Source organism: Gymnoscopelus braueri (genome assembly GCF_963280865.1).
Source record: "Gymnoscopelus braueri genome assembly, chromosome: 12".
In the NCBI taxonomy this organism is placed as follows: domain Eukaryota; kingdom Metazoa; phylum Chordata; class Actinopteri; order Myctophiformes; family Myctophidae; genus Gymnoscopelus; species Gymnoscopelus braueri.
Window position 1 is genome coordinate 39948298 of NC_137614.1, and position 60948 is coordinate 40009245.

At 41.2% G+C, this 60948-nt stretch overlaps 6 protein-coding genes across 7 annotated transcripts; 3 read left to right on the forward strand and 3 right to left on the reverse strand.

Annotated features, from left to right (window-relative positions):
• Nucleotides 1-13339: 13339 nt before the first annotated feature.
• On the forward strand, nucleotides 13340-14246 carry LOC308096551 (RING finger protein 175-like; the record flags this gene model as incomplete). Its single annotated transcript, XM_080443968.1, has 1 exon — nucleotides 13340-14246. One exon carries the CDS (start codon nucleotides 13340-13342, stop codon nucleotides 14216-14218), a length of 879 nt encoding a protein of 292 aa, XP_080300094.1. The 3' UTR covers nucleotides 14219-14246.
• A 10702-nt stretch (nucleotides 14247-24948) lies between these two features.
• trh (thyrotropin-releasing hormone) lies at nucleotides 24949-27322 on the forward strand (the record flags this gene model as incomplete). Its single annotated transcript, XM_080443969.1, has 3 exons — nucleotides 24949-25138; nucleotides 26047-26367; nucleotides 27072-27322. 3 exons carry the CDS (start codon nucleotides 24949-24951, stop codon nucleotides 27320-27322), a joined length of 762 nt encoding a protein of 253 aa, XP_080300095.1.
• A 3678-nt stretch (nucleotides 27323-31000) lies between these two features.
• On the reverse strand, nucleotides 31001-36830 carry LOC308097305 (E3 ubiquitin-protein ligase DTX4-like). The gene is made up of 13 exons (XM_080445018.1): nucleotides 36753-36830; nucleotides 36333-36493; nucleotides 35471-35525; nucleotides 35010-35163; nucleotides 34684-34784; nucleotides 34158-34319; nucleotides 33532-33590; nucleotides 33187-33353; nucleotides 32714-32858; nucleotides 32150-32239; nucleotides 31897-32010; nucleotides 31611-31723; nucleotides 31001-31464 (listed from the first exon to the last, which is right to left on the reverse strand). Exons 8-11 carry the CDS (start codon nucleotides 33336-33338, stop codon nucleotides 31969-31971), a joined length of 429 nt encoding a protein of 142 aa, XP_080301144.1. The 5' UTR covers nucleotides 33339-33353; nucleotides 33532-33590; nucleotides 34158-34319; nucleotides 34684-34784; nucleotides 35010-35163; nucleotides 35471-35525; nucleotides 36333-36493; nucleotides 36753-36830; the 3' UTR covers nucleotides 31001-31464; nucleotides 31611-31723; nucleotides 31897-31968.
• Nucleotides 36831-43351: 6521 nt separating this feature from the next.
• rbsn (rabenosyn, RAB effector) lies at nucleotides 43352-55534 on the forward strand. 2 transcript variants are annotated; one of them, XM_080444965.1, is made up of 12 exons: nucleotides 43352-43431; nucleotides 46283-46585; nucleotides 47446-47580; nucleotides 48550-48650; nucleotides 48761-48806; nucleotides 48909-49070; nucleotides 49470-49735; nucleotides 50490-50560; nucleotides 50670-50756; nucleotides 50872-50974; nucleotides 51102-51206; nucleotides 51390-55534. In XM_080444965.1, the coding sequence occupies exons 2-12, from the start codon at nucleotides 46426-46428 to the stop codon at nucleotides 52494-52496; spliced, it is 2343 nt and encodes a 780-aa protein (XP_080301091.1). In that variant the 5' UTR covers nucleotides 43352-43431; nucleotides 46283-46425; the 3' UTR covers nucleotides 52497-55534. The 2 variants fall into 2 exon arrangements, with proteins under 2 accessions (XP_080301091.1, XP_080301092.1); XM_080444966.1 differs by having other exon boundaries at nucleotides 43357-43439.
• Nucleotides 55209-58757, reverse strand: mrps25 (mitochondrial ribosomal protein S25). Its single transcript, XM_080445015.1, has 4 exons — nucleotides 58555-58757; nucleotides 57942-58048; nucleotides 57358-57445; nucleotides 55209-56365 (listed from the first exon to the last, which is right to left on the reverse strand). The coding sequence occupies exons 1-4, from the start codon at nucleotides 58686-58688 to the stop codon at nucleotides 56173-56175; spliced, it is 522 nt and encodes a 173-aa protein (XP_080301141.1). The 5' UTR covers nucleotides 58689-58757; the 3' UTR covers nucleotides 55209-56172.
• A 1394-nt stretch (nucleotides 58758-60151) lies between these two features.
• Nucleotides 60152-60535, reverse strand: LOC308096553 (NADH dehydrogenase [ubiquinone] 1 beta subcomplex subunit 6-like; the record flags this gene model as incomplete). Its single annotated transcript, XM_080443970.1, has 1 exon — nucleotides 60152-60535. The coding sequence occupies one exon, from the start codon at nucleotides 60533-60535 to the stop codon at nucleotides 60152-60154; it is 384 nt and encodes a 127-aa protein (XP_080300096.1).
• Between the last annotated feature and the right edge of the window lie 413 nt (nucleotides 60536-60948).

Here is a 60948-nt window from a genome sequence, read left to right on the forward strand (position 1 = left end):
AAAGGACTATATACTTTACGACGGTGTCTCTTGCCAGTGTAGCAGTAGTGGCTCAGAACCTCTGCCTGACGACCAAAACCCTAATATCTCCCCCAGTTCAAGGGGGAATTCCCCCTTTAGGCTAGTGGTTAAGATGTTGGCTTTCCACGTGGGAGACCGGTGTTCGAAACCCGGGCATTACACCGACAAGAGGCATATTTCTGTGCTTGTGCCAGATATCATCCTGTGTTTTAAGGACATACGATGGAGTATAAATTAAGCATGCATGGACGCCAATGAGAGATGGAGCAGGAAAGAGTGAGAAAATAAATTGAAGAAGAAGAAGAAAGAAGAAGAAGAAATCAGTTACAGTATATCTTAAACTAATCTTCTTCCAGGCTTCCATCCATCTATCATCAGATATATGGGTTTTCTAGATATGGGCTGTCATCCTATGTTGAATATCACCTGGCAAGTGGTTCGATACATGAAGAGAAAACGCTGACGGCAGGTACACTTAAGACATGACATTCTCCTTATGGGAATAAATGCACAACACACAGACATGTCGTATAGGTCAGCCATGATAAAAACAACTCAATGCAGACAGCTGCATTGAGTTGCTGCATAAATTTGAGCCGAGAGATTGAGATCTGCTTTGTTTTGAACGGACCAATCTAAATATATTGTCCGATAAAGAGTCACTGTTACTGAATTGTGAGATCACATAACCAATGTATTTGTGTATGCGTGTGTGTGTGTGTGTGTGTGTGTGTGTGTGTGTGTGTGTGTGTGTGTGTGTGTGTGTGTGTGTGTGTGTGTGTGTGTGTGTGTTTATGTGTCCAACCATGCCTATTCATCAGCAAGAATGGACAACAACATGCTTGTCTACGATATTAAGTTGTGGTTAATGGTACAGCTGAATACAGTACATGATAGTGTGTAATATGAGGCAGCTACCTACAGTACAATATACCACCCACAATCAGCATGCTATTCTCTTCTGTAGGGGCATTGGACTGAAATCAGCACACTTTCTCTGCTGCTCAATTACATCTTAGCAGCCACAAAGGCCCTAAGTGCAGTGATTTTGTGATTCAGTTGACTCATATCCAGATGTGGACGGTGCCATCTGTTGAACCTTTGTCAATCTCGCACAATATGGGAACGTCCTGTTCTACACTTAGATGTTCTATCTATTTTAATCTTTTGACATCTATGTTTTTAATTGCAGGCATGTAGAAAAAAAGAAGAAGAAAAAAAGCATTCAATAACAACTTAAACCCTTTTCAAACTTATTTTCAAAAATAGCTGATCTACAAGCTCATAAGCTTGTGAGCTGATAGATCTGCTATTTTCGAAGATTTTCTCCCATAATAACCAAGGCTGCCAACATTGGACTGTCAGAATCCAGGAGATTGGTTGGGGGCTTGGCTAGCGGGGGGTCTGGGCCCCCGAACATATTTAACAGAGTAGATTTCCTGTGTTTTGGTGAATTTTGTGATACTTTGATCAGGCTTGCTTTACTAACATTGGAAAATAATGGGTACAATTTCATCCATTAAAAAAGCAGTCCTACAGAAATTGATTTGATGACTGAAGCAATGTAAGACCCATCTTTAATAATAACCATTCATTACTTAAAAGTTAATATCTCTGTGTGATGGCATGCACTGACCAAACCCCGAACCGGGGGGTCTGGTGGTCCTCTCCCAGAAACCTTTTAACATAGTAGATGTAATTTCCTGTGTTCTGGTGAATTTTAGGAGTTTGATACCAAATCCAGGCGAAAACCAGAAGAAATGACGATCCAGGAGAGTGTCAGGAGACGTGGTCAAAAACCAGGAGACTCCTGCGGGATCCAGGAGTGTTGGCAGCCCTGATAATAACATGCCCAAAATCGGGACGGCAGGATTAAAGTGGTTAGAGATTTTGTTACTTTAAGCAGTAGTTTAACAGTGATTAACACAAACGATACAACCATGTTAACCAGTGTCAAGTTTATACTTGGCGAAACAGAGGAGGAGGGAAACCAGACCACTGAACAATGCAATAATGTATTTAAATGCCTTCAAATATGCATTACCACATGAATACAAAAAAGGCTTAAAAACTGGGGAAGAGTTGTGACTTGAAATGTGTTACCCTTTTTGTTTTGTTTTTGTCTTGTTTGGTCTGTGTTTATCTGTTTTATATATATATATATATATATATATATATATATATATATATATATATATATATATATATATATATATATATATATATATATATTATTTTTTTTACCTGTCCTTCATGTTTTGGGGTGATAATTCAAAGTGTTTATTGAGCTTTTGTATTTTATTGGTTGCACTAGAGGAAGCTTTTATGTATCTGTTCATATGCCTTTAATGCTGGATCCTGCTGTGAAAAACCCAATAAACAAAGTTAAAGTTGTGTTCATGTGCCTAGATAAGCGCTGTAAATGGACGTGTATTTGAAGGCATTAAAATACTTTAATGAAGTAGGCCTACAGTGGTCTCCCTCCTCGACTGTTTTGCTATGGATCTTTTTGGGAAACCTAGGACTCTCGGACCAAGGACTCTAATTTCTTACAAGGTCTACAAATCAAAGATTCTAAAGGAATTCTCTCAGCAATGAGAGTTGACTTCTCTGATGGCCATTTTGACATGAAACACGCTGGAAATAATGAGAGCCTCAATCAAAGCACTTCCTTTTCCTTTGTCACACTAAGGCAGGTGGTGTTAAGTAGGTTCACAAGACTCATCTCTCAATGGTTCACTTAAAAAATAACGGCTTCATTCTGAATTTCTGGGGAAGTTGTGATGAACGCACCCTTGCATTGTGTTTGACCACCAAGGTTGGACTGTACTTTCTGAGTTCAGTCTCAAATAAATATTGTCTGCCCTTCAGATTAACTTTGTCCTGTCTGACCTTTAAAACCTCTCCAAAGACTCCAAAGAGACCAGTGGATCTTCATCCAAGTCTGGGTGATTAGGTTGGAGGAAACAGACAACCCTGTCGGTCCCACTTTTTTTTTTTTACTGTAAACAAAGCCCACATTGACGTCCCCAGGAGACCACAGACATGTCATACGGCAGGTGATAGAACACATTTAGGGTCTGAATTGAGATTGAACGATGACAATAGCTTGTTCCAGGAAATGGTAAACTGAATACAACCTCATTAGCAAATTTAAAGCTGGAGAACAATAGCTGTGACCTAATCGGCTGTGGCTTTGTTTTACCCTAATTTAATGAGGGCAACATTATTAGTACTGATACAGGTGCCTGTCGCTGCCGAGTGACAGCGAATGGAGATGCGGTGTATTGTTTTCCGGTTATAGTCTCTTGGGGGCTGACAGACCAGACGGGACCCCCTCCAGTGCTGTCTCATGGGAATAGGTCAATATGGAGAATAGCCACCTGCCGGTGTGGCCACTGACCCAGCAGGTTTCTCCCTGAATGGATTGACTAGGCTACTGGTATTCTGGTATGAGATGCCCGCAACAAAACAGAAGACCACACTGTAAAGTCCTGAATGTTAATGGAACTCAGAGAGTGTACAAATGTAACCAAAAGCATCAGAAGCCAACCGTAGACCAATATTTTCACATGTTTTCAGTTTAAAGGCGTTTTGTGGTACTAAACTAAGTTATGGTACTACTTTATTTAATCACTTAAACCCTATACTTTGGAGTCCCCGAGGGGTCTATACTGTTCTTTTTCTCCCTCTACCACCAAATCAACGTGTTACGTTGCATTGTGAACTTGTAGATCTTCTATTACTGCCAAACATTTGCCCCAGAATAGATGCAAAAGGGTTCATGTGGATAATCTCACTTCAATGTTGTTGCTGTTGTTAATCCTATAAAATACATATGACTCCCCCCCCCCCCCCAGTGGGGCTCTAAGGATGGCAATTTCGGCTGATTCAAACAACTTTGGTCCGGCTTGGAGCAGCCTTTGCAAGGCGACAAATCGAGAGTAAATCCAAAGTACTGTCAAAAAAGCCAAAGCCATTACTGTGGATGTGAATATTCCACTGACAATGTGCAATTGTGTCTGATGACAGCCATATCTAACCAGCAAAATATTACGTCCCAGTTCCTCTTTATGGAGAATCAAGTCGACTGGACAGGGCGCACAGATTGAAAATAAAAGGGTGATATAAAATGTAATAAATGCATTTATTACAGTTTGCATTTATTACAGTGCCTGTGGTGAATTTCATTAGGCCCACATTTTTTGTCTGTAGGCACTAGCTCTAACCGGTATTGCTACTGTATCAAACCTGTGAACACATCAATTGCACTGCCGAATGCCGATAAACATGAATGTTAACGCCCTCAAACTGGAGGCCTTCGCCTTGTTCGATCAAGGGAAACAGGAATTCAGGAAGTCATCGTAGACTCAGCTGGACTCTTGGCTTTACGCCGTTCATTCCTCCTCAACCGTCAAGATTGGATTCACACGGGTTCCTCTGTCTGTCAGCCCCCATGTTGTGTTGTTTCACTATCAGATGAGAGATTGTTTCCATCACTTAACAGCTCACTAATCCTGGACCCGTTTTCTGCCCCTCCAAGTGTGCCTTAAAGTGCGGGGTAGAAATAATACGTTTTCCAGGTGGGAGCTCAGAACCAGGGCTTACAGTAAGTCCTGCTCATCAACTTCAATCTGGTCACAACACTTACCCCATCAATCATTGATACTGACAGCCTACTGGCGTGCGTACCCAGCTCCACAAAAACACAATCAAGCATATCTCCCTGTGGTACACCACTTGATTGAATGCAATGTGTGTGGGTGGGTGGGGTACTTGAAATGTAAAATCAACACCTTATATCATAGGTAGCCTATGACTATCAGACATTTGCTATAATACAGTACTGTATATCGGGAGGGGGAACAATGGAGGAGTCTACTAGGCAATTTCTTTACTTTTTTCTCCGTGTAGTCCAGTACTCCATAAGGCCAGGTTTATTCTGTCTATTTTACTCTGATCTGGTGGAACTAATTAACTGGTGAAGATGGTTGGCCTGTGGTGTTGTTATTGTTGTTTTCTTGAGTCAGACTTTTCTTAACTAAACAAAGTGGTGTTAATTCTCCCTTCCTCCAACCACAAAGTCAGCTATTTTAGCCTTAGCACTGATAATATTCAAGTCTTTTCCACCCCTGTGCATGCAGTATTAGTCTTGTATTTGATTGGTATTAGTTATTATCATTAGTTATTTGGTCCCCTCCTTTTTTCGATCGACACCAAATCCCTCGCCAAAAATAGCATGGATGAATGAATGAATGAATGAGAAAAATAATCATTGGCTCACTGTCAACATCTTAACACAGCTTCTAATTTAGGACCTGATTAAGCCCTACTCAACCACACAGGCCATCCAGTCTACACCAGTAGTAGGCAACAGGAGGCCCGTGGGCCACAAGTGGTCCGCCAGCAATAATATCTGGCCCAGCAAATTATTTTGTAAATAATTTACAATATCTGAAGGACATTCCCACATATACTGTGTACAGTAGGCTGTAATGTCAAATTGAGAATCTTCCCCCACCTAAATAATGCTTGTAACTCCCTCCAAGCACAGACAGACACAAGTGGTTTCCTTGCTACTGATTTATTTGAAGGTGACTTCAATCCTCCAAATCCACCGTGAAAACTAAACAATAAACATAAAATACGCATGTTACATTAACATAGAAGACCTCATGCACAGCATGTAAATTAGACATTTACCAGAGTAAAATACGGACAGTAAACAAACAAACAAATACCTCGTTGGCTGCATGCTACACATAAAGGGAGTACTCTTCAGTCTTCAGGTCCTTATGACCCTTCTTATAACTTCAGACAGTAACCTTGGCTTTCTTATAACTTTAAGTTTAGACAGTCTCTTGTGACCAACATGACACGGAGCTTCTGCACCTTCCTGCTTTGCTGCTCGTTGCTTAATGACAAAGTCCTGTGAACCCCATTCACATGAGAGCAGACCAACGAGACACAGAACGTGACTTTGATACTTCAAAATAAAAGCATTACAACAACTTCACAAATAACCATGAAATAATGTACATAAATGTGACTTGAATAACTTCTTAATTATGAACTTGGACTTAGACAAATAAAACAAATTATTATATAACTTATAAACGATGACAGCAGTTACACTCCCACCAAATCACACAAACCTTGACGTGGGATTTCTTTTAACTCTTTACCTCAAAATAAACATTTCCTGTTATTAAACATTTACCATGAAATTTCAGGCACAACATTTTCCTCTGCTTCAAGCAGAATAACAACCTTTTTATCCAGGTTTTTCAGGGTACAACTTTGTAGTTGTGGGTTTTCCTTTTTTGATCAAATGTGATGTCACTAACCATCAATTTAGGTTTTCTCACCCTATCATCTGACCCTAGATAGCCTTCAGTGATACTGGCCAGCTTCCGTTGGTTGGGTGGTGCCAGATTATCTTCTAGAAGGACATTGTCATTGACCTTCAAGTTCCTTCTTTTCTTGTGACACTTGCGTCTTGGTTCCTTGTGACTGTTCTTCAATACAGCCGGATGCTTCGTGTGTGTTCTTTCTTCATCCATGAATGGATTCAACTTGCACAGCTTACTGTCTTTGGTCTTGGTAACTGCTTTCTTTATGTTAACAAGTTCTGCTTCTTTCCTTTCTTCTAAGCTTGCACTTTCACTAGTTCTTTGTTTCACACCTTTATCTTGATTTATCCTGATTTCTCCCACCTTGCGTTCCCCGCCAGGTATCTTGAGATCTTCTTGGGGCACTGGATCATCTTCTCCAGCTCTATCCTTTACTTGTTTCACTATGATGTGATGGCTGATTCCGATGGCATCGGCGTTGTCTACACAGGGATTCCCATGTCCAACAATACTCCATCCAAGGTCTGTACGCTGCGCATAAGGCTGGTTGTCATGACCAGACACAACTTCCCTTGGAAGTAGGGCTTGTGAGCAGTTGTACCCAATGAGCAGACCTACTTCGCAGTCCTTCAAATGTGGTATCTTATCTTGGAGATGCTCTAGATGGGGCCAAGCTTTTGCAGTTTCACCTGTTGGTATGTGAGTTCTGTTGGCTGGAATAAACCCACGAGTGTAGACTGGTGGTAAGGAGATTCTTTTACTTGAGTAAAAGCCTCTGATTCTTAGATTGCTTACTCTTTGGGAGCTCACTACTGTAGATCTTGCTGTCATAGTAGAGAGCTTGAGCTTGACTTGTTCTTTATCTGCTTCCAACGCTTCTGCTACGTTGTTTAGCACAAAGGTTGTGTCGCTTTGAGAATCCAACAACGCATATACAAGTATTTCTTGTGCTGGTTTAGTTGTGGATGAAAGCCAGACTGGAATTATTGCAGCTGTTTGTATGTTAGCTTCGTGAAGTATTACTCTGTTTGAAATAACCTCTTGGTATTGTGATGATTGATCACTTTGACTTTCTTGACTTGTGCTTGGCTTAGTTTGTGGTGTGCTTTGGTCATCTTTGGCTCGCTCTTCATGCAGACAAGTAGGATGCTTCCTTTTGCACGTGTCGCAGACACTCCTACTGTTGCAACTTTTTGATTGGTGACCAGACTTGAGACAACCAAAGCATAGTCTTTCAGCTTTAACAAATTTGACTCTGTCTGACACTGTTTTCTCCATGAACTTCCAGCATTTGTGCAACTCATGCCCTGTCTTCTCGCAGAGAATGCATTTTATGACAGTCTTTTCATTGGAGTTTGTGGTCAGTGTCTCTTCATTGGAACTTGTGTTCAGTGACTTTGCTCCAAAACTTTGTTGTCTTTGGGACTTTGGGTTGTCAGCTTCACATTGTTTCAATGACTGCAGTGAAGTAACAGGGTTGCAGGCAATTTTTGCTTCTCTTGTTAGAAACCTGACAAACTGGCTAAAGGAAGGGAATTGGTTACTCTCTTCTTCTGTTTCAATAACCTTTCGATTCCATCTCGACGTGAGCCAATCTGGTAGCTTAGAAAGAATGTTCCTGTTCTCATTACAGTCATTTAGGATCTCCAATGTCTTGATGTGGACCATGGCAGCCTCACAACTGCGAAGAAAATCAGCAAACTCTCTGAGCTCAAAGCTGTCCTTAGACCCCATCTTAGGCCATGCTTGGAGCTTGTCTCTGTATGCCTTTGCAATGGTAAATGGGTTTCCGTATCTCTCCTCCAGAATCTCCCATGCTGCAACATAGGCAGATTCGGTTCCGAGCAGGAAGTAACCATCAAGTGCCTTCTTAGCTTGACCACCTATGTATCTTCGTAGGTAGTAAATCTTCTCTTTCTCTTGTATGTTCTTCTGGTCTATCAGTGTTTCAAAGGACAATTTCCAGTCATTATACTTTAATGGATCCCCACTGAATATTGGAGGTTCAGGAATTGGGATTCTGTTGGCACTTAGGGCACCTGCCAGCATCTTAACGAGTTCTGCTGTACTGTCATTGGAGGTGGTCACAACTTGTGGTACGGAAGACATATTCTTGGACAAAGGACTTGTAGGAGCAGGTACTTGGTTATCTGCTACGATCTCATGTTCTAGTAGTATGTCTTTCCGTTCTTCTTTGATGCTCCCTTGATCATATACCAGCATTCTCGCTTGTGCTGCATTAAGACTTTTCACTGTCTCCAATTTATTTATCTTTCTCCGTTTCTCATCAAGAGTCCTTTGTAGAGCTACATGCTCTTCTTCTAATTGAGCTTTCATCTTGGCTTCCTCTTCTTCTCTCTGTATTCTTCGCTTCACCATGTCTGCTTCTTGTTGTAGCGCATCTACTTCTTGCTGTAGGCGACGCTTTCTGACTGCTGCCTCTTGATCAGCTAACTTCTTCTTAGCTTCTGCCTCAAGGAGGTCTAATTCCAATTGTTCTCTTTCTTGTTCTTCTATCACTTTTAGAACAGCTTGGTTTGCAGCAGTGTCAGCGGCAGCGTCTTGTCGTTTTACAGAAGACCTTGAGGAATGCTCTGAGCGGCCTTTCAAGATAGAAGCGAAAGAGCTTGTTTCACAGCTTGTGTTAAAGAGAGAGCCTGCTTCTGGCCATTCTGGCTCTTTTTCTGGAATCTTTCTATCCAGTCGACTTGTAGCTCTGGAGAGGATGAAAGTAGAAATCTCTACACACAGATCTACCTTTTGTCGTATGTCTTGCTCTGGTGTTGAGACTTGGCGTAGGTCATCATAAGCACATGTAACATCTGCAGAAAGCCTCTTAACTTCTTGAATGATATCGTTAATAACTGTATCAGGCAAGGGCCCTGTTAGCGATAATGGCTTCTTAGCAGTTTTAGCCTGCGATCTCCATTTGGCGTAACTGTAGGTGAACCTTTGTTGAAAAACTTTAATTTTGTCCGCTTGCTGTTTTTCCTCTTCAGCACCAGTCACTTGACCTTCTTCAGGTTGGGTTTGGGAATCCTTACTATCCCTATTACTGTCCCTTACCTGTACTGTAGGCTCACCAGACTGTGACATTTTTAATCACTTCTTAAATTAAACCCACTTTGTAAATACCTTTTTAAATTGTCCAAAAAAGGTCAACAGAAAATATTGACAGTAAATGAATTCTCTAGGTCAACTTTTAGATGAACGTGTACTATGTAAATATCACTTGAATGTAATATGTAAATATCTTAAAGTTTTAAATAAATAAAAAATCTTAAATTCAACTTTTGAATATTACCTTTCAAAACACTCAGTTTAAACCACTTCAAAGATGTAGATATCAAACTTAAATATCAATGGCAGTTAGAAAACTTCAATATCAAATGGCAAATACCTTCACTTATTTTTTGCAAAATCAAAAAACACTTTTAGCTTGAAAACATCAAAAGAGAAAAAATGAGAAAAAGTATTGTCCCCTTTTTAACTTGGCAATATATATAAAAATGAAATCAGAAAATATAGTGTCCTTTTTAACTTAGCACTTTAACTGTGTCTTGTATAAATGACAAGCTTCAATTAAATTGAATGAGCAGATAAGTCCAAAACTTTTTACCACACACTCCACAGTGTCTTCAAAACCCTCTTCTTAGAGCACTGTTGTTAGTGTCCAGTTCTTTATGGCTTTGTCTTGAAAACGTTGTGATTACCTTTGTATCTTCTGTGTGTGTGTGTGTGTGTGTGTGTGTGTGTGTGTGTGTGTGTGAGAGAGGGGCAAGAGAGGGTGGGGGGGGGGGGGGCACTTCGTTTTGGGCTCATCTACCAGTCCTTGATGACGAAAACTCCGTGCAGCTGCGCTGTCAGTCCTTGATGACGAAAGCTCCACTCAGCTGCGCCTGGTCCTTTGTTCTTAACGACCGTCAATTAACGCTGTCCACTGCGTCGATGAACAGTGCGAGTTTTCACTGTAACTCCCTCCAAGCACAGACAGACACAAGTGGTTTCCTTGCTACTGATGTATTTGAAGGTGACTTCAATCCTCCAAATCCACCGTGAAAACTAAACAATAAACATAAAATACGCATGTTACATTAACATAGAAGACCTCATGCACAGCATGTAAATTAGACATTTACCAGAGTAAAATACGGACAGTAAACAAACAAACAAATACCTCGTTGGCTGCATGCTACACATAAAGGGAGTACTCTTCAGTCTTCAGGTCCTTATGACCCTTCTTATAACTTCAGACAGTAACCTTGGCTTTCTTATAACTTTAAGTTTAGACAGTCTCTTGTGACCAACATGACACGGAGCTTCTGCACCTTCCTGCTTTGCTGCTCGTTGCTTAATGACAAAGTCCTGTGAACCCCATTCACATGAGAGCAGACCAACGAGACACAGAACGTGACTTTGATACTTCAAAATAAAAGCATTACAACAACTTCACAAATAACCATGAAATAATGTACATAAATGTGACTTGAATAACTTCTTAATTATGAACTTGGACTTAGACAAATAAAACAAATTATTATATAACTTATAAACGATGACAGCAGTTACAATGCTTATACTTCTATGTTGAGAGTGAATGGCGCAGGCACAGGCAATCATGAATCAGGTAGCAGGGCGCACTGTGACGCTGAATCCTTCATAGTGCAAATACTGTAGGTAGGATGTGGACAGATAAGAAACAGCTGCATCTTCCATTATTATTTGAACTTTCATCTTTAGCTATGTTTCACATGCCTTACACCGTGAAGAGACCTTGAACAATGAAAGAGCCCCTGTTCTATGAAAGAGCCCTTCTTCTCTGTTCAAAAAGAAGCATGACTGTGGTTCAACATTCTTTTTCACATTCTAATGAACTAAATGACCCTGTGCAACAGTCAAGGATTCAAAATGATTATATACTCGCTGTAAGCATTTCTATCCCCCTGTTATCCCCCTGCTGTCTGACTACACGTGCAGCTCTATTAGTAAGCACTGCAGTTATGCCACACATCACAAACCACACAATATAGTTATTATTGTATACGAGATCCAGTTTCTTAAAGTTTCTCTGGATAATAAAAAATAATGGCCTTACTTGCCAACCCCAGCTCTATATACGTTGTTCCATGGCGTTGAATTCCTTACAAGAACTTCTGAAAAAATTATATAACATTTCTTCAAACTTTTGTTGCATCATCATGATCATAATAATAATTATTATTATTATTTGCAGTAGTAGTAGTTGTTGTTGTTGTTGTAGTAGGAGTGGTTTTAGCACTATATCGTTGTTGTTGGGTGGAAACCTTGTATATACTTCGAAATGTGGTACTTCAACACTCTTGTATGATGAAGTAGGGCATCAATTTACAAAAAAAACTTAAACAGTTGAAATATGGTGATACAAGGTTTCTGCCCGACAGCAACGACTTGGAAGCATTGGTACAAAACGTATTACAAAAATAGCTCATCCTATATGTGCAGAGGTGGAAGAGGGTAAGGACGACGGCAGCATTTGCATGTTGTGGCATTTACATGTTGTGATAAATAAGCTTTATGGAGTCTACCGCCCCAGCGTCTCACTGTATCAGATTAATGAAGCCGAGCGGCGTCTACGGTGGGACATGCTGTCAGTCGAGATGCCCCCCTCAGGTTGTATAGTCAAGATGGATGACTTGCAACATCTCTCTGCTCTAGTGAACTACATGTGCTGGTCGTGACGCTCCTGCACTAGAAAGTGTTACACTCGAGTGTACAAATAACCAAATGGACACATAAGGATGGATACTCTGAGTTACAAATGTATAAATTAACACAGATGATTTTACTTTACTTCTACTTAAAATTTTACTTGAATGAAACAGAAACACTGACCATTCTGAGACATGTTAAATATTATTAAGATCCTTAATCCAAATGGTAGCGCTATGATTTACTGTACAGGCAGCTCTAGAGCTAAAACAGAAGGAAATATAGATGTATCGTCACATTATTAATTTGGTCCTGCGTCTCAAACAGCTGGAGATTAAACTATGAAATGATGCGTATCTCGGGATCCACATAGAAACGGCATGGGTCCAATGCGGATGTCGGATTTGGCTCCAATGTGGATCCAGGACTTAATGTGACCAGCCTGTGACATCAGTCATCTTTGACGTCAGTGATCTATGACATACCTATGACGTATGACTCCAAATTCGGGTCCGTCTTACTCTTGTGTAGAGGACCCCAGGAAGAATAGTTGTTTTAGTAACTCATTTATATAGCATCTCAAACATGTTGCTTCTTTATCACGTATCATAGACTTCTATGTATACCAGTACAATAATTCTAAAAACAAAGATTTAAGATTTAAACCTTCGCATCTGCATTTGGCTCAGACGTTGAGACAGAAAGATGGACGTGTTATACCAGGAAATTATGTGGATCTTGGGATCCTTATAGAAATGGCGTGGTTCCGATGTGGCTCTCGGACTTCATGTGACCAGCATGTGACATCAGTCAGGCACCTATGAAGTCAGTGATCTAGATGTACGACTCCAAATTGGAAAATATACCTCCAAATCAGGCCTGGAATTTTGTCATTTTAGGGGCGAGGCCACTTGGCCTTTGGTGTTGAATGTTTTTTGAGGGCACAAAACCAATGTGCTTGTTCATATTTGGTAGTCAGCCTGCATCTTGTGGACGTTGGTTGAACTTCCTGGGTCCCTCTGGCAGTGCCTGCAACTTTGTTTTTGTTTGATGGCTCCTATATAAGTCAACAATATTAAGATATTATGATAAGCTCTGAATTGTAGTTTTGATGTCATGATGAACTTGCATTGCCATGGAAACGAAGCAAAATGGCCACAGCTGACGTGCTGACGTGATGACGCAAGGTGTAAACCCACGCTGTGTATATTACTCTGTATCTCTGTTTAAACGTCAGAAGAATATATCTGGAACCACGCTTTTGCGACGCTTGTAAGATGGCGGGTGTACAACCACAGGTCGATCTCCTGAAAGAGGCCATGCACGCCGAGGTGATCATGATCCTCATCACCACGCTGGTGGTCGCTCAGGTTGTCCTGGTGCAGTGGAAACAGCGCCACCACCGCTCCTACAACTTGGTAACTCTACTCCAGATGTGGGTGGTTCCTCTATACTTCACCATTAAACTGTACTGGTGGAGGTTTCTGTCCATGTGGGGTATGTTCTCCGTCATCACCAGCTACGTCGTCTTCAGAGCCACGCGCAAACCATTGTCTGGCCGCACACCCAGGATGGTGTATAAGTGGTTCCTATTGATCTATAAGCTGAGCTATGCGGTGGGGGTTCTGGGCTACCTGGCCATCATGTTCACCCTGTTCGGCTTCAACATCTTCTTCAGGATCAAACTAGAGGATTCTATGGATGTTGCAGTGATCATGCTGTTCTATGGTCTGTATTATGGAGTGATGGGGAGAGACTTCGCAGAGATCTGCTCAGACTACATGGCTTCCACAATCGGATACTACAACATGGGAGGCATGCCCAGCAGGAGCCTGTCGCATGACATCTGCGCGGTGTGCGGACAGAGGATTCTGGTCAACGTAGGCGAAGAGGGAATCATTGAGGACACCTACCAGCTCTCCTGCAACCACATATTCCATGAATTCTGTATCCGTGGTTGGTGCATTGTGGGTAAGAAGCAGACTTGTCCGTACTGCAACGAGAAGGTCGACTTGAAGAAGATGATGAACAACCCTTGGGAGAAGACACATGTTCTGTATGGACAGCTGCTGGACTGGCTCAGATACCTGGTTGCCTGGCAACCCATCATCATAGGAATCGTCAATGGAATCAACTTCTCCCTGGGCCTAGTATAGAGCCCTGCAGAACACCCCTGCAATGCCGCAGGGCATCCTAGAAACATGTGGACCTCACGACAATGTTGGTGAAGATTTGACAGGCCCTACGGGGTGTTGATGCTGCATTTGAAACTGTTTTCAAATTTTCAATTTTAGTTTTTTTAATTTTCTTTAGCATACATTGAGGTTTAATTTATGCAGCTAATGATGCCTGCTGAATGATGCCACACGGTACCACGCCAACTGTGGTTGCTGTTTTGACATAGCTGCATAGCTGGGATAGTATTTGTACTTAATTTAAAGTTAGTGTTTAAAGATTGTATTATGTGTTCTGAAAAAATATTTTAAAAACAATTTGACCCTACAAGCTATGGCTGGGCGGAATAATGGTGTGTACAGGATAGTGCCAATTTTTAAACACATCTACATTGTAATGTGTAATGTGTAATGCACACTTAAATTCCAAAAATATATGCCATGGAATTTGTTGTGCACCTTGTCTCTAGTGTGACCCTAGTTTGGCCAAAATTACAACTTTACACAGAAGATCTATCGTTATGTAATAGGCAGATCGCAAGACAGGATAAACCCTACTGATTTTGGTGACCCGATGGCCTTTCCTACAGCACCTTATACACTGATTATACAGTATTTCCTGTATGAAGGGTTAGTTTTTAAGTCCCACAAGTGAAAGCGTGGGACTAAATTCTGCGTTCATACTAGGGCCAACAAAAGCTACAAAACAAACAGGCATGGTCAGCTACACTGTCGCATGGTCACTGCTGCTCAGCATCCTTTTTTGACGTCATCAAGCGTGCGTCTGTGTGGGAGCGACAAGTGAGAAAAATATAAAAGCTTGGGTTAAAAAGAATAAGGAACTCTCCGATGACGAGAAGTAGTATTTCTTTCCCCATTACAAGCAGTGTGCAGGGAGAAGGGTAGTGTAAATGGTGAAACAAAAACGTATGATTGATTGATGCTTCAGCGTGACATTGGACTGCTGAATTTCTTTTCAGCCATCTTAAAAAGAAAAGGATTCTGCACCTGCTATTTAATAATTAATATTAAGATAAAACTCTGGACTTAAAATGTATTTTGTGACTTGTTTTAATAGTTTGCACTTTTGTCAATGACACTGTTATTATGTTTGTTTTGTCTTTCCTTCGTCAACCTGGAAGGCACACATTTTATTTATGTGACTTTTAGTTACCAAATTTTGACCGCACCAAATTGTAGTTTTTCCACATGGCAAAACCACACTGTGTTCAAATGTCCATCCACTGTCTGGACTGATGATATGCTGCTTCCAGAAAACCGCTGCTAAGGGTGTTATTATTTGCCGTGGTTCTCCCCAGGGTGAATCAGGTGCGAGTGCACTTCCTGATCTGAGATCCAAACAAGACCCAACAACCCACTGCTTCAAACTCAATATGAGGGCTACTAATGTAGCAGACCCCTGGTCAATTGAAGGCAGGGCTGATTTTCAGATGATACATACTGTCATCCTCCTCAATAAAACAACCCCAGCCGGCTTGAATAGTTTCAGATTCTGAAGCAATCCTGAAAACAGGATGACCGTGACATTGTTGTGTTGTTTGCCATGTGTTGAAACTCAGTTTGTGCTGCTTTTGCATATTTGAACATTATTTGTAATTGTACCCATGGTGCTGCATCTCCAGTATTTACAAATAAGTCTAACTTTCCCCCCTCTCCTACCGAAAAGTCCCAAAAATGGCCGCAGTGGATATCCACCTTCACTCTACACCTGCTGGCCAACTGTGAACCTACACCCATAACAATGGGGAAAAAGGGGACTGATGGATCTGTTTTTGTACCATTTTTCATTTATATGTGCTTGTTCATATTTGGTAGTCAGCCTGCCTCTTGTGTGTCAGTTGGTTGAACTTCCTGGGTCCCTCAGGCAGTGCCTGCAACTTTGTTGGAGCCCTAGTATAAGTAAACAATATTAAGATAGTAGGTTAATGTCGGAATTGTTTACAGTTTTAATGTCACGACTCACGATGAACTTGGGTTGCCATGGAAATGAAGTAAGATGGCCACGGCTGACGTGATGACGCAAAGCGTGCCGTAAACCCACGCCTAAAAGACTCTGTATCTCTTTAAACGTCAGAATTTAAGATCTCTTCTCTGGAATAAACTCAAATATAAATTTTAATAAGAAGTTTCATCTGTTTATTGATGTAAATGTGTCTTTCTTATTGATATCAATGTGTACAAAGAGAGAACGCTGGAGCAACACGGACAATTTAGGCCTTTTATTTAAATCGGTGCAAGTAAAACAGACTGACGTTTCGGTCTTTCGACCTTCCTCAGAGTCATGACATGTTCTCTCTTTGTATCTACTGTCCCTACCCCTGTGACGCACCGGACTGGCCGTTTAAGGCTGAGGCGCAACGGTAGAATCCCTTTGTTGATATCAATGTGTCTTTTGAATTCTTATCCATTCACATATGCTCAGCCCAGGACTAGTCATTGGACTCATTTGAAGATTGGGACATGGGTAAATGGCTAGGGGTAAATGGATAAGAATTCAAAAGACACATTGAAAGAGGACAGAGAAAGAGGTATAATGGTCCAATCAGTTGGGACAGTGTGGTCGGGGCATCAAGGCCACTGTGGCCTTAGGTCATATAAACTGAAGGGCAATGGAGGCCATGGCCTTCATGGCCTCTGTGAAATATCTGCCCTGCTCCAAATGTTCCAAATGACAAAATGAAATCTTCGCATCTGCATTCGGCCCAGGCGTTGAGACAGAAAGATCAGTTCAATCTACTTCTGTTACCCATGTCCAGACACTACCTGACAATGACGGAGGGATGGAAAGATGAAGAAGGACAGAGACAAAGGGATAGAGAGAGGAGGGTGATGATGAGTGAGCTGTAGCATCGTGTGCTAGTAGAGCACTAATCATGGTCCCCGGCTGGAGAAACACACAGGCGCCTCTCAGGTTATTGAGAGATAATGGGATTCTCAGGGCCACCAGACATACGGCTAAAGACAGAGATGAAATTTGAAAATAAATAATGCAGAACTCCTCTCTCACTGTCACCACTCACTTTCTGCGTGTGTGTGTGTGTGTGTGTGTGTGTGTGTGTGCGCGCGCGCACGCACGTGCGTGTGAATATGTCTATATGCATCTGTGTATGTTGGCATGGCTTTGTCAATGGGGCTATATGACTCATGTGCTGGAAAGATGGGAGCTGTGAAGCTATTAATCGTTGGTGTGTGTACGGGAATGGAAACAATGGAAACAATTTCTAAGAGCCAACTAAGTTAACAAACTGCTGGGAATTCTCTATTTTTTCTTCAAACAAAGGCTCTTGCAAGAGGACAATTAACAATTTCACTCAAAGATATTCAGTGACACATTTGACCACGTTTATCATACATAACAAACTGAGAGAAAGCTGGAAAGTGGTATTTTGCATATTTTGGTTCACGCATTGAAGCATGTACAACATGTGCAGTGAAGTGTGTGTGTGTGTGTGTGTGTGTGTGTGTGTGTGTGTGTGTGTGTGTGTGTGTGTGTGTGTGTGTGTGTGTGTGTGTGTGTGTGTGTGTGTGTGTGCCCGCGCGTGTGCGTGTGCGTGTAAGACACATATGAATAGGTATGAATAAAAGCAGCTAATAGGGAAGAGGAACTGAAGGCTGTCATATTTGTGTTTAATTAAAGCTTTGATGACTAATTCAACAGCAGATTTTTTTTCCCCCACAATTAACAGAGGGCTGCTCTAGAATTTCGTGTTGTATGGGCCATTTACATTTCCCCCTCGTATATTTCCCCCTCAAGAGGACGTACATACAGTACATTGGCCACAGTATCTTTCCCAGGCCCTTAATATGCCCCGAATCAGGCAATCACCCTAGATGTCAACTATCTTGATTTGAAAGAAATTTTTTTTATTAATCATCATAGAGTGTAGTGGTTTAAATGTATTCTGCCACACACGGTTAGTCAAATGTATAAATCATATAAACCAACGATGAGAGGGAAGTAACGCAGAATGATAAAGAGAGGAAATGATACAAATGGTATACAATAACTCACTAGACGTTTGAACCGACCATACTGAATGATCCTGACGGAAGGCTTCTCACACTCCAGTATTCTACAGTTATTGTTGGATGACTTCTCTTTGAATTCCTGCGTCACGTGTACCGTGCAACGAGCCTCAGAGCTTGTGGGACCCCATTGCTCAGAACAAGACAGCATCAGAAAATAACTGTAGCCCCTCTTGACATCTATGACCCCAGTGTCCAGAGCTTGCTCAAGAGTCCGATAACTCCAACACAAGACCCTGTCAAACATCAGTCACATCGAGCCACTATGACATCTGTCAAGCCAGTGTCAGCGTTGAGAGACAGGGTGGGGGTGAGGGGGGGGTCATCCATTTGTTTATTTGTTATTCGTTTCTTTTCTCTCACTGGTCAGGAGTCTCCTGTTTGTATATCCTATGTCTCCTTCTATATCAGTTGGGTGACAGTGAACTTTGTTGACTTTCGGTTAAGTCATCTCTGTGCGATCCTCTCTTTCTTGTTATTTTATTTGTGACAAATCTCTGGGGGGGACCTCAATATAGATGCCAGCCAGACTGAGCCTGGCAGGGATATCACATTATAATAAATAAAAAAAATATATATAAATAAGTGGGGCTTTATATTGTCTCCAGAAAAAGGGGGAGTTTTTACAATTTTATTCTGTAAGAAGGTTACCAATATGACATTTTGAAGAAATTATGTATTAATACCAGATGGCACTGGATAATGTGTGACTAATGACTTGCTCCAAGTCAATGAATCAATTAGATTATGGCTCAGTAACTCAGATTGGAAACATTCATATTTTTGTCAAAAGGGACCAAAGGAGGTATTTCTATTATTTATAATTCTCTCTCGTATTTAGACAACAATACCTCCTTGGATCATTTGAAAACAGCTTGGGAAAACGATATAGGAATATCTATCACGGATGAACAATGGTCTACATCACAAAACCTAGTACATTCCTCTTCAGTATGCGCCAGGCATGGTCTTCTGCAATTTAAAATATTACACAGATTACATTTATCAAAGGAAAAGCTCAACAAAATGTATCCAACTGTAAATTCATCCTGCGACAGATGTGGCCAGTCACCAGCCACTTTAGCCCATATGTTCTGGCACTGCACAAAATTAACATCATATTGGCTAAATATATTTAAATCACTGTCAGACATAGTTAAAAAACCTTTTGACCCAGATCCACTGACAGCAGTATTGGGAGTCAGAGGGCCTACGATCAAACTGACTAATGTTCAGTACAATATGGTAACATTTGTGACTCTACTGGCTCGCAGACTGATATTGTTAAATTGGAAACAAGTGCAGGCTCCAACCCATACTGCACTTATGAAAGATGTAATGCACTATTTGGAATTGGAAAAGATAAAGTTTGAATTGAGAGGGAGTGAAGACAAATTTTACAAGACCTGGCAACCCTTCATCGACCACTTCAAAGTGCACGCTGACCCCTCCTACATAATGGTTAACTTATTAAAAAAATAAGAAAAAGAAAGAAAAGAAGGAACTGAGTGTTTTTATTTTTTCTTATGATTTTCTACAAAAGATCTGTGCAGGGAGAGTATGAGAGCAAGAGTGTGTTGTTCTGTTTTTTGTTTGTATCTGTATAACTGTTTGTTGTTGTTTTTATGTTGTATATTTTATTTTTTAATTCATACAAAATTATTTGTCATTGTCTTTTCTTGTTTTATATTTTATAGTTGTTTATACTCTGATGTGTTTATCATTTTACAAAAAAATCCAATAAAAAAAGTATTAAAAAAAAAAGAAAAGGGGGCAGTGAGTTTCTAGGCATTAAAGAGTGGGCATTACGTTTCTTTCACCACAAATAAAACGGCCTTCTACTTCGACCTAGTGGATGCATCGCAATTATGTAATTCCTGCTCAATCTATGTACATCTCATAAAACTTGACACTTTAATTATAACATTAAACATCTCCAGTCCAGGCCAAAGGACTGGCCAGAGATTATGTTTCCGTCCGTCCGTCCGTCCGTCCGTCCGTCCGTCCGTCCGTCCGTCCGTCCGTCCGTCCGTCCGTCCGTCCGTCCGTCCGTCCGTCTGTCCGTCCGTCTGTCTGTCTGTCTGTCTGTCTGTCTGTCCGTCTGTCTGTCCTGCTTACAAACTACTAACTCATGGTTTCAATATGGTAAATCTCCAGACCATTAACATGCACATCTCTGATCATATCCTCTTTAATATTCCCCTAGCGCCTGCGGCCTCAGCAGTCGGCACTTCCGACCCATCACTCCACAGGCCATGGAGAATTTCTGCAACATCAGGGTTCTCAGCAGCTTCATCTGCTGGAATCCTCGTGTTCTGTGGAGGAGCCTGCAAAATTCATGCAACAATGTACTGCTTCACTGGACACTGTAGCCCCCCTTAAATGATCTAAGCCTCTCCGTCATCAACAAAACCATGGGTTAATGACCAACGTTTGTTGCAGAAACATGATGTTACAGTATGTGACAATGAGCATCACACACCTTTTTGATCGTCCATACCGCTTGGCTGTAATTGGCTTCCAAAGAGTGAGGATTTTTACAAAAGTGCACGTAGATGGGGCCACTAGCCCTGTACAAACACAATTGACACAATTGACACAAGGCATGAAGGATCAGCATCTTGTATCATATCCTTTCCCACCCCTGCCCTGTGCCTTTTCATACACAATGCCAAAACAATGCCATCACGTGCACCACAGAGACACGACAAAGGAGGGAGGGAGGTGGGAGGGAGGTGCGTGGCTCCATGGTGGAGATTTGCGCAACACTGATCACACCTTTCTAATCTACAGCATAAACTGGATGTCTCATTAAAAAGGTCCCACTGGCTGTCATCTTCATTATTCTAAAGCCATTGCCATTATGATTCTGGCAGATTATTAGGATCCATAACACAGAATCACTTCACTTAACAAGAAGAAACCCAGTTACCTTTTTGTAGTAAACATACAGTTTACCAAAGGGAATTTTATATGCAGTATATATATTTTCCCCCCTGAATGCATTTCTTCACCACCAGTAGCTCTGCCTGCCCATTACTGAAGCAGTGAAGATCCCAGGGGTTGGAGTAAAGCTTGAGGGCTTCATTAAACAGTAAGTCACCTAGGAAAATGATTTTTGTTCTCTCTTTAAGCTGCACAGGGGTGTTGCTGCAAAGCCTTAACCGTAATCTCTCTCCATAGACCATTGGATATGACATTTGCACAGATTGGATCTCAAAGTGATCCCAATCCGTTTTTTTTTTTCGTTTTGAACTACCTAAAATCCAAATCTAATCTTCTCGGATATAGGGATTACATGTTTTGAACTATTGTGCCCTGCATGACCCCTACTAATATAGTGGACCGGACGCCATATCACTTTCTCTACCGTCTGCCACCATTAGGCCTTGCACAGAAGATATCTCAACATCTAATGGACAGATTGCCATGAAATTTGCATGTATTTTCATCTAGTAACATCTTCCGGCCAAAATGTCAACTAAGCACATAATAGCTTGCAGGAGAAGCCTCTAGGAGCTGCTAGCACTGCCTTTTTTTTGATTAGTCTTGTCATAATGTAAAGTAAATGTAAAACAGTTCTAGGCCAAAGGGCAAGTCATGTCTCGATCTGTGACACCACATGTTGGCCTGGCCTTGTAACTAATACTAACATAGCATGCCCATTTCTGTTGTAATTAATTGGACACTATGGATGTGTCATTCTACAGTGCAATTAGCATAATTACAGACAGAACATATGACTGAGGCAAGGATGTCAGAGAATTTTCTCTGATGTTACTATCTGTGTTCTTTTGCAATATAAGGTGTAGAGAGAAGGGGGGCGAGTGTGTGAGAGAGAGAGAAGAGAAGAGAAGAGAGAGAGAGAGAGAGAGAGAGAGAGAGAGAGAGAGAGAGAGAGAGAGAGAGAGAGAGAGAGAGAGAGAGAGAGAGAGAGAGAGAGAGAGAGAGAGAGAGAGAGAGAGAGAGCGAGAGAGCGAGAGAGAGAGAGAGAGAGAGAGAGAGAGAGAGAGATTCTTTTGGCTGATTGGGATTGCATATAACCAGGCTGCACACTCTGATTTTTAAGTAGTTGAAGGTAATTCATGCAAATATCTCTGGTGTGGTTTAACAAAGATTTGTTTAGCTCTATAACTTTATTTGCAGAGGGGCTCATTGCGGGATCCAATCTAATCTAAATGTGACATTCTGGAAATACTATGGCTGTAATACTTTATCCATACATGGAGTCTGATGTATTTGTTTAATATGTGTCTATACTTTATTGTGATGATTAAAAAACAGGAAGGTCTTGTGATGTCGCATAAATTGTAATAGCCTATGATTGGTTTATTTATAACTGTTCCTAGAAAAGTCTTCTAATTAGCTTGACACCAGAAATGACCCCCCCCCCCTGTTTTCTGTAGCCTACATATACATTTATTTGTTGATGATTAAATGTCTTGATGAATTGAAAACACATGCAGGACCACAATGGAAACTGTTGTGTTATCCTTTTAGCATCATAATGATGCTAATTGATGCCATCTTTGTATAAATCATACCACTGTACTATTTGCAAACTGTTAATACAGTTTTCAATCAATCAATATAAGTTGCAGGCCTATACCCTACTAAATATATAGATAAATCAATCAATCACAGTCACAAAGCCAAATGATATTCCACACGAGACTGATGTTTATAAGCTTGGCACGACTCTAAACTTATTTGATGTATTGGATGTGACAGGCAGCACATTGAAAGCAAATAATTAGGCTATAGGCTTATATGGTCACTTGGATTCCCGTTGACATCTTCACTGACAGGCTATACATGAGATGACTTCATCAAGAATCCGAAAGTGATTTTTATTGCGCACTATTACGAAAACTTTGCCTCGCAAGAGGTTTAATTCAATGGATGCCTGCTGGCTGCTGTGACCTTATAATATTAAATTAATTAATCCATCGCATCATCTCCCACCGCTGCTGAGCCCCAAATATGAATTCACATATCGTCGTATTCTTGGTGCGATGCTATTGAGAAAAATAGTCGTGATAGCTTTTATTTCTAATGAAACAATGATTTGATTCTATTCAGTTATCCTGGCGTCGTTGCGCCGCAGGTGCAGGCCAGCCCAACCGTATTGTATTTGTAGCCTATTACTTTACTCCTGTCACGTGGGAAGCAAATTATATACATTCCCAGTGGTGGAAAAAGTAGTCTACTCCAATTTTTTACTTAAGTAAAAGTACCAATACTTTGATGTATAAATAAGTAGCCTGATCTGTTACAAGTAAAAACTCCGGTATTCAAAATGTACTTGAGTAAAAGTACAAAAGTAGCCTACTGGCATCAAAATGTGCTTAAAGTAGGCAAAAGTATAAAGTAGCCTATACTCATTATGCAGAATGTCCTATTTCACAAGTTTTCAAATGGCCGAAATGTATATCTTCAGTGGTTAATGTGTGTTTTGTAATAATAATCAAAATCTACAAAGTAACTAGTAAACTAAAGTTCTCAAATAATAGAGTAAAACTAATATTTGCCTCTGTAGTGGAGTAGACGTAAAAGTAGGCCTAGCCTACAGATAATTGGAAATACTCCAGTAAAGTAAAAAATAGCCTACCTCAAAATTGTACTTATAAGTACAGTACGAGTTTGTATGAGTAAATGTACTTAGTTACTTTGCACCACTGTTGCTTAATCCAAAATCACGAGGCAGGGCCCCCGCAACCCCCGTTGCGCACGACTTGGTGACATCAATGGAGACGGTGGTGAATCCTGAGAAATCACCACAGCGCGTCCTGCGTGACGACAGTGACCAGTGGGTATAAATGTGGAGACGCACAGTGTGTCCGCTCATACCTCTTGACTTGGCCTTTCCAGGTCATCTATAGATCTACGATCTGTGAGCAGAGCATCTCTTCCATCTGGAGCTTCAACACACCAAGCTGGGAAGTAGTGGAGCTTCTGAAGCATTTCCAAGTAAGTTTTTATACTTTATATTGCAGACTTTGAATATCAGCTACACCACTTTTTCCCAAACATTGGGTCGGGACGCATTTGTGAGTTGCGGACAATTTTTTTATGGGTCACGAGTAAATATCCTTTTATTTTTTGTTTCCTATATTTTGTTTATTTGTTTGATTATTATTATTTCAAAGCATTTCCCCTCAAAACATTTTTTCTCATGAATTAGGAACAAATTCGATGATTTTCCTAAAGAATTTCATGAATAAATAGGAAAAAATTCCATAAATTAGAAAACACATTTTTAAGAAGTAGTGAAAATAGCCGATCTACAAGCTCACAACACTGAGCTTGTAGATCTGCTATTTTCAGTAATTTGGCCCCGGGCAAACATCTGATTTCTCTTGGGGGTCTTGAGCTAAAAAGTTTTGGAACCAGCTGCATACAATAAAACCAATACAATGTACAATTCTAACCAAATGGACGTAGCCTACGTGTACAGAGTAGGCCTACAGACAGCACTGCACAATCTCGCAAGAAAAAAGAGGAATAGATTAACTCACAATGAGACTGAGATCACGAGAGACCGTAGCCTATTCTGCGAAAGATCTCGGCTTTTCTTTTACAAGATCCATTATAGGCTCTTATTTTCCATTTCATTGTGTTTTTTTCTTTCTTTCCTCCATATTACAGGACCAGCTCCATTTACCATGAAGTTGACTTGTATTGTCATCTTGGCTTCTATAACGGTGTGTAACTTAACCGTGTGTGGAGGACAGGGCGCCCCCGAGGATGAGCCGAGGGACCGCAAGACCATAGACGACATTATACTACAGAGAGCAGAGAGTCTCCTGTTACGTTCCATTCTGAGGAAGATAGAGGATGACGATGGCTCAAATGGTGAGTAAAAAAATATATTTTTTTGGGGTGTAGTATCAATACTGCAATGTAGAAATACTCTGTTACAAGTAAAAGTCAGAAATTCAAAATGTACTTGAGTAAAAGTGCAAAAGTATATGAAAATGTACTTAAAGTAGCCTACCAAAAGTATTATGCAGAATGTCCCATTTCACATGTTTTCAAATGTATGAAAATGTATACAAATCTTTTGAAAATAGCAGATCTACAAGCTTACAATGAGTCACATCGCAATGCATTGTGAGCTTGTAGATCGCTATTTTCAAAAGATTTGACCCCCATTTTTTGGGTGTATAGGCACATTTCTAAATCAGCTATCTAACTATCTTAATCAGTGACTCTCAAACATTTCAAAGACCCCAAAATGCATATGCATTTATTTTGGCCGCGGAGCCCCATTTGAAAATATTCTACTGGTGCCAGAGACTCCCAAAACGTGATTAAAACCGTTCCTCATTTTGTTGGAGAGTGGGGACCCCCTTGAAAGCCCCTCAAGATCCCCCGGCGGACCCCACTTTGAGAACCAGCCAGCTCTAAATTAATCCAGAAGCAAGGATATTAATTTTCAATATAAAATATATCGGCTTTAATTTCACAAGGTAGCCTAAATAATTACTTGTTTAGGCCTATAACAGTTATTAAATGATCAAGAGAAGTTCCTGATAAATACATGCTAAAAACTTGTGTCTAAATAACAATGTCAAAAATAAAAGAAAGAAATCATTTCAATACATTTGAGTGTGTGAGTGTTCATTGAAAGTGAAAATATGCTGTTTAACCAAATCAAATGGACCCTATATAGATGAAAAGTGACTGCGCGTAAAGACATGCGTAAAGTGGCCCGATGTCTCCGAGTTTGTTAGCCTAATGATCCTGTCTGTGTTCCACAGAGGGATTGTCCTCTCCGCCAGCGTGGGTGGAAAAACGACAGCATCCCGGTAAGAGATACTACAGCCAGGATCTGGAAAAACGGCAGCACCCGGGGAGAAGAGAGGAAGACGGCGACGACGCCGCCGACGACGAAGAGTTCCAAGATGTCCAAAAGAGACAGCACCCGGGCAAACGCGAAGACGAAATGGACTCGTTCGTGGAGCTGGAGAAGAGACAGCACCCTGGAAAGCGCGGCGGCGGCTCATTCTTGGACGTGGACCTCGTGTCTGAGGACCCCACCCTCACCCTCCTCAGTGAACTTTCCAAGCGCCAGCATCCAGGTAAGCGCGACTCCGAGGACGAAAGCCGAAGGCTGGGAGCAGGACCACCAACGGCGTTGCCATGTCCGCTTATTATAAGCGACCTTGGGCTTGTTTTTCTGTGAAGTTGCTTGTAAATGTTTGCGTTTTTTTGGGGGGGGGGGCTGGTTTCTAAAGCAAACTTTTTCATGTCAAGGACCCCCAAAATGATATGTATTTGGCTGCCGACCCCCCCCCCCCCCCCATCTAAAAAATATTTTGTGCCAGGGATCTTTAAAAAATAGCAGATCTAGCTAAGCACAGCCATGCTATAAATATGAGCTTGTATATCTGCAATTTTTGAATAGCCAAAGTATAAAATATGGTTAAAGTGGTTAAAATGATTGTGACGCTACATTAACTAATTTCGCTGGGGACCCCCTGGTAACTGGTACCTCACCTGGTTTCATGTCAAGGACCCCCAAATTAATATGGATTTGTCCACAGACCCCCCCCCCCCCCCCCATCTATTCTTCTGAATACAAGATTTGTGTTTAACATGTTTAAAAAATGATCCCAAATGACCTTGTAGATCTGAAAATACCAGATCTACAAGCTCACAACGCGTCACATCGTGATGCGTCGTGAGCTTGTAGATCGGCTATTTTTAAATGGCCATATAGGCAGCCTATAGTCGCTTCTTTTGGGCTTGTTTTCATAGACATGGTCACTTATTTCTCTCGCAGAATCTGGCAACGTTGACCACCAAGCCTTGGAGAAACGCCAGCATCCCGGAAAACGGTTTTCGGATAACGCGATCGCGGACGATTTGGGCACAAACAACAGTCCATGTAAAGTGCTGGACCCTATGAAGTGCAGTCAGGCCAACCTGTTGCTCCACTTGTTACACGACTTTACCAAGGGTCGTGCTGAAGAGAAGAGGCAACACCCGGGGAAAAGGTTTGCATCAGAAGAAGATCTGGTAGAACTGGAGTAGGCTAGCCTATTAAATGAGAAGAAGGTTTTGCTGTGTGTATCTGCTGTGTATAATGCCTTTTGTGCCATAGTATTCTTCTTTGGCAGTTGGCAATTAGCTTTTTTTCCTCCAGAACCCTAGCCTAAATGTGTGATATGATATATTTAGTTTATTTTCTAGTATTGTAAAACATTCATCTGTTGTTTCTTTGGAGAGCTTGTGCATAATTACGCACCTATAAGCTCCCCTTGTCCGAAATAATGTCAGTGCCTATACTAAAAAGGGAGCAGCCTTTTGAAATTATGTTATTTATGAATCTATTTTGTGTTAATGATATAAAGATTTACAGATATAGGCTGTCATCTAGAAAAATTAAAGTATTAACCGGTTGATTGTACCGGTAATGGATACAGGCTTTGGTGATCGACGTCGCCTCTGTGTGAAAGGATTAGGAAACATGCTTTTGCCTGTATAGCTACTCAAACTTTGAATATACGCATTCATTTTAAATCCACATTCTTTACCTGCTTTGATTTATACTTGTGCACCGGTGTTCCTCACCGAAAATAGCTGACCTCACCTCACCTCACAACACTTTGCAGTCTAATGCTTTGTGAGCTTGTAGATCAGCTATTGTCGGCGTGTGACACTGGCACAACTAAGTAGATTAGGTGGTCACGTTCATAGTATATGGACAGTCTGGGGCCAGGCTTATTAGGCCTATTTATTTTCTACTTGTAAAAATATATATTTAATATGCTGAATAATGTTTGTCTATGGTTATTTTTCTACACAAAAGTTTGAGCATTATGTATTTTACGTTTGTTTATTCTGTTACACACGGTTACATTCCTTTGCCAAAGTTTTCTGCCATGATTATGTTACACAATAAAATGCATTGGTAAAGATTGCTGTCTTGCAGATGACAATGTGATTCTAAAATTGCATTGATTACCTTTCTGACACTGCAAAGTGTCTAAAATAACAAAGCAATTACAATCCCATAGCCCCACCTGGAATGATTAATGCAAGTCAATAACATGCAGACACTTTGAGCTTTAGCTTAATTGGCTTCAGTTCAGTCCATCGGTGCCTTGGGAGCATTTACCCACAGCCTTGATCAATATGCAAATAGTTCCAAACTAGCAACTGTAGAATATTTTAAAACCAATTAAAAAGAACATTCTGGTGCGTGCTTAGATCTTTGGTACACCTATACTGTTTCAGAAGTGAGTCTTGTTTGATCCCACACAGCCTTTCAGACAGCAAAAATCTTTCTACGGAATAATTGCCCATCCTTTTGATTGATGCGCAGCATCCATTGCCTTTTACAGTCTCCTCCCATGTAGCGCATCAAAATCACTGGACTGTATATAAATGAGGAGATTCATTTATGGAGGATGAGGGGATGTGAGAAAGATCCCTGATACTTTGCCGTGGGACTCAAATAATTGGACTTGAATGATAAATCAGTAGTTCTCAAACCTTTTTGTGCCAAGGACCCCCAAAATGATATGTATCTGGCCAAGGACCCCCAGAAGAGAAGATGTGTTCAAAAATTCAAAAAATTCAAAAACAATGTCAAGCTTACCACAGAAGTCGATCAGCTCATTAAGATCCACAGACTCTGTCAAGACTAGAGGCACATGTATGAAACACAGCCCCTTGAGAAGTTCTTGATGAGTTGTCAGGCAGAAGTCCCAGAGCTGGCCCGGATGGTTGGCATAACCGTTTGGGCACCTATAGTTTGCAATCCTGTATGACAGCGTGTCGTGGGTTCGACTCCCGATCCCGATGACCTTTTCTGCGTGTCACCCCCCCCCCCCCCATCTCTCTCCCCATTTCCTTGTCAAATAAAGGCATAAAAGCCCCCAAAAAACAGATCTTTAAAAAAGAAAAGAATTTCAGAGCTTACAGCAAGTTTGCAACTATATAGGGCATAGCAGTGGTGGCCATTTTGTGGTTCCACTCAAATTTACTCCATTCATTTTTCCCGTAGACATTTTCAAAAATATGTAAGCCTAGAATCAAGCCATCCAGGGTCCTGGTGAATCATGACCATAAAACATTCGATTCTGTGAAGAAAAGAAAAAAAGAATATTTAATTATATGATTGTTTTGCGGTTTAAAAATAAAATAAAATCACAGAATCAAATGTTTTATGGTCATGATTCACCAGGACCCTGGATGGCTTGATTCTAAGCTTAAAATGATTTATATAAATAGTTTTGGAAATCTCTATGAGAAAAATGAATGGAGTGAATTTGAGTGGAACAGTAAGCAAGTAAGTACAGCACTTCTCACAGAGAGGACTCACAAAGTACTTTACATATGTAACGCCCGGCAACCGAACCCAGGTCTCCTGCATGGAAAGCCAACATCTTAACCTCTAGTCTAAAGGGGAATTCCCCTTGACCGAGGGAGACCGAGGCTTTTGGTCATCAGGAGGCACTGAGCCACTACTGCTACACATACAATAGTAATAAAAAACACTGCATGAAGCATTCAAATAATTAAAATCAACACAAACAGTACAGTACATCTCAGGAAACAAAACAGCAGACACATTACACACATGGAGGATAAACTCAAGGACATTCCGCAAATGCTTGTTTAAACAGCACACTGTAATAAATGTGAGCCCAATTGAACTTGAAATAGTAGGTTCAAAAGCTGCTGAGAAATTTCAAATTAAGACAACCTCACTATTCACTTTGTTTCAACTCAGAAATTCAAGTTTAGAAAGTTGACTCAACTACAATATTCAAGTTGTCTCAACATTGTTTTGTAAGTTATCAAAGTTGATTGAATTTGAAAATTCAAATTAAGACAACCTCACTATTCACTTTGTTTCAACTCAGACTTTCAAGTTTATAAAGTTGACTCAACTACAATATTCAAGTTGTCTCAACATTGTTTTGTAAGTTATCGAAGTTGATTGAATTTGAAAATTCAAATTAAGACAACCTCACTATTCACTTTGTTTCAACTCAGACTTTCAAGTTTATAAAGTTGACTCAACTACAATATTCTACAGTAGTTGTCTCAACATTGTTTTTTAAGTTATCAAAGTTGATTGAACTTGAACATTCAAATTAAGACAACCTCACTATTCACTTTGTTTCAACTGAGAAATTCCAGTTTATAAAGTTGACTCAACTACAATATTCTAGTTGTCTCAACATCGTTTTTCAAGTTATCAAAGTTAATTTAACTTAATAATTACATATTATCAATGCAAATATAATAATAATCATCATTAATATTATTTCCTTACCTCGTTGAACAAACATATATTTCTATATTATTATAACTCACAGCTTCAAGTTAAAATAACTTATCCATGTATAGAACTTGCCATTTCAAATCAAGGAATAAGTCACTGAATTATTACATTGTTGAAAAATAAATTTTATTTGAACTCCATCCTTCTGCTTGAACACAGGCATCAACACCATAAAAAGATACATCTTGGTTTTAAGAATTGATGCATAGTAAAAAAAAATCATTTGATTCAACTTAAGGGTCTTAATATCAAACATGTTTTTAAAACATGAGTCACACATACCTAGACCATTCAGAATGCCTTTAACAAAATAATGGTAATTCATTTTAACACTGTATGGGCCACAGGTCGAGGTCAACATTAACTTAAATTTATGTAGCTGTATTGTGCAAAACTGTACACATAAAACAATATGGTTACATCAAAGTTTTGGATCCTCTGATTAGAGACATTCAGATATTGGACAACACTGGTGTATTTGTTCAAAGTCTTGGGTCTTACATCAAAGTGGCTGTTTTGTCTGTGGCCGCAGAGAACTTGGGTGCACTCTCACATGCTGGATACCAAGAGTGTTTTAATGTTGACACATTTTGTAGATTGAAAGACCTTATTGAGCTGTTAACCAGCCCCTCATTCGCAACTGAAACCCTGTGCTACCTACAAACAAAAATCTCTGACCACAGACAATTGCTTTTAGAAGTATTTCCTAAAACTAAATTAAGACCTAAACATCATTATATTAAACATTATACTTTACTGATAAAACATTTGGTCCACTAATTGAGTGTTCACCTCTTGGTGCGGAAAATACAATCTCTGCATTCTCCTATGCTGTCATAGGAGTGTGCGTCACTCAGATGGTCAGGAACAGCAATCACTGAAACACAGAGAAAACAAGAACACATGTTGCATTAACCATGTTGGTAATGAAACATTAAAAACAGAAGAGGCTAATTGCATATCATGAAATAAATTAGGAACAAATTCAGGTTTTGTTTAAATCAACACATCATCAAACATTACCTTAACAAGAAAGTCCTTGGAGTGAAGTGATGAGCAGAGCAGCTTTCATTCAGTAGGCAGCAAGGAGTGTGTAGACATCATGGTCCGGAACAGCAACCATTAGACACCAACAGCTGAAAAGCAGAGAAAACACATATTAACCACTTTAGCCATAGGCCATCTCCTATTTCTGTAGCGTGAGGCAGCTTGATGAACAAGTACACCCCCTGGAAATGACGCAGGGATCCCAGTCTTTTCTTGACTAAATGTGAAACATTTTAACAACACATCCTCAATGAAACATTACCGTAACAAGATGGTCTTTGGGAGTGATGAGTAGATTTCCTTCAACAGGGTAGAAAGCGAGGGTCCGGGTCATTCAGACGGTCAGAACAGCAACACCACACCAATAAGACAGCAGCTGAAACAGAGAAAACATGTTATATTGACCACTTAAACCCTCTAGACTTGGTAAACTATATTGCAGACTAAACTAAAATCAGAAAATATAATTCTGGACGCTGACTCGTACAGTAGTTTGGAGGGTGGATAGTGGGTACCTTGCGGCCGTTCTCGCTGTCAGGGTGGTAGCAGTGTCGAGGAAAGCCTCTGGCTGTGTAGGGCTTGCCTTGGTTCGGGTGCTCAGGCCCCTGGTCAGGGAGAGAGAGGGGTCACATCAATTAATTTATCATCATTAAAGTCTAAACCTTTTTTTTTTCCTTTTGCAATTTATTTGGTTCCGGCCACAGTACACAGAGTCATACACCAAGATCATCTCTGCTCTGACAACCTAATTGTTGTGGTTTTGTGAACAAACTAACATTCAATAACACACTTAACAATACTAAAATACATACAAAATAAAAAATACTACACCAACCTAAATAAACTAGATTAGAAGACAAAAAAAGAAAACAGAATACATACACTAAAATGTAGAGGATCCATCACATTTCCTCACAACCTGGAACCACTTCATTAATGAATGGCTGTCACGTCTTTAAGAAACCTTTGTGGTTATTATGTAGGGTGTTTGTAAAGTTCTCTAGGGGAAGTATCCTTAACACTGTTTCATACCAAAGTCAAAAGCATCGAGGGGAATCACACATTGGTCTGTGTCGTACCTGAATTGTGTTGTAGATGATGCGTATGGTTTTGCGGTCTGGGTGTCCTGGTAAAGAGTGGGGGATGATGTGGTACTCCATCTTCCCTGCTGGCTGGTTGCCTGTCTTCACACTGTAGATGGTCTTACAGGTTGGACACTGAAGGCTGGAAGAGAGGAGAGGAGTTTAAAGTTTACCACTTAAGGATAATTTCTTTAACAGGTCCGTTCATGAAAGTCCTTGCGGTCTTGTTTCCAATGAGGGCCTGTGAGCAATTAGGGGTTAAGAGTCTTGCTCAGGGACAAATTTCATTTCATCGACACATTTGCTGGCCTGGCCTGGAATCGTACCTGGGGCAACCAGGGCCTCTGGCTCCCTAGGCGGGCTCACTAACCACTCAGCTATGGCCGCCCCAACCTCCACCAGTCGTGTTGCAGTGATGATAAAACAGTGTATTTGTGAGTAAGCGGGTGTGCTCCTATGAGGACTCCTACCTGCTGTCCTTGTTGCCGTTGTTGTACATGGCCACCAGACAGTGGAGGTGGTACTGGTGTCCGCCCTGGGCCAGTCTCCCCACCGACTCTGCCCTGGAGACGGGCCCTACCCCAGGGCCTTTGTAGCCAAAAGGACCCCCTAACGGCTCCATACAGATGGTACAGTCCTAACAGACAGGAGGAGGAAGTGGAAGGATGGGGCATTAGAGTGGAGGAGGAGGATATATGCTGTTCTTTTTAATCTCTGAATCATCTCGGAGATCTCAGAGTCAACAGAACAAAGGGGAACTTCAACTCACTGCTCCAATGCTACCGTTTGATTACAGAGAGAATTATGAGTCATACCTCTGGTGGACTTTTGACTTTCTGTAGATACTTCTTTACCACCTCCTCTGGAGTCTTGCCTGGAGAGACAAGACGAGAAGGACAAGAAATCAGAGGAGTGAAGATGGGAGAAAGGGGAGGAGAATGCATGAGTCCTTCCTATCATTAGTATTGAAGGAAACAGTTCAGAATCAAATAACAGCGGTGCTACCTTAAAAGCACAACAAGCCCACAGGGATGAACATGATCTATGCCTATGTCTACTCTCAGTTGGTAAAAAGAAACAAGACAGGTTCTAAAAACAGTGTGGCTTCCCTGTCTGTGCAAGCAAATTAATAGGTGTGCAGTTTGGAGGCCATTCTGGAGCCGTGTGGAACTTGGGCAATTGTTTGATGACACGTGTTACTCCATATTAGGGCAAAATGTTGGGGCACATACATACAAACACTGTTCTAAACGGCTGACCCCTTCGGTGCTACACCATTAAAAAAGGCACATTATAATGACACAGTAAGAGGTCCTGAGTCTGACAACCAAACAGTCACTTCTTTTGTCATGGTGAGGCCCAAATATGGAGATGACTTCAGTGGTAGCTGGAAGGCAACCTTTTCTGGCACATTTGGCACATGTGCGGGCACTGCACTCACCCTTTGGGCGTCTGCTTCTTGGTGGTCTTGCGGTAGCAGTGGCCCAGGGCAGGGATAGGCTTGATGTCACTCTTGCTGACAGGAGGAGGGTGGAGGACCAGCTTGGGCGGTCTGGTCAGACACACGGCAGCGTCGCAGCACTCATCAGAATGCCCGTTATCCCTGCAGGGACCAGACAGATATTAGTATCAGGTTTGATACTGTGTGTGTGTGTGTGTGTGTGTGTGTATGACTATACTTGTGAGGGTTAAATGTCACCACAAGTATAGTAGAATTGACAAAATAGACATTGTGAGGGCAATTTTCCAGGTCCTCACAAGTGAAATGGATGTTTTATGGTTACATAATATTTCTAGAGTTCAGCTTACAATTAGGAAAATATTCAGGTTAAGATTAGAAATTTACCTTTTCAGATGGGGGTTCATGTGGTTTTTTGGAAAAAAGAAAATAAGACAATCAATGTAGATACAAAGAAGTTACTTTTCTTCTGTAAAGGAAGCAGGAAAAACCAGGTGTCTATATTTACCAGTGTTGCTAATGCAGCAGATGCACAGTCTTCATCAGATGAGTCTTCATCACGGTCACTAGCTGCCTCCTGTTCCGGGCCTGGGTCATTTCACCTTCATTCTGTATTCAGCAAATTATGGGAGTCACCAATATATCCATATATATGGTCCATCTACAATGGAAGAGTAAAAACATGACCAAAATAGCAATAAGCACCTGTATGCGATGGTTACACGATGTTTAGGCGATGCGTATGCGATGGTTACACGATGTTTAGGCGATGTTTAGGCGGTGTTTAGATCTATCTTGGCTCGATTTTTGAGTGTCAATGGGATCAAAACATACCTTTGCATGAATTCCAGGGTAAGAGACATCTCCTTTGGATATTCAATGTTGCAGACATAAAACAAGCTGAAAGCATAGCTCAGGGCCACAATGGGGGAGGTGATGTGGTCATTCACAACTTCCTGATCGACAGCAATCTCGAATAGATGGTCACCTTAAACATAGATCACAAAAACAATATGTATTAGTAATTAAAGAAACAATAATGTACACACATGCCAAATCTTCCATACTCAGTTCATACACAGGTTATGGTAAGAACAAGCAAGAAATACTTTGAAAGGGTATTCTGCATTTAGTTTGTCAGACTTTACATACAAGTGTACTTACCATTTAAAGAGTTTGGCCCTAATCAACATTCTGAGCACCATTTACAAAACAAAATCAACCAACTCCATACCTTTTCATCGCAACAAATGTCGCATCAGTAAACCTAAGAACAAATGGATTTATCTACAAACCTCTGATTCGGATGCATGGGGTACAGGGGAGGCCGAGTTCAGCATCCGCGGAGTCCTGTTTTGGGGAAATAAAACGACAAAGATACATATATGAATGTGATGATTTTATGTTTCCAATGTACACAAACACAGTCAGGCAGGCAAATAGACTATCTGCCAGTTTCTGTATCAGAGGCAGCGGCTAAGCATAGACAATAATGTTAATAGTAGTTATGAAAAAATATTATTTACACAAACATAATCGATTATTGTTAGAATCGGAATCCTTTCGGGGGGGGGGGGGGGGGGGGGGGAGTCTGTCCTCACAAGACCTTGTTCTATCAGGGGACAGAAGTGTATGGAAGTGTATTATTAATTATATGAGTGATTCTCTCCTGGTCGGGAAAATAAATCAAGGATTTTAATGATTTCCTTTTATCTTCGTTTCCAGGAGTGATGGTTTACCAAGTTTAGAGATTATCAGCAGCACAAAGTGGGTCAACTATGATTTTTTGATTAGGAGTATCTACACTTAGACTCAAGTACTGAGTACTGTGGTACTTTGTCCACCACTGAATATAGATAATTATCTTGAGATCATTGCCTGGTATGATCGTAGGCAGTAGGCAAGAGATCTGATCACCTGGCTATTCAAGCTGGAATATATTCAGCCTCCCCAAGTTTTGGTTTCATTTAGTCTCTTATCTCTTTCAACCCCTCAATTTCTCCTCCTGAGCTCTCTTTGTTTCACTTTCAGTTATTCTAGACTCTTTTTTTTCTCTGTGATGTACATGTCAGTATAACAACAACTAACCCAAAACTAAAGCTAACTGGTTAACGGATGAGCGGCAAGGTTTGTGCTGCGCGAGGAGACGCTACTCACCTCGCTGTAGACTGGAGGAGGCAGGAAGCGGAACTCCTGGACGAAAGCCATGAGCGGCCTTTGCAGGATCCCACTCAGGTCCTCCGTCGGGGTGGGACGGGGCGAGGAGGTGCGCTGCTCCGCCTCCTCCGCCGTCACCACGGAGCTGTAGTCAGGAGGAGCTGAGGGAAGGGAAAACAAAAAAAAGGCGAGATTCTGGGATTCTGTCCGGAATCTGAACACAGCATGTCCCGAACTCCAAGCCCTGTGTGACACTAGGTGTCTTAACTTTTAGCTTGCAGGTCTGCTATTTTTGATATTTTGGTGTGATGCTGTAGTATGATCAAGTAGGGCATTAATTTATGAAAAAACACAAAACCTCAGAATATGGAGATAAAGAGGTTTCTGCCCGACAGCGACGAGTCAAGACATTGTACTTACGCTCAGGCTGCTCTGGGATGGCGAGGCGAAGTCACTCCAGGTTGCAGCTGTACTGGCTGCTGACGCTGGGGGTACGGCTTCCAAACGGGTGCAGAGGGATGGTGCCTATGACCAGCGGCAGCTCCAGACACAGCTTGGACGTCCCGGGAACATCAACACAAACCTGAGGAAAGCAGGAGAGGGGGCACTTTTAGGATGACGTGGAACAAAATTAACTGGTACTTTAAAAAAACATGTGCTCTCAAGGGGTGTCAGAAATAATAGAAATGTATCATCGATCAGACCTTGTCACTGATGCGATGTTTGCCGAGAACGTCAGTTGATCGTCCAGGGTCACACCCAGATTCTTCGCAGTCCGAGTTGAGGTCACCACAGCATTATCAATGGTGATGGCCATGTCTCTGTGCGGACAGCCCTTCCCCGGGAGGAACATCAGTTTGAGTTTCAGGTGGTTTGTCGACATCCACTCCGAGATGTCAGCCAGACAAGCAGCAATGCGTGCCTCCACTTGGGTATCAGAGGGGGGGAATGAGAGGATCAGCTGGGTGTCATCGGCATAGCAATGAAAAGGAAAAGCCATGGGAGTGGATGACAGCACCAAGAGATGTAGTGTAGAGAGAGAAAAGAAGAGGACCCAGAACCGAGCCTTGGGGGACCCCAGTTGTGAGCCTGAGTGGTTCTGACACTGACCCTCTCAGCATCACCTGGTAGGAGCGACCCGTCAGGTAGGATGCAAACAGGGAGAGTGCAGAGCCTGAGACACCCATCCCCTCGAGGGTGGAGAGGAGGATCTGATGGTTCACCGTGTCGAACGCTGCAGACAGGTCCAGGAGTATCAGAACGGAGGAGAGAGAGTTCGCTCTAGCGGCATGGAGCAACTCCGTCACTGCCAGGAGGGCTGTCTCTGTCGAGTGACCCACTTTGAACCCAGACTGGTTGGAGTCCAGGAGGTTGTTCTGGTGGAGATAGGAGGACAGTTTAAAGACAGCACGTTCGAGGGTTTTAGATAGGAAGGATAGAAGGGAAACCGGTCTGTAGTTCTTGATCTCAGAGGGGTCAAGTGTCGGTTTCTTCAGGAGGGGGGTGACTCTGGCAGTCTTGAAAGTAGAGGGAAAGTAGCCAGATGTCAGAGAGGTGTTAATAAGGTGGGTTAAGAAGGGAAGAAGTTCAGGTGCAATAGACTGCAACAGAGTGGATGGGACCGGGTCCAGAGAGCATGAGGTGGGGCGACTAGAGGTAACAAGGAGAAGGACCTCGTTAGGGGAGAGGGGAGAGAAGTGGGATAGAGAGGGGATGGGGGGGGGAAGAGGAGTAGATGAAGGTAGAGAGGGGGGGGTGGCAGGCAGACAGGTGTGGGTAGTGCGCAGGGCACCAGCCGGGGGAGGAGGGAAGGAGGATCGGATATCGTTCACCTTCTTGTCAAAGAAGTTGGCGAAATCGTCAGGGAGGAGGGACGAGGAGGGAGGAGGGACGAGGAGGGAGGAGGGGGTGGTGGTTGCAGGAGAGAGGAGAAAGTTTCAAAGAGTTTTTTAGGGTTGGAAGCAGAAGCCTGAATTTTAGTGCAGAAAAAAGCAGCTTTAGCAGCTGATAGAGAGGAGGAAAAAGTAGAAATGAGAGATTGGAAGGTGAGAAGGTCTTCTCACCTCTCAGTCCGCACTGAGTCCGACAACCAGGGGGCAGGTGGAGTTTGGCGTGCAGGCCTGGTGGTGAGGGGACAGAGATGGTCGAGAGAAGAGGATAGAGTAGAGAAAAGAAGATCTGTGGCGGTATCAGGGGATAGAAGAGCAAAGGATTCAGGGGCAGGGAGAGCAGAATACACAGAAAATACATTTTCAGGTGGGTTGCCAATTTCATCCACATCCAATTTATAAGCTGATAACCGTTTAAATGTAATAGTGTACCAGTTCAGATTTTCTTTGTTGTCATCACTTCATATTTCACTCGTTTGTCCTGCACTCTGAATGAGCTCTCTCCTAAATGGATAACATTGGTGTTCTGACCTGACAATTATTCTCCTGTTTATTAAAGAGCTGTAGGGATCCAAGAAACGGAAAACTTTTATAGCAATGATTGCGATCACAATAGTAATTATTTTAACCAAAATAACTTAACAGGGATTAAAATGGCAACTCACCTGAGAAGGGTCAAACAGGGAAGGCCAACGGTCCATCATGGCTGGAACACTTGGACACAGATTGATGACTTCATGTCGTCTGAGGGCAAAGGTCTTGTTCCGGAGAGCACTCAGTGTCTTAAAAGAGCAGGGGCAACTGTAATGTAGACATGGCACATGTCTAACCTCAAATGTCCTGTGCTGTAAGCGGTAATGCTGGAGAAGGTTACCCCTGGTTGTCCCTCTGAATCCGCACTTTTTACACTGCCACGGCATCTAACATAACGAAAACAACGTAGCTATAACACATGCCTTCACAATATTTATTTTCAGATGAAAACCATCTTTGTGTCAATCAAATGTCTAGGCTGCATATCCATGCTGTAATCTATCGGTACCGATGTACAAGCTCACAACACGTCACAGATGCGACGTGTTGTGAGCTTGTAGATCGGCTAGTTTCAATGTATGACACCTTTGTCGTGACATCAAAGGTCTGACCATTGAGCAATATACACACACAACAGCAGTGGTGCTTCTGCACTAAAGGGAAAAAAAAGGAGGGTTAGAAAGTAATTGTACATATATTTTAACAAATCTGTAAATGTGAAGATCAATATACACACCTAGACACAATTTCCTTCAGAAGGAATGAGGCAGAATGACTTGGCAGAATTTCTTCTGTCTCCTGAAGGGGAAAAAAAGGCCGGTGAGACACAGGTGGACATATGTGACCGTTTCTCAAAAAGCCATTGTTCATAAAAGCAGAAAAAGTCAGGAAGAAAATTGTTTTAATTCAAAATGAGTCAATAGCCAAGTCACACTCTTCACAGAGGCCTACTAGACCAGGTCTGACATAAATGTCAGACCATAAATGTCAGAGCTTAAATCGACATGAAATAAATGCATAAACAGTAGGTTAGAGCTGCTTGCATTGCTTTAACTAAGTCCTCAGTTTCAATCCAAACATCGCGAATTCGCGGTAAAATCCGCTATTTCTACCCGATCGTTTTGAAAGGTAACACTTGTCTGTTGGCTTGTGTCTAATGTGAATCTCAAAAAACAATCATATTTTGTTAAAACTGTCGTGTAAATGTTTTTATGTTGATCCTCCATGGCCCTCGCCAACCTGGGGTTGCCAGGTTGTGTTGCCAGGTTGTGTCAGAAATAAGCAACCAGGTCACCAACACCAAGCGGTTTTTGCATTTTTTCCACACAAACAAACACATGTACACTAGTGTGTGTATCACCTACCTAGTCAACCTATATACCATTTTAAAGGTACGGGCCTTGTGATTAAAATGATGCAAACCATTCCAAGATAACTGAAAAACTGACGCTACAATCAACGCTTAAGTCCGACATACACAAAGAACCAAAATAGCAAATCTACAAGCTCACAACAGCTAGTAGGTAAAAATGTATGAAATGCAAAAAATATCGTGCATTAAACATGTTTAACAGCGTGAAGCACCCAGCCACATTAAACATTACACAGTGAGTTTTTAGATCGGCTATTTGTTAGCACAACATTAGCATAATGTTGCTTCATGAAGCTGGCCCATATCATATTATCCCACAGTACAACTCTCAAATCTAACAACGTTAACACACTTATTTTACATGTGTTATATTCACATTTACAACAAAAACGGCAGAAAAGCAGAGCACATACCTTTCTTTTGAGTTGTGTGAACTGGTTGGTTGTTCTGTACCAGAACGTTCCAGGAGAAAGTGTGGAAAAAAGGCGCATTCTGACAGGAAGTGAGCACTATGGAATTCTGGGACTTGGAGTTATCTTGCTCAAAATTGGATAAATGAACGTTTTTTTTGTATTTAAAAACAGTAGAGTGTGTATTGTTGATTTTTGCATCATGAATATGTTGCCGGGTAGACCTTAAAATGGAAGATATCCTCAGACAGAGCGATTAATAAGTGAAATGAATGTCTTCTGGTGATCAAGTTATTTGACCAATCAAGGGAAAGGGGTGGAGTCAACTACTCAGCTCTGTAAGATTTACTTAATAAAATTAAGTTGGATTCAAACAACATTCTCAGAATGATTTCAGCCTTAAAAACTAACAGATAAAATTAAGTTAGATTTAAATATCATTCTCAGAATCATTATATTTTATTTAACTAGAATGAGTGCATTCCAATTATAGATATTTTTATGTAATGTTAACTCAAATAATAGCCACAAAATCAAGGACACAATTATATTGAGTATATTTTACTTTTTTTTTTTAAACAGCCACAGTAGCATAAGATACTTTTTTTCCCATGAATAAAAAAAGGAAGTTGTATTTCTAGGATTATTATTATTATTATTATTATTATTATTATTATTATTAGTATTATTATTATTATTATTATGTTTCAACCATGTAGGATAAGGATAATTCCTTTTAACAGGTCGTTCATGAAAGTCCTTGCGGTCTTGTTTCCAATGAGAACCTGTGAGCAATTGGGGTTAAGAGTCTTGCTCAGGGACAAATTTCATATCATCGGCACATATGCTGGGATAGCCTGGAATCGAACCTGGGGCAACCAGGGCCAGCTGGTTCCCTAGGCGGGCTCACTAACCACTCAGCTATGGCCGCCCCTAGAAATGTTATAAACAGCCTTATCTCAAAATCAAAAGCAAGATAACTACTTATTGCCATTCCCCAGTGGCATTTTTTCCCATGTATATAATAAAAGGAAGAATTATTACTATTATTATTATCATTATTAATAATAACAATATCATTATTTGTATTTTATTTCATAGCGATAAGTCCCATATAAGACCAAAGTTCAGTCAACATGACAAAAGTCAACACAATGAATGAAAGCAATTTTAACTTTTGAAAAATCATTAATGTAAGTTAAAATTCCTAAACTTATCAGAGCTCATTGAGTTAATGAGAAGAAGTGAATTGACATAAACCTTTTGAGACTGTGAATTCATTAATTTAAGTTAAATTCCTAAACTTATCAGAGCTCGTTGAGTTAAAGAGAAGAAGTGAATTGACCTAACTTTTTGCACTGAAATTTATTACAGTGCAGTGTGAGAGAGAGTACTTTTTCCACATGGCATAAGAATAAGTACAGGGTAAAGTTGAAGCCAAATGGTATATGTGATGCTGTCCACCGCTTTATAGCCTAGAATAGACAGACTGTGCAACTGTGCAACAAAACCCAGAATCTTAACCTATATCCCCACCTGACACAACAGTGGTCCCACTCCCCAGGTTGATTTCTAATCAGGATGGTGGTCCACTCTGCTGGTAGTCTGGCTCCAGCCCCTGAACCGCTAGCCTAGCATTCTGGAGTGAAACTAAATGAAACCTCAGGCTGAGTGTCAGGCTAACAGGTCCCTGGTTCACAATCAGTTGAGTGCTAGATATTGGGCTGGGGTATCCTATCCTGCATTTCTATGAGAACTCTGATCAGACCTGGCTGTGACGCATCAATGTGCAAGTGGTAAAAAGCTATGATGTATTTGATCTTCTCTACAGGCCTACAACACCTTAACCACACGAACACTAACGTCACTATTCTGGGCATGTCATAATATGCAACACTTTGTGAGCTTGTAGATCATTTTCTGCGGAAAGATTTAGTGTAGAGCGGGGACAGGGGAAGGGACCAAGTAGGCTGTATACTGGTCAACGAACTGTATTTAGGCCTATAGGTTTTAAGTGGTTAAAAGTGTAAGGACAGATAGTATAGATACACTCATGGGGGACCATCTTTTAAATGACTGGTATTATATTAGATATTATATGAACAGTGGGCAGTACCCAAGACCAACAGTGGTGGGCAGCAATACGCCAACCGGCGTATAGTCTGCCTACTGGGGAGAAAACGAAAACGCGCACGCAGGCACACACACACACACACACACACACACACACACACACACACACACACACACACACACACACACACACACACACACACACACACACACACACACACACACACACACACACACACACACACACACACACACACACACACACACACACACACACACACACACACACACACACACACACACACACACACACACACAACCAGTGGTGGAAAAAAGTAACAAAGTACATTTACTCAAGTACTGTACTTAAGTACAAAACACACATTTACCATTTCAGCCCCTATTTAAACTTTGGCTATTTGAAAATAGCCGATCTACAAGCTCGAGACATGTTGTGAGCTTGTAGATCTGCTATTTTCAAAAGATTTTAATACATTTTATACATAATGATACCTTGTGAAATGGGACATTCTGCTTTTGGTACTTTAAGTGTATTTTTATGTCATTTATACCTTTGTACTTTAACTCAAGCAAATTCTGATTTCCGGACTTTTACTCAATAGATGGTTTCTCTATTGCAGTATTGATACAAAAAAAAAAAAGAGAGTACCTTTTCCACCACTGTTTGCGACTGGTACCGTTTGTCCCTCATCCTATGCCGTCAACTGGATGCTAGTCACATGACTAGGCAGGGCTGCTATGCTGCAGCTGGATCTTTCAAGCTGTCAAAATAACCCAAACAATACAGTTGTTGTCGTTCTGTACATTTGTAAGTATAAACGCCACCTTGTTTTTTTTGTCTTTGCGGGGGGGGGGGATTTGAGCATTATTTGCGTATAAAACGCATTATTTCTATGATTTGGTTGACAAGACAGCAGAGAAACAGGCTAAAGCTAACGAGGCGTAGCTCTGTAGTCGTTGCAATGCTGTCTGCAGCACTAGGGTAGCGTTAGCCAACTCACTGATTCAAATATATAGATTTTACCCAACTATTATTATGATTTTGCTGACTACAGGGCCGTTCACACTTAGCACTATACCTATAAAGATAACCATAACTATATCGTTCACAATTGTATTTTTTTCTTTATAGTTAGTTGGTGACGTGAACTCTGCCACCCACTTGGCTTAAAACTATTTTTAAAAGTATTTTTATAGTTATAATACTCAGTATGAATGGCCCTTTACACGTAGCAACATTACTACTTTTGATTGATTGATTGAATACTTTAACAGTTTTTTTTTTTAAAGCACAAAGTACAGTTCTATACAAGGTCTGCCAAAAGGATAATTAAAACCCAAGAAATCACTATGGCTTGTTTCCATAGGGGTCCTTTGTACTCAATTCACGCAGAAACATCATATAAATGAGTAGTAATAAAAAGAAAAATATGTACAGTAAACAGTTCTGTAGGGGGGGGGCATTTCTGGTGATAGGCTTGATTCTTTTACAGGGGCCAGTTCCGAATTGCAGCTGCACCTGCTCTGCAACTGCTCTTTTACAGAGGTTTTGAAGCAGAGTAAGGATTCACACTTTTTTTTTGACTGTTGGTAGGGCATTCCACATTTTGGTGGCATAGCAGTAGAACGAATTTAAGCCTTGTTTGAGCCAAATCCGAGTTGAACGTGATTTGTGGAGCTCCCTCTGGTGTTGTTTGTGGACGTCTTTAACGTTTTTGAAGTAGTTTGACAGGTGTCTTTGTGGTGTAGTCAGTATCTTGTAGACCAGGCCCATTGCAAGTTGCTGTACTCTGTCCTCTACCCTGAGGCATCCCACCCTAGCAAAAATGAGCAGGGGTTAGATGAGTTGTAGGTGTGAGGCCAAGCAGTAGTCTGACCAGTTTGTTTTGGGATGTCTGGACTGTCTGGAGCCTTGTTTTTAAGGCCTTTGTGGTGTGTGCATAGTCGAAGTGACATTGGCTGAGTGCTCCTGCTAGAGTCCTCAATGTATGTATTCTTAGTTACTGACCAGTGAGGAGATCTTGTACAAAAATCTTGTACTATGGTTGACTTTTTTGATTACTTTAGTTGCCATTTTTTCACTGGAAAGATATACCTCTAAAATACAATCCAGGTAGGTCATTTCCTCCTTTCTTGTGATAACATTGGACTTGGACCAGGTCTGCAATTACTTGGATAGTCTCACAGTAAACTGTGTTTATGTTGTTGTGCGTGAAATAGCCTGCAATGCAAAGTCCACAGTGCACGTTAATGTAATTTCATGTGCCTAGCCTTGGATCGAGACTATCATAGATATGCTTCTTTTATCGATTCTTACATTTGCATATCTATGATAGATATGCAATAGTGTCAGAATCGCTGCAACTAGTCGCAACTCTTTGCAACAAAAGTTTTAAAGGGGTAGTTCACCCCCAAAATAACTTTTTTTCTATTGATTACTCACCCCATGGAGCCTTGAATTCATAGATTTTTTTTTGTTTTTGTCACATTCCTAAGCCAATAATTTCATTATAATAAATTTGTCCCCATTGATTCCGGTAGGAGACACAAATGCATTTGTGTCTCCTACCGGAATCAATGGGGCAAAATTTATTATAATCAAATAATATAGGAAGGAATGCGACAAAAACAAAAAAAAATCCATGAATTCAAGGCTCCATGGGGTGAGTAATCCATAGAAAAAAAGTCATTTTGGGGGTGAACTACCCCTTTAAGGCCAGTCCCACATAACACCAATTATTGGTGTGAAATGGCCTTTAAACTCTGATGCATTCTAGCTGCAGCAAGGTAATGGTGCATTACTCAAGTAGGCACAAATGACTAAAAGTCTTGTAAAATCACTTGTTACTAGGCCTGTCACAATTATTACATAATCGCAATTAGTTTTGCATAATCGTCATAATAACATATTTTTAAAAAAAAGAGAAAGAGAAATAGCATATTTACAAGCTTACAACGCATCACTTCGTGACGTGTTGTAGGCTTGTAGATCAGTTATTTCTGCTTTTTTTTTTACATGTATAAAATGATTAAATATGTCAATAAATTCTTTGTATTAGTTATTTGTCATATCTGCCCTGTGCAATGTTTCATTACGAAGCCTAAAAGGCTTAAATTTGTAATTGTGACAACCCTTCTAGTTACAAAATGGAATAGGAAATGGTAGAGAGAAAGGTCCTGGGTGCTTCTGACAAGAAGCATGTCATCAGTTAGCCGCAAGCAACTTTGATGCTATCTGAATCTTAAGTTGCAACCAGCTCCATTGACGGTGTTCGGTTTGGGAAGTTGTAAATCCTGTGTACCACCTGTTTTGAAATGGCACTATATGCAGTTACACAGAAAGTTGTTCATAACATGACAATGGTGGATTTATTTTGACAAAGAGGATAATCCAAGCTGGCCATAGAGTTTACATATTAGTGAGTTTATCAGCGTTTATTCAGATAAGACTTTTCATGAATTGGCTGTCAATGGAGCTCGTTTCAACTTACAGTAGATGCAGATACAGTAGCGCATCTTGCTGCTAGTTATAAGTGCACCACCAGGTACCCCCGGCCCCTACAACCATTTAAATGCCACAAATCCACCCAGTCTTCAACAGGAGTCTAGTAGTGCATGGTTGACTAATACACTACCTTGCTGTGATCCCAGGAGCCTTGTCCTGATGTCCTCTGGTGCAATGGAGCTGATATGGGGTGGGCTGCCCACCCAGCGCTGTGCAGACTGAAGCAGGATCCTCCCGTATTGGATATTATCTCCTCTCCAGTCTTGCACACCAACCAAGTCTTGTCATCATGGCCTCCGGCTACCCAGCCCCATTTGAAGGGGCAGAGATGAAGGAGGGCTTCCTCTGCCCTCTGTGTCTGAAGGACCTGCAGTCATTCTACCAACTCCAGGACCACTATGAAGAGGAACACTCAGGGGAGGACCGCCATATGAAGGGACAGCTCAAAAGTGAGTCCATACGCAACCTTGAGTATATATATATATCAGTGTCTTTTTGTATCTCACTATAGAACATCGGTTTCTCTGACACTTAATTGGACAAACAACAATATAACCTTTTCATGGCAGCCATATTGACATCAAATATGGTTCTGTTTAGTGTAGCAGAGCCTTTCCATCCAGTGAGCCAACAAGCACAATTAGTATTACCCTGACTCTGTTTGACCTGAATGGAACACACCCTTAATTAGTATCATTGGTAACACACCTATTTGCCCTGCAATTTCATTGATTTCATTCATGGCTGCTGTCAAAATATCAATGATAAAGGAGGTATGATGGAAGAATTGACAATAGAAAAAGCCACCTTTCACCCCTCCCATTGTAATAATAATCCCTCTTCCTTGTAATCCCTCTAATCATTGTAATCTGTCTTCCTTCTCTTCTGAACCGTATGTTTATTAGGGATGGGTTTGAATGGTCAACTGGTCCACTGGTTCTCAGCATGGGGTTCAGGCACCCAGGGGTCCTTGACGGGGTTCCAGGGGGTCCCCAGTTAAAACGATTTGGCAATCAAATTGACCCTTACATGTCTGTAACTCAAGAGAGTGTACAAATGGAACCAAATGGACTGTAAGGTTCCATTTCTCCACTCTCCCAGTTAAACTTAACACAGGATTTGACTGTGTGTAAATAGAGGTTGTATCAAATGGGGGTCCTTGAAATAAAAAAGGTTGAGAATAATCGGATTGGACGAGCAACAGTCGTCTATTTAAACCCTTTAATGAAGCAACAACGTTAGAACAGCCAAATGCCTATATACAGTATTACCAATCGCTAACATTACTCTCATGCCAACTTGTTTATAGGTCTGGTTCAGAAGGCTAAGAAAGCCAAAGACAAATTACTGAAGCGGGATGGAGAAGACAGGCCTGACACAGGCAGCTATGAGTCCTTCTACTATGGTGGAGTGGACCCATACATGTGGGAGCCTCAGGAACTGGGTGAGAACCTGAATACAATGAATGCTGCTTGGACATACTGTACTGTATCTAATGCTATTAGGTCATTTAGCAGCAAAGCACATCTTGCTAATATTAGGGCTGCAACTATCTCATTATTTTCTCAGCGATTAATCGAATAATGGAGAAGCGTGTTTATTTAATTTTTTATATATCAACAAAAAATCACACCCTGTGTGAAGTGGGCGGTGTCTTGCTAGCTAATCACAATACTGAATGGAGTCAACCAATCATGTACAAAAGATAAATACATTTATTGAAACACTCTTTATGATGGACGAAACCATAACTTGAAAAAAAACAAGTTTTGTTTTTTTTCAAGTTATGGTTACTTATATAGGGCTATGCACATGTGTCATGTGACACTGGCCAATCACAGTCCTGAATAGACTGTGATTGGCCAATCACAGCGCAGGATAATTGTACAAATTTCCTGGGCCCAGATCACAGCGCAGGAAAATGTACATTTTTCCAAATCTCACTTATAGGGGCGGTTTCACCGCCCAAAAATATGATCAACTACATAGATTAATCTGATAAACCACTTAAGGCCTATTAAATACTTTGTTGTACAATGCTGAAGAAAACAGTGAAAATTGCCAGTGTACATGCTCACAAGCTTGTAGATCGGCTCTTTTCACAATTTGTTGCTATTGTATTCAATATATATGTATATTTATTTACATTTGTTTTTAAAAATGTATTATATTATTTAAATCGATTATTTTTCATAAGTGATTAAATTGATTAGCCCATTTAAACCCATTCACTACATTGAACAGAGTACCCCAGGGGTCTATCGGCCCTGTCCCTTTTTCCGTCTACAACCAATTTTGCTGGCGCCGAACATTCGCCCCCCAGAATAGGGATGCTAAGGTTCATGTTGTTAACTTTTGCACCGCTTAGCTAATATATTCCATTGATCAGCCTTTTTCTTTGTCTCATTGGTAGGAGCAACCAGGAACCATGTGGACTTCTTCAAAAAACACCGGGCAGCCAGGATAGATCATTACGTCATAGAGGTCAATAAGCTCATCATCCGTCTGGAGAAGGTGCAACAGCAAATCGCTACTCGTTTATACCAATTACTTTATTTTCACTGTTTCACGATAGACTAAATGCTACCAACTCATCCCTTACCAAGAAAAACGTTTATTTTCAGCTGACGTCTTTTGACCGGACCAACTCGGACGCTGCCAAAATCAGAGGTTTGTCCTCATAGATTTTCTGTGACATTCTGTATATTTTTTCTCCCTTTTGTTGTGCATTTAATATGAGCGAATATGACCGAATGCCCGTATCTATTACAGCGATAGAGAAATCAGTAGTGGCATGGGTGAGTGACTCGGATGTGCCCTTCTGTCCCGACTGCGGGCACAAGTTCAACCTGCGGAACAGACGGCACCACTGTCGTCTCTGTGGGTCCATCATGTGCAGGAAGTGCATGGAGTTTGTTCCCCTGCCGTTGGCTTGTGAGTATCATGAGTTAACCCATTAAGACAAGGAACGCATCTGTGTCATTTTTAGATTTCTTTGGCTATTCAAAAAACAGCAGATATACGTGAACTACCTTCTCTGACCTTTCTGAATCACCTCTGAAAAATGCCACATATTACAAGATAAAAACTAAACCAAACTAGCCAATCTTCAATAACAAACTGAAATTGATAACATAAAGTCAAAACGAATTAATAAAAACTAACGACAAACGCAAAACTATAATGCAGAGCATGGACCTTAGCTAAATGAAATCATATCCAATCATAACCAGTGTCAGGGTAGAGCCGAGTCACATTTCTGCCAGTTCACCACCACGGTGTGAAATTTGAGCCTTTTTTCTCCGTTTGTCCCCCCCGCCCGCCCCCGCCCAGATAAGCTAATTAGTGGGACCCGGGAGGCGCTGTGTGTCCCTGGAAGCCCTGGCCAGGCCCAGCAGGTGTACCCGGCTGTGAGTAGTGGTGGCGGGATGGGCTCCAGGAGAGGCAGCATCAGCAGCCTGAGCAGTGTCACCTCCATCCTGGAGGAGAAGGACGACGAGAGGATCCGCTGCTGTCACCACTGCATGGACACCCTGCTGAAGAGGCAGCAGAAGCTGGAGGAGAAAGACCACATGCCTGACATAGTGAAACTGTATGAGGTAAGGTCATTGGTTATTGGTAGTCAGCAGAACTGAACGGTAGAGGCCTGGTTGTACTTGCCACGTAGTCGCGAGTGTCCATGGACAGTGAATGTGTATTTAAAGGAATATTTCACCCCCAATATGACTTCAGTTCAGTTATCACCCTTTGAAGCCGTGAATACATGGAGAGTTTTTGTTTTTGTCGCATTCCTTTACGGTGAATGAAGAATCCAAAAGTAGAGAATAATTGATGAATTGATAAGAATTGATAAGAATAAAAAGTGGTTCATTCATTAACAACAGCAAAACTACACATAAAAAATCTGTTTATAAACACAGCTCTCAGAGTATAAACCCAAGTGTTTTGTATCCATTCGTATCCTCATTACTTCAAAAACATAGCTTTAATAAACTGTACATTTATGTCAGGATGCTAGCATAACCTCGCGGCTACGCAAAGTATCATTTGGCCTGCAACACTGCATCATTTATTGTTTGCCTGACATTCCCCAATTGGCAAGATTATTTCTCATAATAATGTAAATAAGAAACTTGCGCACACCTGAAAAACCATAACACATATTTAAAAATAATGGACTTATTATGCACACTGCTGTGACTTGCAAAGCATTTTGGCTGCAGACCGTCATCATGCATTACTCCGGTATTCGCATCTTTATGTTTATTCTGTTATATCCTTCCTTCCTTCCTGTGATTTATTCAGGTATTTCCTTCAATTCACTGGCTCATATTTTGTCTTCCTGTCTGACAGAGGCTGAGGTTGTGCATGGATAAAGTGGACGAGAGGGCTCCAGAGTACATCCGAATGGCCGAGTCTCTCAAGTAAGGCCCCTTATGTGGCAGCCATTTTAAACAGAGAAATTACTGAAATTGGTATTTTTTTTATGTCTGTTGATGACTGTACCGTAATTCTTGCTGCATACACCCACAGTGCTGGAGAGACAACATACAATCTGGACACTGCTGGTGGACTGAGAATGGAAGTACAGAAATACTATGAACTAATTGATGCACTGAGGTAGATGGCAGATCATGCCAAGTCTAAACAGATTTGACTTTGAAAAGCATTCGTTTTTTGGTCACATTTGTTAAAGTTTTTACCCGGATTAAATGGATTTTTGTGTTCTTGTTAGTAAGAGGATTTTAACACTCGGTGTGAAAGATGACCCACCGCCACATCCCAAGACCCTCCAGCTGCAGAAAATGGTCCGCTACACGGCTACACTATTTGTTACGGTGAGACTTCCAATTTGACATCAAATGAATGTGGTTCAGAAAACATTTTTGTCTTCTCAACATTATCCCTGTGCCAAACACCTCCCTGTATACCTTCCTCCGTTCTCCATTTTGTTCCACTTTCTAGGAGAAGCTGTTAGGTTTGATGTCTCTACCCACTAAGGAGAAGTATGAGGAGCTGAAAGAAAAGAGGAAACAAGAACAAGAGAAGAGGCTTCAGCAGGAGAGATTGGTGAGGAGGTCATAAATACGTACTGTTAATGTCTTTGTCACAATGCGGTGCTCGTTGAAAATTGACGATTTTCGGGAAGCAGCTCCGTCATGTGATGAAGTGCACACATTTGGCTTCGGTCTTAAGTTACCTGTGAAGTTAGTATACAGTATGTGTACATTCACATTCCTCTCTTGCCACCAGGTTGCCCAGGACACCCTGAAGAGGAGGCAGGAGTCCGAGAAGAACCGTCAAGTCTCCAACATCAACGGAGAGCTTCCCCAGGCCCCCACAGCCCCACGCATGACCAAAGCCGGTGGTTGGCTGCCCTCCTCAGACTCCCTCCACACGCGGACCGAGATTGAAGACCCGCTGCTGCAGCAGATAGAAAACATCCAGTCGTTCCTGCGTCAAGCGCGGGAGGCCCATCGGATGGACGAGGTGGCCATGCTGGAGGAGAACCTGCGACAGCTACAGGACGAGTACGACCAGCAGCAGACCAGCCTGGCCATCGCCCTCTCCCAGAAGCTGGCCAACGAGGAGAGCTTGCAGCAGGATGAGATCAGGCGCTTAGAGGCCCGCGAGAGGGAGGAGAGAGAGGAGATGGAGCCCGCGGCCCCAGCTCTCTCCATCGTCTGGGAGAACTCTCTGGACTTGGGCCCTGCAGGGAACTCTCAGCGGGACGAGGATGAAGAGCCAGCGGAGGAGCTGACCCCCAAAGCCGAAAGGAGCCCGCCGTCTTTAAGGGCGTTCCCGGCTTTCACGGCGCAGGAGGAGTCGCCCCCAAGACTGAGAAGCTTAGGTGGACACGTGACTCCTCCTGGAGGCGAGGAACAGAACAGTGTCTCCCTCAATCCCTTCGATGAGGAGGACTCCACTCCCGTAGAGGAGGATGCGTCCAATCCCTTCTTCGAGGAGATCCGGAAGGAGCACCGGGCAACCAATGGAAAGAAAGAGAAAGAGTACAACCCTTTCGAGGAGGAGGACGAAGGTGAGGAGGAGGGACAGGCAGACGGCACGCCTGGCAACCCTTTTGAGGAGGAGAACAGCGACGCCAGCAACCCTTTCGCCCAGGCCTCTGGGAATTCCCCGGGGGTCTCGACCAACCCATTTGACGAGGCGGACAAGGACGCGGTTCTGCGAGACGTCGACGTGATCGAGGAGGAGCTGCTCCTGCAGCAGATTGACAACATTAGGGCCTACATCTTTGATGCCAAGCAAAACAGTCGTCTGGACGAGGTGGAGCTGCTGTCGCAGAACCTGAGAGAGCTGCAGCACACCCTGCAGGAACAGAAGAAAAAAACACGCTGACACATGGTTCTCATAACGACCGCACCGGATCACCTGCTACTTATAACGAAGGTTCTCCATCCACTTGGATAGCTCACTTTAAATGACTAATGATCCCTCACACACAGTGAGGGCGAGGTCAGTTGTACTTGATACGTACTGCATCTCAGTAGTTGAGGAGTATGAAGTGTCTACAGAAAGTTCCATCCTGTACAAGCACTACAAATGCATTTGTAGAAGGCGTGTTGGCAGTAACTGTTAGCTGTTTTGATAGAATGGAGACAAGGGAAGAATACCACTTGAAGGATAATTCCTGTTTTTTTATGCAGTTGCCAAATGGGTCTTTTGAACTGGAAGTTGTCTACTAAGTTATGATATGCATAGTTTGGCAGTCTTGGAATTCCCATCAAATTTGACAAATGTTGCCATGTCACAGGGCAACTACAAGTTGCTTTATGCCATATTAAGTTGATTTGGCCCAAAACAAGAGAGATGTTTTAATTGCTCTTATGGCCCTGTTTATGGCTAATACTGTATTTTGTGTCCACGTGATTGTCACCAAACAAACAAACACTATACTTACTCTACACATAGGCAAATAGCCAGTTGACATTTGATAACAAAACAAAAATAAATCGCACATAAAAAACGTTGGGTCCAAGACTGAGAATTGTGCAAACTTAGCACTTGAAGGACATTGATCATGAAATTAATTTACCTGAAGTATATTTTGCATATTTAAGCTACTAATTCAATTTCACCATTTGGAATTGTCGCTAAATAAAGTATATTCGTTTTAATGGAATTGCAGGTGAAAAGCACAAGGCACACTGCGCGATCGCAGGAACAGGTCATGTTTGCTAGCAGAGAGCAGAGGCTGGCTTTAATCTTTGTCCTACTTAATAATAGAGTAGGTACAACTACAGTACAACAGAATATACCTGACAGGATTACATGCACAACTAGAGAGATTGGCTTTAATCTTAGCCCTACTTAACAATACAGTAGGTACATGAACTACAGTACAACTGAATATACATGCACAACTAGAGCTCTCAGTGGATTGCAAATTGTATCTCTTGCCAGACCATGTGTCCAGTCTATGACGTATCTGGGACGTATGACTCCACATTTGGGGGTAGTTTCAACTCTATCCGACCCCCATTGACTTAAATATTATAAAATGGACTCAAGTTAAATATTTCAAAAGTATATAAAACACTGATTGCTCCAGCGGTTTGCAAGATTAGATTATCTCCGGACAAACCAACACACAGGGTTGAAAACATGATCTCCCCCCTTGCCTTTGGCCTGGCAGAGATAATTAGGGCTGCAACAGTTAATCGAACTAACCGATTTAATCGATTATAAAATAAAATATCGATTTGGGGGGATGGGGGGACATTTTTAGTTTTGTTATGTTTTTCAACCCCATTAAAAAAATAGCTGATCTACAAGCTCAAAAACAATTCGAATTATTTTGCGTAGATCTGTTGATATATATACAAAATATAATCGATTGTTTGATTGTATCGATAGAATAAAGTTATCGATAGTTGCAGCCCTAGGCATAACTTAAAATTGTGATGAATGTCGTGCTCATCTCAAGCAGTTTGCTGTAACAGCTGTTAATTTGTCAATGGAAGTTTTTGCATTTTTAATGCAACATTACAAATTAGCATGTGTAATTAGTGTTTGTCTATCTGTCTTCTAATGCATGATTCAGCTCAAATGCGTTCTGCTCACTCTTCATCTCAGGCCTGTGTGTCATAGTTGGTGTTAACGCTGGTTAAACTCCTTAAGACTTATTTTGGAAATGGTGAACGAAAATGTTGTCATGGTTTGTCAAGTGAAACAATATTTTCAAAATCCTGCTTTTCTTTTGTTTGTTTACAGTGGTACTAATTTGAGCCACCAAGCACAGAATGAATGCATTAACGTAGCTTTTCCTAAGGTTGCATGATTTATGTGTTCATGACGATATCCTTGTGAATTGCTGTTTGATGCTGTATTTCTGTGCAGGCAAGGGTCTAGTTTCTTGTCCCTCTACAGTACGTTTTTACACAATGTTGTAGTTCTACTGCTCAAGGCTCAGATGTAACAAATCTACTCTTCCTGTCTGCTAAGTCCAGTTCTGTGAAACATCCTCCTCCCTCTCTGCTAAGTCCTGTTATGAATATGTACAGTATACACAAAGCTACCATTCATACACTAAAGCCTATTCAGACCAAAGATTCTCAACAAGACAAACCCGAAAGTATACTCCATGGTACGATGGTGTCACATGCTGGAAATGGCTGATCCACAATGTGTTGAGCTTATAGATCGGCTATTTTGGGACATGCAACACTGTTTATCCAATGGAGCATTAAAACGTGGAGAAAAAACGGTCTGGTTTACAATATTGTTGTAAAACTAATCTAACGAAGTCACTCAGAAATGATAATTTGCAAAGCACTTATAACACTCATCGTAGGCAACACAATAACAGGACATGACGTACATTTTAGTTTATTATATAGTGTGTACATTGTACAGTACAGCACTGACATTTGAAATGGACCATAAGTTCTTAGAACAAGTTGAATCATTAAACAAGATTTTGTGCACTCGTTTATAAGACACTAATCAATAGTGCCACTCAGTATTAACACCGATAATGCTGCTACTGTATCTCACCTTGTGTAAAAGCCTAATTTATGGTCGGCCGGCCGATAACCGATTTAAAATAAAAAATCAGTTGTCAGCCAGTGTCACCGTTGTGTGAGGGAGTATAAATTAAGCTTCAGTCTGAATGTGAGGGTGGTTTCATGCTATTCAAGACGTCCACATTTCATTTGAAAGACAAAACAATTTTGTGTTGGCTTTTATTCAGGCACCACTAATCTATGTTGTAATATCAGAACATTTAAAACCATTTACATAATAAAACATGTACTATGGGGAAATGTGAATAACTTGTTCAGATTTTTGATAATGTTGGCTATTCACTTTGTTACCTTTGGAAACAATTAGGTGTAATTATCTCCATTAAAGAACCCATCTTATTGAGACACTAACTTGTTTCAGACACTTCAATTTTATTACCATGAGAAGGCACCTTCGCAATATGGCAAAAATGTGTAGACTACATGGTTTCTTCCTTAAACATATTTGTGTATGTGTAAACAAATAATCCGAACAGAAAAACTGGAGCTCATATTACATCCAGTTGCCACTATTTACAAAACTGAAAGCAATGTTCCAGTCTTTTGTCAATTATGAATGTACAACGTAGAGAAAAAGTGGTTAACGTTAAGGGCTTGTGTCACCATCTTGTGAATCTGGAAATATAGAACATTAAAAGAAACACAGAAGCAACAGAATCAAGTTCATAAAATAGACAACAGAGGCTTCATGGTCTCAGGTGCACAGACGGGGGCAAGTCTTGAGTTGGCCCACACCCAGGTGTGGTCAATCATGTTCATGTATCAATTGAAGGTCAATTGACCGAAACATTGTTCATTAAATATTTTTTGTGAAGACTGTGTTGGACCACCACTTTTCTTCTCTACGTTGGCTGTCCTCTCCTACGCACCCGTACTTTGTAAGTAGGTGTGAAAAAGGACTATCTACTAATTATGAACTTACAAAAAGAACCATACAGAATATGTTACATGTTTTACAGTAGTTATTGTCCATCGCTCTTGTCAGCCTCTTAGTCCTGTAAGGCAGCCATCTGGGCTTTTTTGTATTTGCCCGTCATCTCTTTGGGCAGTGGCGTTGTGCCAGGACACGGCACCTGGCCATCCACCTCGCAAATGCACTCCCTCAGACAGTACTTCTTGGGCCCAAAGTTGGCAGGGTTGGAAGCTTCCATCTTGGCATCAGCCTCCGCCTGTAACACTTCTCTGTGTGCCGGGAGGGATGAAATACAAAATTAACAGATCATCTACAAACATGTCATGTGGTAATAAAACTTAAAAAAAAAGGTGCTGCAAGTGATATTCTTTGGTTAAAACAAAGTGATTTTGTTAAAAGGTTAACGCTCTATAATGCTAGAGTGTTTGTTCAGTAACGGGTCAGTTGCCGTGCCAAACGTTGAAAAGTTTGCTTGAGCCGACTCAGCGCCGTCCGAGTTATGCACCGATAGGCACATAATCGTAAATCATGTTTTGGGGTAGGCGTTTGCCCCAACTTTCATCAACCCACAGAAAAACGGCAAAACACCCACTGAGGCCCGTCGGTAGGTCAGTATCTCACCTACTTAGACCAATCAATAGTCTGATTAAACGTGATAATGTCCCATTCTGTGCACCGAAGCCGGTGTCTCAATAGGTCCTAGGATTCAGATTTAAAATTGTTTTAAAAAGGTAGGGTAAGTGATTTGCAATTACTCAAATAATTGCAAAATGGGTCTATGTTCTGATAGTGCTCGTTACTATAGAGCGTGCCAAAAATCCTGAAGGGGGCGTCAACAAGTGTCTTTTGGTAGCAGCGGACATCTTTGAGGGGTAAAAAGCAGGTTGACTTAACATTTCCCAAAACAAACATGTCTGTGCTACTATGCCGCGCCCCCCATGGTGACGACGCGTTGGCACGCTCTATAGAGTGTCCTGTCCATATAAGGAGTCTCCCATGTCTCTCCAGCTCTTTATTAAACAGAAAATGCATTTTCAGTGCTCTCTCCTGATTGGCTTAAAATGTGTCACCTACCTGAAAATGTACTATATTCTGTTTGCTAAAGAGCTGGAGAGACCCCTGTGACCAAAAAAAACGCTCTGTAGCAATGATTACTAAGAATATAGTACTTTAACCTTTTTAACAAAAAAATACATATATCACTTACCCTACCTTTAACTTGTGTAGCAATGGCGGGTGTAAAAAAATGAAAATCACTTACTCTGATTTGCCTAGAATTTTCATCACATGTTGTGAAATTTGTTTGAAATCCTTTCCTTCAGCATCAACCAGCACTTGCTCCCCATCATCTGTAGGAGAAAATACAGAACAATTCAGACCGAGCTAAACCACTTTTTAACCACTTTCACTCTGACGTCCCACAGCATGTCATTAGACTAACATTTTCAAAAGATGTCAGATCTACATCAGCTTTTTGATTGATTGATTGATTGATTGATTGATTGAATACGTTATTAACAGTTTGCAAAAAAGGTAGTGGCACGATTATACAAATGGTGCTAAAAGGATAACACAAACAAGCCCTGAGGGCTTAGTTCAAAAGTGGTCACGTGAATTCAATTCATTTAGACATTGAATACAAACAAATATAATAATATGGAAAACAGAATCTATACTTGTAATAATAAAAAAAAGAGAAATATACATGCAGTAAACAGTTGGGGGGGCTAATTTCTGGTGTTAAGCTTAAGACTTTGTACAGGGACCAGTTAGAAGTTGCTCTTTTGATAGGGCTTAGGTGGTTAATGAAGGATGAAAAATACTAAGACACAGGCTTCTTCTCACCTAGGTAGAACTTCAAGAAGGGCGATGGGGTCATGTTCTTAAACATGACCACTTGAACCCATGGATTCTTGTACTGGATTTGAGGAACGTTGAAGAACACAAACTTTCTGAAAAGAGAGGGTTAGATTAGATGGGAATATTATGGCATAATTAATCGTATAAGGCAAGGGTATAACACATTCTCATAAATTAATCTGTACTGTAATATTCTTCAAAATAAAAACTCTCAATAAAGATGTTGAATATGCCTAGTCAAAAAGTACTAATTTTATTTACTCCAGAAGTAAAAGTATTGAATTGTGAGCTTGTAGATCTTCTATTTTCAAATGGCCGAAATGTATACAGTGCTGAAGTGGGTAATGCATGTCAACATCTACAAAGTAACCAGTAACTAAAGTTTTCAAATAATTTTAGTGGAGTACAATATTTGCCTCGAAGAGTAGAAGTAGTGGAGAAGTAAAAGTATTGAAAATTGGAAATACTCCAGTTAAGTAAAAGTACCTCAAAATTGTACTTAAGTACAGTACCTGAGTAAATGTACTTAGTTACTTTCCACCACTGTCTGTTGAATAATATGCCTAGTGAAGTGCCACTGTCACGTTAGAACACTGACCTTGCTCCCTCGCTGAGCTGTCCACTCGTGTTGTAATTCACAGTCATGATCTTCACTCTGTTCTTAAAGATAATGTCGCCTTTCTGGAGATAATCCAGTGTCCTTCTGATGGGAAACCGTCCTTTCATCGGCATGTTTACGTCTTCAGTCACTAAAATGTGTCTGGAATAGCAGTAGAGATAGCCGCTAACAAGGAGGCGCACCTTGATGACGTCAGAAGTAGTTCAGGATTTGTAGTAGCCTGGTGGTACTTGTAGTTTTTTAGCGTTCAAGCTAAACACTCATTGATACAACATTATTAATACTTTGTTCTTTGGTAGAGCAATGCAACCTACCTTTCACGTTAATTAAATAAGAGATTCTTGGCATAGATCTGAGATTACTTTGCCTTTATATGGTTGGAATGGCTACAGTGCTAGTGTCATCCTGGTGATGTCACTATGACTCAGTCATATCCATATATGGAGTCCTAATGTCAGCCATGCCCAAATATGGATGGAATCTATGATGTCAGACAGACATATATGGAGTTAACTGACATATTATGGTGTTTCTGGTTGTCCGTGACATGACCTGACTAATAGTGCCATGGTAACCATAACGACTTAAGAGTCAATAATCGTTAGTATTAGGTGATGTGAAAGCCTTCTTTGATGGATGGATGAATGGATGGATAGATATGGTAACAACCCGGACCCACACTGACATATCGGGTGACTGTGGCAACCTAATGTGCACACAGTATACAGATGACATCAGGGATCTCCATGTATGGCATAGAAAAGACAGGGACAGACAGATACAGAACTTTCCATATAGGGGCATAAAAGAGACACAGACAGACGGCACAACAGGTATTGTATAACCGGGGGAGGGGCATGCAGTAGGCTACACATCAGTAGGACTAATATAACTGTTATGAACTTTGGAGCTAATGCATGTGCCTACTGTACAGTATATCCTGTGTGTGTTAATTGACATTTTGGATTTTGCAGTCACTTTCCTCTTCTTCCGATGCAGGCTGTCACTCAAGCCTTTCCCCCTTATCTGTGTCCCCCTGTGTCCCAGTATTGACAACTACTTTACCAAAAAGGAGAACAATAGGGGTGTGCCGATATATCGTCCCGCGATATATCGCGATACGTTTTCGTGACGATATGTATCGTTTTGAAGAAAAAAAAATATCGTTTTCATTTTTTTTTTTTTACAATAATAATAATCAGGCATTCAAACAGCCCCGAGGTGAAAAGGGTGACAACATGTTGTTTATTTTTCGGGTCAGGTGCCCTATTTGGATTCAAAACGGCTATTGTAGCTGAAAAGCTACAAGTTCGCATGTCTGAATAATGCAAAAACAGAATTATTTGTTTGCATTTGCTTTTTTTCTCCCCCATATATTTTTCATAATAAAAAAAGTGCGTATCGTATCGTATCGAAATCGTATCGAAGTTGTGAGCCAAATATCGTATCGTATCGTTTGGTGAAATTAGTGTATCGGCCGACGGCACACCCCTAGAATCTACCCAATCTGTAAGATCTGAATGTACATGCTACTCCATAATACACAAGACAATATGGAAGTATTTCTTTGATGTTGTCAGTGGTGGCCATGGCTCTCGGGGAGATCCGGAACAACTTCCCCTGTCTCCAAAATGGTGTCACCAGGAAACAGTCTGGGTTTGACCCCCACAATGCCATAGGGCCTTTTAGCAACATGGTATTTCACATAGTAGTGAACAATCCACGCAGGTATCAAAAGACGTGTGAATGTGAACACTCCAGCTGTGTATGCCTTGTAGGTATAAAGCCTCCACATAGACTTGGGTTGCAGAAAGTTAGCCCAGAATTTCTCGATGGCGCCCGGGGTTTTAGGTTTGATCACAGGCTCTCGTGGACTCAGCTCCTGGTCCTTCAGCCATTGTCTTCTGAGCTTCAGGAGCTGATCCACACGGAGCTTGTCGTCTGGCGTGTAACCAGACATAATGGAACAATACTGTTTCTTTTTATTCCTCTGTGTATTCAACCTCAACACCTACAGTACACCTTCAGGTGATAAGTAGAGTTTTATTATGGATCACCCAAACTCTTCTACAATGTAATTCACCTGCACACTGGTTACACACTGAACGCTCTGACTGTGACGTGCCTTTAATAATCAATTTCATCAACACTGCAACATCACATCGTGACGTCACATGATGAGTCATGGCACGCACAACATGAGCTCCAACGAGCTGAACCAAGACCAATACATAACTAGAACATGTGCGCAGGTCTCCGCCAGGTCAGATAGGTTATTGTGGGCCAGCAATGTTGATGGAATATGAAAAATCAAACGGATCCTTCTTGATCACATGACTATAGAGATACTGTGTACCGATTTGCGTGAAATTG

Bases quoted from the DNA above. Each gene is read 5' to 3' on its own strand.
- LOC308097305 (XM_080445018.1), bottom strand. From the start codon at position 33,338: ATGGAGCCGTTAGGGGGTCCTTTTGGCTACAAAGGCCCTGGGGTAGGG. The intron at 32,859-33,186 runs GTAGGAGTCCTC...CCTCTCTTCCAG, and splicing joins AACGGCAACAAGGACAGCAG to CCTTCAGTGTCCAACCTGTA. The intron at 32,011-32,149 runs GTACCCACTATC...TCTCTGTTTCAG, and splicing joins ACAGCGAGAACGGCCGCAAG to CTGCTGTCTTATTGGTGTGG.
- rbsn (XM_080444965.1), top strand. From the start codon at position 46,426: ATGGCCTCCGGCTACCCAGCCCCATTTGAAGGGGCAGAGATGAAGGAG. The intron at 50,757-50,871 runs GTAGATGGCAGA...TGTTCTTGTTAG, and splicing joins GAACTAATTGATGCACTGAG to TAAGAGGATTTTAACACTCG. The intron at 51,207-51,389 runs GTGAGGAGGTCA...TCTTGCCACCAG, and splicing joins GGCTTCAGCAGGAGAGATTG to GTTGCCCAGGACACCCTGAA.
- mrps25 (XM_080445015.1), bottom strand. From the start codon at position 58,688: ATGCCGATGAAAGGACGGTTTCCCATCAGAAGGACACTGGATTATCTC. The intron at 58,049-58,554 runs GTCAGTGTTCTA...CTCTCTTTTCAG, and splicing joins CAGCTCAGCGAGGGAGCAAG to AAAGTTTGTGTTCTTCAACG. The intron at 56,366-57,357 runs GTAAGTGATTTT...CCCGGCACACAG, and splicing joins AAAATTCTAGGCAAATCAGA to AGAAGTGTTACAGGCGGAGG.